Source organism: Sinohyriopsis cumingii, chromosome 18, assembly GCF_028554795.1.
Source record: "Sinohyriopsis cumingii isolate HCF-2022 chromosome 18, ASM2855479v2, whole genome shotgun sequence".
NCBI classification, from domain to species: Eukaryota; Metazoa; Mollusca; class Bivalvia; order Unionida; family Unionidae; genus Sinohyriopsis; species Sinohyriopsis cumingii.
Window position 1 is genome coordinate 101,276,811 of NC_142978.1, and position 72,089 is coordinate 101,348,899.

Consider the following 72,089-nt stretch of genomic DNA (forward strand, 5'->3'; position numbering starts at 1 on the left):
AAGATATGGTTCCTTTTTTATCAGTGCAAAATCCATTTTATCCACATTTTTATATCACGGTGCCAGATAATAGCACATACATATATACATACACGCACTCACATATGGTGATACTGGTTTAGAGGGATTACCTATGTTTTGAAGGTTAGTCATGAACGCGCGCGCGCGCTTGTGTGTGTGTGTGTGTAAATAAACTGCATTAATTTCTTTAGATACCAGCTTTTCCACAGGGAGCAATTTATAATTAACCATTAACCATTTGTTGCTATTCCTAGTTCTAAATTTCTTACATGGATGTAGTACCACTGCGAGGTTAATATACCTATCGAGATTAATGGTCGTAAATGCAATGTTACCAAAGAAACAGCAAAATTACAAAAACCTTAACCTAGTCATTTGTACGTGAAAAGCAGGTAAACATGATGTGCATTTTCTTGTAGTGAGAAGTATTCCTCGAGATGACTACACCCCCATAAAGTTATGTCTCTCATCATCATACAGTTTCAGGAAAACCTAGCACACCTAATCCGCCGCGACTGCCAATAATATCAAATTGGAAAAGTGATACAATATGTATCATTTATGTTTCGCAGGCAAAATAACAACAAATTTTTTAAATAACCCTGAGTGGCAGAGTGGTCTAAGGCGCTCACCGTTCCGAATCACTGCCATCTCACCCCTGTCTGCGTGGGTTCGAGTCTCACTGTCGGCTAACGTGGGTACGTGAGAAATTTTGCCAGTTGTTTTTCGTGGGTCGGTAGTTCTTCCGGGTGTTTTCCAAGGTTCTTCCTCCGCCAGTTATGCTGGCCGCCATGTTTGACTTATCTTGTGCTGGAAAATGGCGTTAAACCCGACAACAACAACGTAGTCAAGAAATATAGACAGATTTGTTCAATAATCACCACCGCTCCGCCTCGGATGCGGGAGGTCGTGGGTTCGATCCCCGACCGAGTCATACCATAGACTTACAAAAATGGTACTAACAGCTGCCTCGCTTGGCGTTCAGCTTTAAGAGGTTAGTGTTAGGACTAGTCGGCCTGGTGTCAGGATAATGTGACTGGGTGGGACATCATGCTACATGTCTGCGGCATGATGCCCCAATGCTAGACATCACTATAAACTGCCACATTGCAGACATCGTAGCGATATAACTGAAAAATTGTTAAAGCTACGTAAAAAATCAAAATCACATCACATCACACATCAATAATCACCCTTTGAATCGATTGAGTCCGCTTGGAACACTACTGCTTCTGCCATTACATTATTGCGAAGCACCGTAAACAAACTGAAACTTGAAAATGTCAGTAGCATGATGTTTAATGCCTGATGTATTTTGCAATATAAATGAAAGGACTGACGACATGATAGAGTGGCCACATGTCATGTACGGTGACATTTACGACTGATTAATCTCATCGAAAGCAGTAGATGGAAAAGAAATGAAGAACTTCAAAAGCTTACAAAGTTATAACTACTTCCAGAGCGAAAATGTGGATACTATTTTGCACAATACATCGATCTTGGAGAATAAAATTACCATGAATGGAGAAATACGCTCATCACGATCATTAAATAAAGTAAAGAAAGCTGATGTTGTTTGCACCTTGGAGAGGGTTGTTGAGAATGGGTGGTGTACATGTATACCAGAGAAAGGACGCTCGTACAGTCATGTCGCTGATTTGTTGTGGAAAATTGAACATGCTGTGAGAAATAATCTTACTCGGGTCAGTTGCACTGGTAAGACAGCTAGTGGAGCAGAGGTACGAAGAGAACACAGTGCAAATATTAAAATTAAAAATACCAAATTTCGTGACGCCCCATTAAAGATGAAAGAGAATTAGTGCATGTTTCCATTTTATCTGACAAAGGCAGAGTTTAAAACTGCTGCTGACAATTCACCACTTAAAGCTTTACTTCGAATTAAAGGAACAACAATGAGCAAACGTTTCGCAAGTGAACCTTCGAACTGTACAGGTGATATATCACTTCCTGATCAAAACAGTTATGAAGGCTTATCTTTTTGTGGGAGAGGTTTAACATCCGCCTGGATGCAGATCATAGTAATAAACTTCAAAATGAACCTGTCACTCAGTTTAAATGTCCTTTGTGGAGAGACTCTCGAAAATTGAGATTTACAGCTAGCAGTGAACACAAAGTACCCATTGAAGAGACAGCTGATTGCATCAGTGTGGTGATGTATATGGTTGGGGTCGGGTGCTTCCGATATTTTATTTAAGCTATTATAGAAGTCCCACCCAGGCTCTATTTTGTTGGAGTTAAATTTAGTGAAAGATAGATGTAAAGCTCTGAGCCTGCAGTCAGCAATGCCGACGGTTAGATGGTTAATTATAAAAAAAAAGTTTGAAATGAATAACAATTTAATAATAATTCAATAATCAAATAACTCAAATTTCCAATTACACTCATTCCACACGACACTTTAATAAGCCTATTGCATCACTTGATTGATTTCCACCTATCCTTGTATTTCTACTCGTCTGTTGTATCCTTTATCTCTATTATTTATCTCACTTCCTTCTCCTCTTCCTCCTCGACATTTTTCCGAATTCTTTCTCCTCCTCCTCCTCGACTTTATCTAGACTTCTTCTCCTCCTCCTCCACTTTCTCCCCCACGACTAAACTCTTGTCGACTTCGACTGTCTCGGCTACAGTCTCAATTCAGTCTCCAGCTCTTTAAGTCCTGGGACCCAATGGAAATGGAAGTTCTGTCCCCTAAAAAGCTTCTAAGTTCTGCCGCCAGATTACGAGTGGATTCTTCTCGGAGTAAACCCTATTGATCTGCAATCCTTTCAGGCAAATACTGAATTAATCTTACGAGTTCGGAAGGTATCATTCAAGTCTGAATTATAATCAAGCCCTCTATCTCAATTTTTGATTGGATATCGCTGTGGACCGATCCAATCAAACTTAATGGACAATGGCCCTCTCACTGTCTGTCAACGTTGGGACGGATAAGAAAACGCCCCGTTCACCCCGTGGACTTCCTTTTAATCCTTGAACAAACTTTTAACATATAAGTATGATAATAGTAAGCCTGTGTTAAGTGATGAGACCGGTCGCCTTCGCCAACTGAAGTTTCCGTTCTCTGGCTGGTCATGGTAACATTGCGTACAATTTCAACACTAAACCCGCGGAAACGTTTAGAGATCAAACACAAGACCGTGGTAATATTCCCAAGATCCGTAGATTAATGATTATAGATGACTCTATATATGAGACTTAGCAAAGGTGACACCCACCCCTCAGGCTTGATAATAAAATCGGGATTTTATTCCCCAAAGATTGCTCTAAATGCAAATGTGCGTTACTACACGCATCAAATGAAACAAAATCATAACGACGCTACACGCTGACTACGGACATGAATATACACACAACATACGGTTATATACTGAGCGATCTATGCCATTTCAGCGCTCCTGCTTATGAATCGGCGCCTAAGTTCTCGGTTTCTTTCACATATCTGATCTGTATCTGGTACTGCTGTAAGAACAGCGACCATCGTATCAAGTGTCCATTGGACACTTTCGCCTGCGCGAGATACGCGAGGGTTGGTGGTCGGTCTCCAGTATGAACTTCCTCCCGTATAAGCACCGCTCGAACCGTGAACCACCTTCATCAACTGCAGTTTCCAGTCTCTGGCTGGTCATGGTAACCATGCTTAAGAGTTCAACACTAACCCCGCGGCAATCTTTAGAGATCAAACACCAAGCCGCGGTAATATTCCCAAGCCAGGTAGATTATAGCTTATACATGACTCTATAGATGGGACTTAGCAAATGTGACAATCAGTTTCTTAAGGGATCATGTACATTAAAAATTTATTGACAGCAAATTTACAAAACATGGAGTTCGATCCCCGGCCGAGTCATACCAGAGACTTAAAAAATGGTACTAACAGCTGCCTCGCTTGGCGTTCAGCATTAAGAGGTTAGTGTTAGGACTGGTCGGCCTGGTGTCAGGATAATGTGACTGGGTGGGACATCATGCTACATGTCTGCGGCATGATGCCCCAGTGCTAGACATCACTATAAACTGCCACATTGCAGACATCGTAGCGATATGACTGAAAAATTGTTAAAGCTACGTTAAAAATCAAAATCACATCACATCACATCACAAAACATGGACAGGACAGTGAGTTTAAAGCAAAACAATTTTTAAATTTAAATGGATATACTGTAAGTGACCGTATATTGTACGTGTCACTGGAGGATAAATGGTTTTGTGCTAGTCCTAATGCGATTTTAAATTGAATTACTCTTCTAGATCTTAAAAGTCCATTTCCAGATCCTAAATGGACAGTGTTAAAGCATCCTTTTGCTAGTTGTAAATATGGTGTAAAGAGTGAAAATGGAAATACATTAAAACTTAAAGAAGGCAGAGGATCTTATTTACAAGTTCAATTAACTATGTTTTGTGCGGGGTTGAGAAAGTGATTTTTTTTTATTTGGCATGATGAAGATGACCACTAGTTTGTTTATGTTCAGTATGACGATCACTTTATCACTTTGTGAAAATTCAGATATTGCGCCTTCATGAATTTTATTACAAGAAGATGATGAAGTAAACACGAACATTAACTGTGGATTTATTTGTGTGTTTCACATAAGGATTCTTTCTATATTTATTTTTCTTGAGTTGTTCCACTGACTGCACAGGAAGTTCCACTACCTGTTTTATACTTTGCTTTTATATCCATCACACAAAAAAACATCAATACATGTACAATCGTCAAACACTAAATGTTAACATAAAGCAACTGACACTGCGACAGACGAATTCGCAGTAGTGTAATGGCAAATGTATCACGTGACATAGAATGGCAGCGCCCATGAAAATTGGCTATATGCCAGATAAACCTGTCTATATTTTACAACTATATAGTGACGTACAATAATACTGATTGACCTGAACTACATGAACACATACAAAAACACATTTTAAAACAAACTTGCACACAACTTCTCCTTTAAGACATATTCTGCTCCAACACGCTTAGTTCCAATCAAATGTATGATCCGTCAATGAACCGATGATTTCTCTGCTATTTTCTGTCTGAAGGTCTGAAGGCATTCAATATATGCCACATTATTTCGACATCCAAAAGCATCTTCCAGAGCATCCACGACAGCAATACTTTTTTTAAAGTTGATAGACGACTTACATTCATGTCTAATATATACAGGTGTTTTAGTGTTATTACACTACGACTACTATATATCATGTCGTATTCACCCTGTCAAGGTGGCATTACGTTAATATCATATAGACCATATAAGAAAATCAGTATCTTCGACCCATTATTTCAAATCAGTCTTCTTGACATGTCCACTCTTTGTTGTTGGTCGGTATCCCTTAGCTGAATTCAATACGTGACTGACTAATCTGACTGTTATCTTGGTAATTACTCAAGACAAAAATTATATATATATATATATATATATATATATATATATATATATATATATATATATATATATATATATATATATATATATATGATGGAAGCTGATTAATAAATTGTTAAATTCTTGAAAGTTAATTCACATGGAATAAATATGGTTTTTCCACATTTAATATTACAATGAAATTCAGTAAAACTGTTTAAGAATTAAATTATTAAATTTATAAATAATGTAAATAAATGTTGTTATGTAAGTCTGAGATCAACATCAAATAGCATAATTTTTCTCATTATCATAGACAATATTAATCTCATCCTACCATTGACAAGCGTAAGTCTTATTCTGAGATACACAATCATAAGTCAGATCCTGACATAGACAGTCATAAGTCTCATCCTGACATACACAATCATAAGTCTGATCCTGATATAGACAGTCATAAGTCTCATCCTGACACACACAATCATAAGTCTGATCCTGACATAGACAGTCATAAGTCTCATCCTGACATACACAATCAAAAATGTCATCCTGACACAACAATCATGTATCTTTATAGATTGAGCTTTGAGATGAACAGAAGAAGAATAGATATAATATGATTTTTAACACAGTGCTTTAAGTGGTCAAAATAGTTTCGTTTTCTTCGTGGGGTATTTCATTTTAAATCCATATTGTAATGTGTAGTATTGAACTTTTTGATACTGGGTTTATTTTTATTATGTATATATATATATATATATATATATATATATATATATATATATATATATATATATATATATAGTCCAACATTAAATATTGTTAAAGAAAATTGTGTAAGTATGTTGGAAATAAAAACTAAATTATCCAATGAAGGTTCACTATGTATGCTGCCTCGTACAGACAGATATACAGTTAAACATACAGACAGACAGGTATGTATGTACGGACAGATATACATACATATAGACAGACAGATGGGTTATATGTACGTTACGTACAGATAGATCTATAGTCAAACATACACATAAACTGGTATGTACGTACGTACAGACAATAAACATAAGAAGTAACACTAATGGGAAAGAGAGTAGATTCCACCTAATTATATTCAAATAGTAGAAAACAATTCTGACACTAAATATCCGTGTTACAAACCATTCAGGTGGTAAACACGATATATAACATTGCATTTGGCATTTCTCCAATCAAGCACTTATAACTATACAGAGGAAACAATTTGTAACGAAAATAGCTGGCGTTCGAAGAATTGATCCTTAAAACGTTTAAACCATTTGGCAAGGTGTAAGACGATATGCCAAGTTTGCGGCCTCCTATATGCTTCTGGCTTCTGTACGCTTCTGACTTGTACGAAGGACTTCATCTCAATAAACCCCTCACCTCGACTTCCAGTGAGATGTTATCTTTAGCTTTTCAACAGGAATGCACAAAGCCTCTCATACAGCCATTCCAGCTCTTATTAAATCAGCATCGGTAGGCTAAATGAAAAACACATGCCCAGATGTTCCACGAATTTGAATAGATTATAAATATACGCGGTACTATATACTGTTAATGATATACTGATAGCAGAACAACTCAGGTTTCTTCACATACTAACCTCTTCAACCCTAGAATCATTCCGTGCCACATTTAATGTTGAGTTTTACTTTAATTGCAATGGTCACCATCTAGATTCGCCTCAGGTAATAAAAGCTAAGGTTGAATTTCCTGCAAATCGAATCTACCAGGTTGCAGTATTGAAAGAAAATGAACTTGAGAACAAGGATTTGGGTACTGAGGAACATTCTGATCATTGTTATAACTCCATTACTGTTGCTGCCTTTGTTAATTATCGGAACACCGGTAAGTTGATGACATTTTCATCATTTGAACACGATACATGAAACATAATTTTCTTTCCTCTCCACGTAAGAGTATATTATTATGCCTTAATATAAATACGCTAAATACATGTCATTCTCACTGTGATTGTTTATATAGGAATGCTTTGAAATTAACTGACTCCGTAGCTTGAGGTTTTATAGGTAATTTGTTAATGGTCACAAAATACTGAGCATATCCAGTCAAGAAAAGCTTGGATGGTAATACTTATTCATACCTTTTTCATCGATGGAATACATGTAATTAACCAAGAAAAACGTTTGATGATGCCTCACTTCAAAAGGCCATTTAGTCGGCATGTATAATTATAGATCTAACTTCAACAATCGGTGTAGAAACTTGACTGGTTTATAGTTTTAGAGTCGTGAATAACGGTGAAAACATTTATTTCTCTAATATTCTGAACTTTCTTTCGAACTGACGGAAAGTTATTGAGTTTAGAATTTGAAAACAAGACAGGAAAAGTTTCCAGTAAACCGGATGTCTTATTGAACCGGTTCTATAAAGCTGCTGTTGACAGACACATTAATATAACATAACATAACATTATACTGCAATCCATAAAAGTACTGTCACTTCGAGTTTACTTGGGTTTGGTTAAAATTACACTTGACGCCCTTTTTTTTTTTTTTTTTTTTTGCTGTAGTGGACATTAAAATTAAATGAAATCTTCTGCATAACTACGTCAAGTCCAGCATATTGACGGGTACACTAAAACTTATTTTTTAAACAAGCTATGGATGCTTAAAAAAGTTAGATGTCTATCAATGCTATCCTTTTCAAACAAGTCTAATAAAGTATACGTGTGTGCATCTCCTGTTTAAAATCTCATATCTATGCAAACGGCATGGGAATGCAAGCATCAGATTTTGATTTTGAAAGAAACGCTTATGCTAATAAGATGAATTGACTTTGTGTCTATCCCCGGATAAATATTGAAGTGCAATCTCAGTCAACTCCACCTTCATCATAGTCCACTCCACAATAAAATAAAAAATAAATGAATAAAATAAAATAAAATGATTATTCTCTAGGCTATACAAAGCCAACTGATTTTCAGGGTGATTTTTTTGTAGGTGATAGGGTTTGGAGCTGGGGAGCAGATGCGTACCGCTAATACGCACCCCAGACCCCTACCCCATTCCAAATGTAAATTTCACCTGCCTTCTGATTTAGATATGACGGGGGTGACTGCGTAAAAGACTACATAAGTATATGCCTTTCAATCGTTATCTGTCACTGGTAAACAACAACCAACGATAACAGGCAGTGTTTAGTCTCAGCATGATGGTTTATGTTAGTGTCACCATCGTCTGAGTTATCATCACTAATAATGACTATTAAAGTTTAGAATGATTAGTCATATTGTTACGACTCAATGGTCTAAGTAACAAGATAGAACAAAAATCAAAATGTTTTGTAAAATTCAACAAATAATTATTTTTTCCTAGAATACAAAGTGGAAATTTAAAATTGAACTCCAATTTACCATAAACGTTGTATCAAAAGTACAAATGTATAAAGGTCCAATTGTATTTAAGTGGTATCCCAAATTTATTCCATTTGCCAATGTGCCAGTAGCCTGGATTGTGGCGATGTGCTAAAAATATTTTTATCTAAGTAATATAATCAAAAAATATTCTTGTCTGAATTCACAATAATTCCAAATGAATGTTTTAGTCCAAGAATATTGTTGATAAGCAGTACTCAGCACTTTGTATTTCCAGTTAATATTAATATGAATCAAAAACTCCACCCAAATGAAAATCTGAATACAACAACAAGACTGATTCTGCTTTAATTATATTAAGGCAAGAATAAATAATTTCGTAAGTAAACAACATTATATAAAAAAAAACTAAGACGCAAAAATAGAACCAGGATGAGGGTCACAAGTTCATTTCTAGAACATTTTAAGTTGTCAGCAAAATTAGGATTATTATAAAAATATAACAATGAACATAACAAACAACAGGTACACTGGGAATTTCCATGGGGGAATTCCAATTATGATAATTATGTTTAAACCCACCCACCCAATTGATAATGATCCTAATCTGTAATCTATTCTCAAAGAGAAATATTAGCCATGCATTATGTTGTTTACAAAATCAATGTCCCAAGTCATATACACAGTGAATTTGATTTTGGACAATGTCAAGTGCAAAATAAAATGTGCATAACATATAATCATTATGAAAAACCAATCAATAATACAAATGAAATATACGTAACAATATCAATGGCGGGGCGATATTTTCTTCACCCCATATGTAACTTTTGTGACAGCAGAAAGCATGTTTTTGCAAGTGTTGGAAACAGCTCATTGTCCTAGTCACCATTTTCCAGTTACTGCTATTCTACTCTTTCTAGTTTTATAGCTTGCCCCTACCCCACCCCCAACCAGAAAACATATTCATGTCCTCCCTTTAAAGCTCTGAGCAAATTAAACCAGAGGATCCTATGATATCGGATGCTCAACATTTATGCCAAAAGACTTTCCAACAATTTCAAATCCTAGTACAAGAGTAATTTGTTTCAAGAAAATTCTAAGAGGGAATAATGAAAACCAGTAAACCATTCATATAACAATTCAGGCAACGTCCAACAAAGAACTTGTAACCAACAGAACATAATAGCTTCAGCCTTTCCTGATATCGCATTGCATTTGTACTTCCACAAAAGTAGCGGTAACAGTCAAATGTTCCAGTTCGACTCAAAAACATGAAACATGTCGAATATTCTGACAACCATTTTCTCTGCATAATATCCTTGCCACATTCTGCAAAAGAGTGACAATTTGATAACATTAAAGTTTTGTATTATTTTTAAGGTACCATCAAGTACAGAAATTTCATTTTCAAATTCGATGTTATTTTGTCATTTTCCGGTGAAGAATTGTCGGGAAATTTGAGTTTAGTGTTAATCGATTTGACTTGATTGTTTTGACTTCGTAATTATTCAGATCAGTTTTGTCGGTGTCAAATGATGTGGTATTCTTTTTATAAAAATAATAAAATACTTTTAGTGGTGATGAAACAATTGTCTATTCCAATAGCCAACTGGACCGTGTGGATGCATGTTGTCAATTAATTAAATTGAATGGCTGTTAATAACTAGAGCAAGGTATCGTCATCTACAGTATACACTATACAATGAAAACATAGTAAGAAACGAAATTACACATGCATGCAGATGCAGTTCAATGGAAATTAAATATGCAGGTTAATTAACAAAATTGTCTGCTGATAGCGAATGTGAATTAAATCCATACCGGAAAAATGCGAATTTGAATTTTCTGCTTTCCTTTATGTGATACTAATTATTGTTCAAAATATAGATGACAGTCTATTTTGAGGATTGTCTTCAAGGTATCGAATATTTTGTAATATTGGTAATGAATCTTACAGTGCGTCTTCGCAAGGCACCAGCTATGCAACCTTACGAACTGCGTGGCTTGTAACGAAGATCACAACGAATAAGAAAATGTAGATAAAATATTCATCAATAACGCGTCTAGGTGAATTATTCCATGATTACTGTAATCCTGTCCAGATAAGCCGGGTCGGCATCTGTGACGCATTGATGTAATAGACATTTTACATTCATTGCTTCGGCACTATGTAGCGTTGCAGCATGGGCACCCGCTGAAATGTTTCATAAAGGAGGGGGCGGGGCAAATATGTAGTGTTCAGCAATTAAATTTTACGGATGTAGGCCCAGACATGTGAGGTAATAACTGGGGGAAGGTGGCAAGAGCATTCCGCCCCGATGTTTGGTCGCCAATGCCTTCCAGTAGATTACGTACCGTCGAACACCAAAATAAATATATAAGACAACACAACTGCCATATATATATATATATATATATATATATATATATATATATATATATATATATATATATATATATATATATATTTAAGTCCTTTGGTCTAATGTCATTAGTATTATGATTGGTAATTCTAACACAATAGAAAGCAATTTAAAGCTGATGTCACGTCGCATGTATAGTGTACATATACAACACGGTGTGATAATTTTATTCACGAGTCAAGGCCGATTGCCAAGGTCAAGCATGCCATGTTTTATTTGAAATTAGTTCCTGTCAATAATGCGTGATACCAATCTATTAGTGATACAGATTTAGTTTATTTTAAAATGATTGTACAGTTTATGATAACATTCTAGAAATTCAAATCCTGAAAGTTATTTTTAATGTTTACACCTGGTTTGATTTGATATTTTAGGGAAATAAATTATATTTTGGAAATTTCAATGCTTGTTGGGTTTTACTTTGACTTGTTACATAGTTTAAGACACTTGACGCGCGCGCTAGTGTGTATGTGCGTGCGTGTGTGTGTGTGTGATTTGGATTTTTAACTTAGCTTTAAAAGAAATTGTCATATCGCTATGATGTCGGCAGTGATGTCTAGCACCGGGGCATTATGTCGCAGACATGTATCATCATGTCCCACCCAATTAAATTATCCTGACACCATGCCGACCAGTAATAGCACTAACCTCTTAATGTTGTTACGATCGGTTAACCTGTCAACCAGCAGGTCTCTCTCTCTCTCTCTCTCTCTCTCTCACACACACACACACACACACACACACACACTGGAGCACAGTATTAAACTTTATGCACGATATCCGCTATCGAATAAAAAAACAACTTTGCTCACTGCGATACGTCAAGGATTACAGTTATTTTCCCCATCCAAACAAATTAAGCTTTATGATTTTTTGCCCGTGACATGAATACTCTTTTTTACTTGATAGTAATATATGGTGATGAAAGTTATTCTATCGTGACTTTTCTCTTTTTAATCAGGAGGCGAAATGTGGCTTTACGCTACTCCTGATGGCGGTTTACTGGGTAACAGAGGCTTTTCCGATCGCTGTGACAGCCCTCCTTCCGGTTATGCTGTTCCCCATGACGGGCCTTATGACGGGCACACAAACCTCCAAAACGTACATCACGGTCTGTATTTTCAAATTCTTCGATAATTCTGTGGAAATGGTCATAAAGTAAAGTAACCTTTGGTTACATGATTAATGTGTAAAATATAATAGTAAACTAAGCTACGGAAATAAAATGTACGAAGCTGATAATAAACTGACTTTTGATTTTCGAATATTAAGAAACAGTAGATGACACAGTAAGAAATAACAAAATGCTTAATTACATCATCGATTGATCAAAATATAGTACTTTGTGTTTCTTCAAGTGTTATTTTATATGCGTTTTATTATCTTTTACTGCTCGATCGTCATATTTTATTCTTACAATCTCATGTAACTCTTGTGAAATTATCGTATTGGATAAATGTTTTTTCCTATCGCATGTGTTAAATAAATCCAACAATGCAATTAATGTTTTATCAATAGAGAGAGAGAGAGAGAGAGAGAAGGAGAGAGAGCACTGTCAGTCTACGATTCTTGTAAATACATGTACCTCAGCAGCATTTAAATCTTGACATTTAAATATAAAACCACAGTCCTCAGACTGCAATATGATGCATATGCCACATTGCATAAAACCTTCTATAATAATGTCACCTTGCATGTTTTATGCAGGAAAGTTTGCTATTCAAATTGTGTATATGAACTAAGAAAAACAGTTCCTTAATAGTTGATTTTGCTTGGCTTTTTAAGGATTCCTCGATGTTGTTCGTGGGCGGATTAATAATGGCTATAGCGGTTGAGCATTGGAATATCCACAGAAGGATAGCCCTCCGAGTTCTACTTGCTGTTGGAACACGGCCTTTGATGTTGGTGATAATAATTATGATAATAATGTTATCATACCATATTCACACGTGCATGACACCCAACCAACTGCGACCAGACTAGAGTTAAATAGTCATTCGCATAATATGCCAGCAAATCGGGGTATATGGTGTTCGCTTGAAATCATGGATCAAACGAGCATCTTAGACCCTGATTTATCACATAGTCGTTACACTTTGCCTACAGTGTGTGTAGTTTAATATTTTTGATATTATAGCATGTGAACATATAACTTTATGTGATTCTGATTGGTCCAAATAAGCCCATGAAATTATTGTGCAGTATTATCTTTACTGATTGGCTGCAATTGTGGGGAAAACTTTCTTAAACTGGAATTTTTTGTTTTTCATGGAATATTTTTGATTCGACTCGCGAAAAGTAATTTGGGAAAATGATCTCGTCTGTTTCAGTGTTGCCAATTTACCCCCACAGGGGTTTGTTATGTCATGTATATCATATCATAACATGAAAAATGTCAAAAACGCTAAGACAAGAACAATAACTAAACAAGTAAAACTACGGGTATTGCTCATATGATAGCGAGGGTGGGGATGGGGATGGAGAGGCGGTCTATCTTAAGCATGAACTCCACTCAATATACAAGCTTGGTTTAAATGTGAACTTACTGAAGTAAATAAACTCACCTTTGTTCACAGAAGACGGTAGACATAAACAGGTATCCCCAACTGACAGAACTTTATCCAACCCCAGCATATTTACGCAGTAAATATGTGATGCAAGTCCGACTCAGAAAAAAAGATTTTTTTACGTCTTCTGTACCATCTAATGTTCCAAATCAAATACTGGAAATATCTGATCACAAATACAATACAGTACATATGTGTATTTCTGCATCCAGTAATCTTCATTTCACAATAATGTCGCAACAATGTAACCGGTAGTGTACATCGTATCAAAGAATGTGACATCACACGCACTGGACATTTTGTGTTGACAAATGTTTTGTCTTTTGTAACATGTTCTGTTGATTTGGATAGACGCTTATTCTTTGATTTATAGTTAGCAAAAATGTATCATATACTTTTACTATTTCAACTTTGTTTGGGACTATGTTTTACGTACAACAAATGAAAGGTACAGCGTCTATCAGAATGAACGAAATTATTCGTTCTTCTTTCTATCTAAATAATTTCTACTGAACTATTACTATGAGATAAAAAGAATCTCAAATGGGTAATGATTTAATACTAAATTTATGAAACTCGTTAAATCATGTCTAGCTTTTGCTCGCCATGGCTCTCAAAATCTGGACATTATTCAACTCGTTTCATAAATTCAATATTAAATCGTTACCCATTTGAAATCCTCTATTTCCAACTGAATGCCTCAGCAGATCCAAGTCTGTACTTTTCATAGCTGTGGGGGTATTGTATACAACAAAATACAGTTTTAACGGTATTTCAGTCATTCAGTCTGTTTTGCCCATGGGGCCAGTTAAGCAAATTCCTAGCTCTTGGGAATTTTGAAGATCTATATACCATTATGGGCGATTATGTGCGTAAATGATATACACGTTTTGGATAGTTCTAAACGACAACAACAAATTGTCAAATGTTAGTTTGTTTTTCAAAAACTCGATAACGTCTAACGCATACTTATGAAAACTGATGCACAAAGTAAATTATAAATTTATAGTTGTATTTTCCATTATAAATTAACACACATTATGAGAATATTTATTTCCAACCAGCCAAATGAATTAGTTTGGAAATGATAAAGTATAAATGTGTTTATTTTTCGAGATGTCTTGCTTGTGACGTCATGTAATGAAGACTGTAGGAAAACGTCAAAAGCAGCAACAATTTATACATAAGTTATGTTTAAATAAATAAAAATGACATATCATAAAACGTTCCCTGAAGAAACGTAACTTGAGGATTTGTATTATACGCGTAGAAACTAGCTGTCAACAGTCGTATCTCACTATCTAAAGATTATGACAATATTGTATGTATTTGAACGTCCTGAAATAATGTATCACTCCCCTCGTTAAGTCAATGTAGTTGTCAAAATCAGGATAATTTTCGTCAACATCCTCTTCATTATCAACACGGTTGCCGATAAAACAGTTTTCTGATAAAACGTTAACTTACTCTGGCGAAAGAATGTTCACTTAATGTCCAAGCGTAAATAAACATTGCAATCATCTGAAGTCCATCCATGTTTTTATGGCTAGTGATATGCGGCTGTGGGGACGAAGCTGAGTTGTGTCTCACAAAAGAATATGCTTGTTAAGAAGACTGGAAAGCCGACAAGAAACTAAGATCCCTGGACAGTGCCGAATTGACATAATTGATCTAGGGCGTCTGTCTCAAGAGGTCAACACGTAACTTATTGACATTCATGCACGCTCGTTTCCAATACAAAGAACACCCAATTCATTCCAGCTCTGCTATAGTTGTAATGGAAATAAGTATGCTATGTTCTAATCTAGTAGGAAATTGGAATAAGGTCTGGAGTTTTATATTTTTGTCCCGGATTTTCAGTGGCTTAGTTTTCCATTTATTGCACACGATATTTGCGCAGCAGCCCGAAAGTTGAAAGAAATGGTTTGGACATCTCTCTTCCCTGATGCTCCATGATCTATTTCACAGTCAGTATTTTGTGTGTTTCTATATTCAATGTCAAATAGACAATCATGTTTCGTATGTGGTACAAAGGTCAGAACCAAGACAGTGATGTCAGAATCTGGTACCGAACAACCTGAATCGCTGCAAATTCTTCTGTACTATGAAGCATGTGTCGGATGATTAGGTTGTTAACTGCCTCCTGTGATGAGAAGCCATTTGCAATACCTGCTGTATATAGTTGATTAATGCATTAATTAGTGGCATATATTCAAAGAGCAGAACTTCTCTCCAGTAGTTCATGAGACCTATGCCTAAAGAAGATAATTTTCATGTTAGCTTAGTTCCTTAAAGGAAGTATAAAGATTTACACACATGCATAATGGCATTACATCTAAAAAGTAAAATCATAAACGTTTATTTTACAAAAGCTTATTTTTGCTTTCATTCAAGCCTCTTCGGCATTGTTATAGTCCAATGTTTTACTGCTATCAGGCACATGGCCGGATTAACCCAAAGGATAAAAAGATTAGAGCCTTAGGTCCTCATATGTCTTAGGATTTTCTTTAGGCCTTCCAATCCATATTAAAGTAACAGCTGATCGACGGTAGCCAATTAGTTTAAAGCCCCGCTTAACCTTAATCCGACCCTTATCTAGTGGAATCAATTTTTGTTTAGACTCTTAGGACTAAAGTTTGAGGGTTTTCAATTATATCTTACTTTAACACAATATGTATTAAAGTATACATAATTTTGTATACAATTCTAATAAAATATGTGCATAAAGTAGAAATATTTCAGTCTTTTGGTTATAATTTGTTTTGCATTACTCCCTGTCCTAGGTTGATGATCGGCTTGATGCTTTCTGCTTGGTTTCTCTCCATGTGGACAAGTAATATGGCAACCACAGCCATGATGTGTCCCATTGCGCATGCGCTATTAAAAGAGCTGGAGCACACAGAACCTAGTGGCCTTTCTTCTCATGGTAAACACAGAACATTCATGAAATTAGATGAAAATTTCGTTGTTTCATGATCATTAGTTAAGATTAAATTCACGCGCCTAAATATATTGTTTTGAAGTACATATGTTACAGAATTACTTCAAACAGCATGTGCCCTTTTCCTTCTACTTATTATTGCCAAATGTATGATTTAATACACAGAATACGTTTCATATTTAATTTCTCCCTGTTAAAAGACATCTGTAATGAAACTATGCATACACGTCCGAGTGCGATTCATTCTACTCTTGAATAAGACTAGCAGGGCGAACCTCTTTAGACATCCAGTTATTAGTCTATAGGTATCGTGATGGGGTTGGGTTATTCCAAATGATTTTAATCTTGATAAGGATATGCATTCTTTAGGTATCGTGATGGGGTTATTCCAAATGATTTTAATCTTGATAAGGATATGCATTCTTTAGGTATCGTGATTGGGTTATTCCAAATGATTTTAATCTTGATAAGGATATGCATTCTTTAGGTATCGTGATTGGGTTATTCCAAATGAATTTCATCTTGATAAGGACATGCATTCTTTAGGTATCGTGATGGGGCTTATTCCAAATGAATCTCTTCTTGATAAGGACATGTATTCTTTAGGTATCGTGATTGGGTTATTCCAAATGAATTGAATCTTGATAAGGACATGTATTTTTTAGGTATCGTGATGGGGTTGTTCCAAATGGATTTACTCTTGATAAGGACGTGTATTCTTTAGGTATCGTGATGGAGTTATTCCAAATCAATTTAATCTTGATTAGCACATGTATTCTTTAGGTATCGTGATGGGGGTTTTTCCAAATGAATTTCATCTTGATAAGGACATGCATTCTTTAGGTATCGTGATGGGGTTGTTCCAAATGAATTTAATCTTGATTAGCACATGTATTCTTTAGGTATCGTGATGGGGGTTATTCCAAATGAATTTCATCTTGATAAGGATATATTCTTTAGGTATCGTGATGGGGTTGTTCCAAATGAATTTCATCTTGATAAGGACATGCATTCTTTAGGTATCGTGATTGGGTTGTTCCAAATGAATTTAATCTTGATTAGCACATGTATTCTTTAGGTATCGTGATTGGGGTTATTCCAAATGAATTCAATCTTGATAAGGATGTATTCTTTAGGTATCGTGATGGGGTTATTCCAAATGAATTTCATCTTGATAAGGACATGCATTCTTTAGGTATCGTGATGGGGTTATTCCAAATGAATTGAACCTTGATAAGGACATGCATTCTTTAGGTATCGTGATGGGGTTATTCCAAATGAATTTCATCTTGATAAGGACTTGTATTCTTTAGGCATCGTGATGGGGTTATTCCAAATGAATTTTGTCTTGATAAGGACATACATTCTTTAGGTATCGTGATGGAGTTATTCCAAATGAATTTCATCTTGATAAGGACATGCATTCTTTAGGTATCGTGATGGGATTATTCCAAATGAATATAATCTTGACAAGGACATGTATTCTTTCGTTTATAATTTTCACAGATGCCGTAGGGGAAGAACAACATTCACTAGAGATGCATAAGTATACAAACTCTTGTGGTGTCTCCGAAAACAGCACAACCATTGAGGTCGTCTGTAACAGAGATGAAGATGCGCCCAAAGAAGCTGAGGATAAACCTGGGTATGCTACTGTATTTGTCTGTCTATACGCCGTATCTAAATGCAAGCAGTGTCCACCAAATATATATCGGTGCATCATGGGTCGGCAGATTAGAGAATACAGTGTTTGCTTCTAATCAACGGTAGAAGGAACATGACTCCCTTAATGATTTCTTTATGCAGGTGGAAGTGTGTTATGCTGACTTGTGCCTGAGTGAAATAATGAAGTAACATTTGCCATAACGAATAACAACATGAATTACATTCCGTCAAGAAGCTCTTTTCTTACTGATTTAGTCATTGGCTACATGTGCTGCTCTTTGCTTAGTGACTGATTTAGACATTGGCCAGACGTGATGCTATTTACTTAGTGACTGATTTAGACACTGGCTAAACGTGATGATCTTTACCTAGTGACTGATTTAGACACTGGCTAAACGTGATGATCTTTACTTAGTGACTGATTTATACTGGTTACATGTGATGCTATTTACTTAATGACTGATTTAAACATTGGCAAAACGTGATGTTCTTAGTGACTGATTTAGACACTGGCTAAACTTGATGATCTCTACTTAGTTACTGATTTAGACACTGGCTAAACGTGATGCTGTTTACTTAGGGACTGATTTAGACATTGGCTAAAAGTGATGCTATTTACTTAGTGACTGATTTAGACATTGGCCAAACGTGATGCTATTTACTTAGTGACTGATTTAGACAAAAGCCAAACGCGATGCTATTTACCTAGTGACTGATTTAGACACTGGCTAAACGTGATGATCTTTACTTAGTGACTGATTTAGACTGGTTACATGTGATGATCTTTGCTTAGTAACTGATTTAGACATTGGCTTAACGTGATGCTACTTACTTAGTTACTGATTTAGACATTGACTGAACGTGATGATCTTTGCTTAGCCATTGGTCTAGACATTAAGTAAATATAACTGGTACAAGGATAAAACAGCAGCTTGTGAACTGTATCGACAATAAATGAAAATACATATGGAGACAGAAAAATGCAAAGAGTCACACATGATAGATGTGTGAACATTTAGTTTGCATTCTGTCATCTTCATAAATCAAAGAGATTCCAAAATTAATTTACTGATACAACTATCGTATGTTGTAAGCTGGAATTTTCTTTTGCAATAAAAGAAATTTCTCATTACCTTTGATCAGACAAGTTACATTTTTATTTAGTTAATGGAGGAAGAAAATATGTATGAAAAAAAATCGTAATTTTATTTTGTAGACATACTGGGGATAAAAGAAGAAGACCAAACTATTAGTATATTTGTTATCTCAAATTCAAAGCTATGAGATAACTTGGTGATACAAATACTCAGAATAAGTGAAGTGCATTGTTAAAATGCTAGCACCAATACCAATAACATTTATAACACGTTTTTAAAACGACTAATTTTTTTTCCATGGCAACAAAAAGTAATGTATTCAATAGTTATCTTTGGTAACTTTGTGAAACTAAGCAGTTATCATACAGTTATCATATAATTATCATACAGTTATAATGCAATTATCATACTGTTATCATGCATTTATCGTGCAATTATCATACAGTTATGATACAGTTATCATGCAATTATCAAACTTAAAGATTTGTAAATCTAAAAAAAGAGAAATAAATCAAATTATTTACTACATTATAGGGAGTTCTGTGAAACCTATGATACAAAGTAAAACGTAATTAAACACTTGACGTAGCAGACTGTTATAAATTTAGAGAGAATACCTAAATAGTACATAAAATAGTATCAGTTAAGGTACGTTTAGACCAGTAAGACTTTAATGTAAAGCTGTTATTTTAAGTAGTAATCTAATTCATCTATTCAGACCACTATCCGGAGAAATAATATTGTAAACAGTACATCGTGTAGTCCTCAGAGGGAACTAGGTGAATACAAGTACTTCATGTTTAACAGTATATACGCAGCTAATTTCAGATTTTACAAAGCATGTTCAAATTTGATTATGGATTTGTGTTGAAGCGCTTTATACAAATTTTTCCCAGGGACGTCAGGGTATGATAATTTTGTTAAAATCATTGATCATACATTCGGGGTCAGGCTGTGATAACTTTGTATAGATCACTGATCATACATTCCACGTCAGGCTGTGATAGCTGGAAAAATAATACAAATCAAAATGTTAGTCAGTTTTCTGAGGGACCTCGGTGCAAATATAATGTAAAGTAGTTACATTGCTATTAACTAGCTCCGAAAAAGACCTTTTACAGTTACTCATTACATACCCCCTCATTATAAAATCATGTGATCCTCTAAAACAAGAACTCCGAAAAAGACCTTTTATAGTTACTACATCACCCCTCGTAATATAGTCATACGAACAAATAAATGACCCTTATTAACAATTATGAATAAAAAATAATACATATGATATTGATATACATAACAATATGTACATGCATATAGACAGTGATATCAGGTAGCACAAATGTGGAACAGTGAACAATTCAATGAAAGCAGTAACAATTTAGATTTTGTTAGTATCACAAAGACGTCATAGTTTATTGCTAACATAATCAATCATGTTTTCCTAGAGATCAGATTGACCTTGCATCACAGGTACCGCAAACGTCAAGGGAGCATCAACAAATGGCAAAAGCAATAAGCCTCAGTATCGCTTACGCATCAAACATAGGGGGGACGACAACTATCACCGGCTGTGCTTCCAACATAATTTTAAAGGGAATGGCGGATGAGTATGTTCTCTCTGTCTGTCTGTCTGTCTGTCTGTCCGCATGTCTCTCTCTATCTCTCCCTCTCTCTCTCTCTCTCTCTCTCTCTCTCTCTCACTCACACACACATCTTTACTTGCATAATTAAATAATTTGAAAATTATTGGGTTTGAATAATTTAATTTCAATATAATTGATATACATGATGAAATATAAAAACTAAAATGCTGCCTTCTTCTGTTGACGTCAAATATTCAAAGTCTGTATCTTTCGTTTCGAAAATTTCGCTCCTAAAAGTGTTTGGATATTTTGGATCTTCATGGAATTTTCCTAGCTAGTCTCAATTCTTCATTCTATAAAGAAGATTAATCTTGCAAATCTTTTAATACATGGAATCAATGCACCAAAGCACATGGAGTGCATAATAAGATTCTTATGTAAACGATATTAATGCAATTCTGGCTTTCAAAGATACATACAAACCTGTCTTAGCAGAACATCACAATAAAGGACATCTGCTAATAAAGGTCATCTTTAGTTAACACATTTCCTTATTAAACTAACTCTACTAAATGTCCAGAAAGTACACAATTGTGTGGCCTCTTGAGTATCGCTAACTTTAATAACGAAAGACATCTTTTCACTATTGCCAAAGGTTGTGTGGTTCCTTATCTCTACCAGTCACAGACAGGTTTCAGTGTTAAACAGAATTTAGCGCGTTGGTTTTCATCAGACTTGGTGAGATCCATCAAGATGGTGTTTTTGAAGAATCTTTTCTTTAAGTTGCGGAGCACCGCAATTAAGTTGTCGCTGCGCAAACTAGTGATTGGATCATAATAATCGCCAGTGGCGTAGATATGGTACTGAGTAGTTAAAAGTGAAATCATGTGAAGCAACAGTAGAATAATTCAGCATTAAATGAACCTGTCTGTCTCTAAACTTTATCATATTGATGCTGAATTGTATTTCAGGGTCTTTACAAAAGTTGGACTGAGCTCCGGTCTAAATTTCGCCAGTTGGTTGGTTGTCGCTTTTCCGATTTCCCTTCTGCAGTTTATTCTTCTCTTTTTGTGGCTGAACTTTTATTTCAATGGAATAAGGTGAGAAGTCAATTGAGCATGTACTAATGATGCTATTCTTGTTGTAAGAAATTTAATGCGACAAATCGGTTTTCAGTCAAAAAGAGAATTTATAGAAAAATTTAAATTTCAAATGAATATATCAATAGATCACCAATGTACAAGGTCAATGAAATCAAACATATATACTATATACGCTTGTCCATGAATGAAATATAAACATTTACAAACTTAAATAAACAGAACTCCTATTTAAGAACACTATGCTATTGGTATCCATCCGAGACGTATTATAAGTCTATAAAAGAACATTATGATAATGGTAACCACCAGAGAAAACGTACACACGCATAAGAACGCAGACTCTGATTTAACAATTGCACATGTTTGTTCTTTTGTTTCACGATTTTATAATTTATGAGTGAGCGTTTTCGAACCAAATATTAGTACTTAATAACAAGCAATACAAAACTGGGTCCAAACTTCCAATACAAAAAGTTATTACTATTTCAAATTACTAATCACGTATACCTGGGATATTAAAATAATTCTCCGTGTCAAACAATTCCGAGAATGTCCATTTTACAAAACTAATCTATGATGTTACAAAGTCTCGTGAATACGGTACATTATGATATCTGCTCCCAGACATTATTCGAGTTGAGAAATATTTCCCTATAATCAATAAATAATAACTAAAATCGAAGAAAACAATATGATTCGCAAATAACTTTGACCGTTGTTTGTAAGAATAGTTACACAATTTAAACAAATTCTTCTGAAAGAAAAATAATAAAATAAACTCTAGCAATAAATTTTGGCAAATACATCACAGACCTTTCTAACCTTTAGTTTTTTGTTTCATTATTACTTTCACTTGCTCATTGTAACTATTTTCAGAAGTCGGAAGCGATCTAAAACTCGAGAGGAGCAATTGTACTTATATCTGCAACAGGAATATAGAAAACTTGGAAATATGAGGTAAAGGAATATAGAAAGTCTGGAAGCATGAGGTAAAGGAGTTATCTTCGAACCATTTTTTTAGTTTGTGAAAGAAATAAAACCTTAATATGGTAAATAATAGATGAACGTCCTAACTCTTGTGTAATCGAAATAACAAGAAATCATCATTTTCCTAGATACTTTTCAAATAAATCAATGCATCAATTAAGGAACAATATTTGTAATCAATGAGCAAAATTTTCTTTACCCAGGTCTAATAACTATTTTGAAGATTAATGTTTAGAAATTAAGTACATTGTATGGCACTTGACATGGTAGCTCAGTGAAAATGAAAACGTTTTAATGTATCTTTTACCAGTTTTGCACTTGGCATCGTTGTTCATTGAAAGCAATGTTTTAATGTATTTTTAGCTAATATTTCACTTGCCGTTGTAGTTCAGTGAATAGAAAATGTAAATGAAGCTTTAACTAAATTCGCACTTGGCGTTGTAGTTCAGTAAAAATGTTTTTCTTCTTATGTAGCTTTAGATCATACGGCACTTGCTGTTGTAGTTAGTGAAAACAAACTTTTAATGTAGCTTTAGCTGAATTCGCACTTGGCATCGTAATTCAGTGAAAACAACCTTTAAATTATCTTTAGCTAACAATATACATCAAGTGTCTGCTATGAAAGATTGTTCTGAACTGAAAGCGTAATTTCAGTGGTGTATTACCATGATTTATACATACGATTTTTAATTTCAAGATTTATCACGTTATAGGTATTTATGAAAATCATTTCAAAAAGTATTTTCAATTTTTATGACATCTTTCAGATTTCCAGAGATTTCGGTCTTAGTACTGTTTGTGGTGTTGATATTATCGTGGGTGTCTCGTGACCTTGGTGGTGTAGGCGGGTGGGGAAACATATTCCGGTACAAGTAAGTTGTATTATACATTCAAAAGTATACTGTGTCATTATTTTCAATCTATTTTGTCCAAAACTTGGAACGTATCTACAAACAGCATAAGCTTCTTTTAGCTCAAATGTTACAAACAAATTAAAAATATCTGCATTATTTTCATTCTCCTCATTGTAGGTCTGTTGCAGAATTTAACAAACAAAATAAAAAGAAAATATAACGGGCGCTAAAGGTACATGTCTTATGGAAAAGATCGTTCTGACGTATTAAGCTCTCTCCATATGCGCTACTTCCATGTTCTGATATCTAATGAAGAGTTTCCCTCCGTAACATCTATATTCATCATCCAATCGGACGACATTCTTTTGAAAGATTGTAAAATACAGAAGCAGAAGAATTTTGAGAGCCTCGCGAGATTAAGGTGAAATAATTGTTATGATCATATTGGGAGTGATAGATCATGTCACCTCTGTGATTATTGCATAACTTTCACCCCACCGAATTATTAAATGCACGTGATCTTTACATAACCATTTAAAATAACGTTATCCCTGACTATTAAAAAAAGGTTTTACAAAGTCAAATCAAATTATTACTGTGATCATTACACAAATCTTACACTGTCATGTCATTTATTATTGTGATCATTAATTACATAACTTTTAACCTGTCAAATAATGTTATTATTAGTATTACTTTTGCCCTTCAAATAACGTTTTAACTGTCATCATTACTTAGCTTGTACCGTCATAACACATTATTGTTGTCATCGTTATATAAATGTACCTGTCAAATAATGACAGTACTGTGATCACTACTTCATTTGTACCGTCATACCACATTATTACTGTGATCATTACATAACGTTTATCTCTCAAATAATGTTATTACCTTATTACAAAACGCTTACTCTGTCAAATAATGTTATCACCTTATTACACAACGCCTACTCTGTCAAATAATGTTATCACCTTATTACACAATGTTTACTCTGTCAAATAATGTTATTACCTTATTACAAAACGCTTACTGTCAAATAATGTTATTACCTTATTACAAAACGCTTACTGTCAAATAATGTTATTACCTTATTACACAACGTTTACTCTGTCAAATAATGTTATTACCTTATTACAAAACGCTTACTGTCAAATAATGTTATTACCTTATTACACAACGTTTACTGTCAAATAATGTTATTACCTTATTACACAACGTTTACTCTGTCAAATAATGTTATTACCTTAGAACACAACCTTTATTCTGTCAAATAATGTTCTAATTGCGATTTGTCTTATAATGTTATTACTGCGATCATTACTTAACTTTAACCGTGTGTGTGTGTGTCTGTGTGTATATGTGTGCGCGTGTGTGTGTCTGTGTGTGTGTGAGAGAGAGAGAGACAGAGAGAGAGATTTGGATTTTTAGCGCAGCTTTAAGAATTGTTGACTCATATCGCAGTGTGGCAGTGTAGCGTGATGTCCGACTCAGTCACAAAATCCTGACACCAAGCCGACCAGTCCTAACACTAACCTCTTAGTGCTGAGAGCCTAGCGAGGCAGCTGTCAGTACCATTTTTATAAGTCTTTGGTACGACTCCTCCGGGTTTCGAACCGCTTCCAAGGCGGACGCTCTAACCACTAGGCAACCGGAGCGGTTGTGATTTCATGTTGTCACTGTGATCACTGCAATACTTATATGCTGTCAGCTATTAATAAAGCAGAAGTTTGATCCTAAAATTCGGCGAAGGGTTTGTTTAACTCAGTCTCTGGTCTGCTGTTATCACATGTCGTTTGAAAATTGTCACCTAAGGTAATATATGTTTGCATTTAATTCTGCAGATACGTGACAGACTCAGCCGCCCCCACGCTGGTTGCAGTGTTGTTGTTCTTGATTCCTGCTAATATTGAAGAGCTTTTCAATTCTTTCAGAGGAAAAGGTTCAGCAGTGTTTAATCTCTATTACAATGCACTTAGAGGCTATTTTTTTTATATCAGAAAACATGAGTATATATATACTATCATTTTAAACTATTGATCATAATGATAGTCAGTTTAGTGGATTTAGCGGACTGAATATAATGAAACAGTTTAAATGGTTGAGTATAATGATACAGACAGTTAAGCGGATTGAGTATAATGACACAGACAGTTAAGCAAATTGGGTATAATGACAAAGATAGTTTAGCGGATTGAGTATAATGACACAGGCAGTTTAGCGGATTGAGCTAATGATACATTTTAAATGATAGAGTATAATGATCCAGACAGTTTAAATGATTGAGTATAATGATACAGACAGTTTAAATGATTGAGTATAATGATACAGACAGTTAAGCGGATTGAGTATAATGACACAGTTTAGCGGATTGAGTATAATGACACAGACAGTTAAGCAAATTGGGTATAATGATAAAGGTAGTTTAGCGGATTGAGTATAATGACACAGGCAGTTTAGCGGATTGAGTATAATGACACAGGCAGTTTAGCGGATTGAGCTAATGATAACATTTTAAATGATAGAGTATAATGAAACAGACAGTTTAAATGATTGAGCATAATGATACAGACAGTTTAAATGATTGAGTATAATGATACAGACAGTTTAAATGATTGAGTATAATGATACAGACAGTTTAAATGATTGAAAATAATGATACAGACAGTTTAAATGATTGAGTATAATGATACAGACAGTTTAAATGATTGAGTATAATGAAACAAAAAGTTTAAATGATTGAATATAATGAAAAGACAGTTTAGCTGATTGAGTTTAATGATACAGACAGTTTAGCGGGTATATTGCCATGTCAATCCTTCCTTTCCTCACACACACACACACACACACACACACACACACACACAGATAGAGGAGGGCAGTTTGGTATGTCGTTTCACGAGGATGAAAAAATGACAAGGAAGGTTTCATATGCTAGGAGGGGGGGGGTGTCTGATGTTTGTGATGGCTTTGATCCAAGTTAAGATTATTATTAAATCAAAATATGATTTTATTGTTATATCGAGTAAAGTCTCAACTGAATGACAACAAAAACGATATAAACAAATTGATTAAGTCTTCTTAACAACCAACTTGTTTTCACTTTGTATAAATATTTCTTGACAACGCTCTATTGATTCAAAAAGCAAAACGTTTTGGGCCTTTTCGTTTACATAAAACATTTCACGTACAAGTATCGCCATATTAGAACTACTTGAACCACGTGACTTTAACACAAATGCGCAACATGTTGAGACCTCATATTCATTTTGGTTTGCAATTTAATTTTTAAAAAAAAAAACAAAAAAAACTTGAGACATTATAAGTGTGGCTATGTGAGTAAGTATACTGAGTTTGAGTTCCGGAAAATATACAATATGTTTAACATACTACTCGACTGAGAATGACATCTATTTAAGAGTATTGAGATAGAATTCAAAGATTTTATAGAATGACCGGCCGTATCGATAATGATAAACGATAACATGAGTAACTTTATTGCATATATTGGTACTTACGTTCACTACGTTTTCCGCAGGCCCTGCTAATATCCCAGTGAAGACATTGCTTACGTGGAATGTGGTACATGAAAAGTTACCCTGGGGACTGTTCCTGTTATTTGGCGGCGGCTTTGCCTTGGCTGAGGGATGCAAGGTGATGTAATAGTAAATACTGGAGGAAGGGCGTGTCAAATTTAATTTTTATGAAATTGGGGAAACTCTTTTGAAAGCAATATGAAATTTTTAAAATTAGTAGGGCACCAAACTGTTGGAGCGCTCTTTCGAACCGCTAACGCGGTTTAACATATTTCAGTATATCTCAAATAAATGTCACTAGATAAGAACACACACTGCTTTGTTTTAGAAATATGGCATGCATGGAGGAACCTCTGTATATTTGAATCTACTCCATAATACAGTATTATCAACTTTTCACGCGATAGTATAAACTCTTTCAGTTTATTTTAGTCTCAGTTCAATATCATCTTCCTGTTTTCTGACTACTAACCATGATGAACATTCAATATCCAACGTAACATAGCTGCAACAAATTTAAGCGTATTTTTATTAAATACTCATTCAGTGCAATCTTAAGAATTGTAGGCTTGGTATTATTTTTTTTTCTGCTCTACGTCTAATGGGACAGATGAAGTGAATATCGATCTCATGCAGTAAAAACTGCTACAGCGAATACTTGTACGTAATGCCCGTTAGCTTATAAAAATAAAATGTATTGGTCCAATTTGTACATCATATGATTTGTCCCATTTATTCCTCATTTGATTGGTCCCATTTATTCATTATATGATTGGTTCAATTATTCGTCATATGATAGGTCTCTTTTATTCATCGTATAATATCAGCTTCCATAGAAAGCAGCATACCCAAATACACATGCACATATAAACAATAACTCAGTTGATAGAGCATCGAATTCTTAATCTAAGGGTCGTGGTTCGAAACCCATGCAGACCAGCCTGACTCGCCTGCCATGGTGTATCTTTGGGAAAGGCACTTATTTACCATTTAAGCCACATGACGGAGCCATTTATGAGTTAAAATGTCTTGATTCGCTTATAACTATTAAGTTGGTAGCATGTCCAGTTCGAACGATATAAAAACGTACGTGAAATTATTTTCAGGTCTCCGGTCTCTCCAACTGGATACGCCAGGTTTTGGTTATCTTTAGTAGACTTCCATCTTGGATTACATGCTTCTTGGTGACAATTCTCATCTCCTTAGTAACAGAAGTGACAACGAATACAGCAGCCGCGACGCTGACTTTACCTATAATACAACAGCTGGTAGGTGTGTGTGTGTGCGTGTGTGTGTGTGTGTGTGTGGTCAAGATGAGGATCAAGATATTGTATTGACTTGAACTCAGAAATTTGATAACCAACAAACATATGAAGATAAACAAGTTAATAAATTAACAGAATGAAATAGAAAATAAAGACTGTAGAAGATATCCGTATAATCAATATCTTTCCCAAAGATGTAAAATCTCATGCAATCCAATCTGAATGGAAAATAAGACTGATATCTAGTCAATCTGAATGGAAAATAAGACTGTGTAACAGTGTCAGAAGTAGTGTTTGTTTTAATGCGGCAGCTGAAACTGATATCTAGTCAATCTGAATGGAAAATAAAACTGATATATAGTCAATGTGAATGGAAAAACAACTGGTATCTAGACGATGTGAATGGAAAATAAAGCTGATATCTAGTAAATCTGAATGGAAAATAAAACTTATATCTAATCAAGGTGAATGGAAAATAAAACTGATATCTAGTCAATCCGAATGGAAAATAAAACTGATATCTAGTCAATCTGAATGGAAAATAAAACTGTGTAATACATGTTAGAAATCAAGGTGTAGTGCAAAGAAACTTAACCATATCTTTTGCAATTATCTTGAGATACGTGTTAGAAAAAGTAGGTGGAAATATTACGAAAGTTAGACATATTAATATGCCCGACACATTTCAAAACTTTTTAAAATAAATTCTATAATTTGTTTGGATACTTAAAACTACGCAAATTTGTTATTCTCTCATGTATATCTTTATAATCATGAGCAAACGTTCCAACAACGAAATTCATACTTAGGAAACTGTATGAAAACAAAATAGTAAACTTAGTTTCAGACTGTAATGTTACAAACCCTGCCACAAAGTCTCTGTATGCCAAAACATTAAACAAATTTGTAGAGCTTAGGAAATTTATTATCGAATTTACATAATTGAGAAAAACTTAATGTCTTATGAAAAAGTAGTAGTAGTAGTTTATAATTCTAATTTCAGGCAAAGAATATTTCGTGATTATGAAACCTTGTTTCAAGAGTTCATTCTTTTCATTTGCTTGATTTGGCATTGCAAATATCGGATGCAAACGACATAGTATTTTCCTTCTATGTACATACATGTGTAGTCGTGCACACACCCATTCGCTGAAAATGAACTTGTTCAGGAACTGGAAATAACTGGCTAACAGGATAGTCTTTTACTCTGAAACTTCCACAGAGGATAACGGTCTTAGAATCCCACTTGGGCATAAGTAGGTTTGAAATTATAAATCAATAAATGAACTTACTAAGTTCTGTGCATCTATTTCGCATTTGTGTTTTTGGTTTTTTTTAAATCGATTTGGGGAGGGGGTACAAACAAACGGGGAGGTATATTCAGACTTTAAGTTTAAACCTGAGAAACTGAAATATTGTATTATTCTGTTTTATCAATCTAGGCTTTGAGTATAGGACAGAATCCGCTGTATCTGATGATACCTGCCACGATGGCCACCTCCTACGCCTTCATACTTCCGGTTGCCACTCCGCCAAATGCTTTAGTCTACTCTCTCGGATACGTGTCTATTTATGAAATGGTGAGTTACCTCCTAAACCATATATGGACTGAATGACAGCAAGAGACATTTCGACGAAAATACGAAAATGTGGACAACACTGCAAGAAAAATACAGTACTTAAGCAAATGAAAATATGAGCAGTTACATTAGCGATCATTACTGACTTTTGTAGAACACCCATTTGAAAAGTCTTTTGTATTGTGTTTTATGAGAGCACGTCTTTCCTTTCATAACACCGAATTTTTATTTGATAGACAATCACATAATCTTTTAAGTGTCGTTCAGTTTGATATAACAAAGAGAAAAATATGCCTCGGATGTATGACGGTGCAGTAATTTACAGAAAAATTACACTTTTTGTTTGCCGGAATGTCTTCGCATAAGGAACTGCAATCTATTGGGACCACCTCGGCTATTTCTACGTTTGGATTAACCGTTAGATTGACCGAGAAGTTGCGAATGATAAAAAATAGATTGATGCATTAGCAACGCCTCAATCAATCCTTGTTTCTTAAAACACAGAGGTAGTCAGAATGGCAGCTGTCGATATACATAGAGGCCTTGAATTTGCAAGTACACCATCCCCTTGTTTCTTCCTTCCTTTCTTCTCGCTTTCTTTCTAAAGTTCTCTTTTTCTTTCTCATTCTTTCTTCTTTATTTTGTACATAGGAATATATATGCATGCGTGGCGAGGAACTTTTTTGAAAGGGGAAGATAAAAGGCTACAATATATTTGATAACTTATATCTATTAAAACAATTGAATGAGCATTTGGTCCCCCACCCCTACCCCAATTCATGTATTGACCATTATAAAATCTATATAAATGTGAGGCTGTTAATGAAAATACCATCTCCTGTTTCTCCCATCACTGAGATTCTACACATGGCATACCGTTGGTTAGATCCAGGTACTTTCACTTTCAGATCTATATTTTAAAGCCATAAAATGGGGGGTGTGTGTGTGTGAGATATGACACATATTAGTGTTTAAACCCAAACATTTTTTATTTAAACGCAATATTATTATGATACTCTGGTATGCTTTATCAGAAATTCAAAATTGGCGGAGGGCTAAAACTATTTCAATCTTAAGTTACATATTTAATTATGATATATATGTGATTCTATTTATTTAACAATATATGTATGTCTTTATTTATGATATATTTCAGATGAAAGCTGGATTCATACTGAACTTCCTAGCTGTTGGAGTGGCTACCTTGGGAGTCAGCACCTGGGGTGCGGCTTTCTTTGATCTCAATAATTTACCAGATGCTTTCATTTCAAACAGAACCGAAATAGCTTCATCTCAAATTAAGAACAATTCCATGCTTTAAAAACAAAAGTTCCATACCTTAAAGACCAAAGCTGATCGTTTGAAGCTGATTTTTTTATGGCGGTTGTGAGGCGCGTTTATGTCTCTGCAGTAATCGATTCTATGCGTGTATCATGTACATTGCCATGCTGATTCTGGAAGGACTACGATCTGCATTAGTTACAACAGTAGCAGTTCTGGTATTGAGTGTCCTAATAGATCTTAATGATCCTTACAGTCGCCAACATCGTCATTTCTGTCATCGTCGCTGTCGTCATCGTAATCAACATTGTTGTATCGTCATTTCCATCGTCAAACCTTATTCTTTGCCTTCGTCTGCAGCAGCATTGCCTTCATCTTCATTTTGTCATCGTTTCCTTCGTCAGCGTCGTCGTTGTCGTCAACATCATTAGTACTGTTCTAAGAAGTATTGGGTGCTTTTTGTATATAAAAAACAGATATGAAGTCAGCACAAAACTGTATTTTGTATAAACGATTGCATTATCAGTTATTGAAAGAAAACCTCTTGAAAAACATTTGAGCCATGCAGTAAGATGCCTAAATCACACTACCGGAACCTGAGTGCTGAGATTTTCTTATTGCCGGTAAATATGTGAGATGTTCCTAATGGCAATCTGTAGCAAAAGAAACGGCACCAAGTCGCGCAAAATTAACGGATATAAGGCAAATCAGATGCACAGTGTACAACAGGACAAAATTAGGCGCAATTATTGCCATCAAATTGATATGTGGTGAACAGGATCCCACACTGTGATAAATTAAGCGGCTATAGTCACATTTACACTATGTATGAAAAAAAATAGACGCTCAGAAAAAGTAAAGGCATTTCGTTGATTGATTGTGCATGTGTGATAGATACTTTTGTAAGAAATTTTGATAAAAAGTCGAACTTACGGTCCATAGCTGGAAAAAAATCTAGGAGTGTTTTCTACCTTATGTTTCTTTTTATATTCTACTCCAAAGTCACCTATGAAAAAATATCACAAAGAATTATAATGAAAATTGCTGTAATAAAATTAATACAGAAAGCTTGGTTGTCCAGATGTTATTTTTCAACCAAATATTAAGCACTGCTTAAGTATTATCGTACGTAGGGGAGGTAACCCACAAGAATGTGTGTCGGAATATCGAAATGCGAACTTCGGGTTTTTAAAAAGTAGTGCTCAGAATATCGGCGGTTCAATGATATTTTCAAAAGACAGCTATTTAAATTTGGTTAAACAGCTGCTAAACAACTTTAGGTTTTCTCATGAGGACTTTGTACTGCATTGGCATTAACTCAGACTATAACAGATTTCAAAAATACCTTCTTTTTGAACATGTAAATGGTTTTTGACTAGAATAAACAATACATTTCCAGTACAAATAGTCTTGAGATTAAAGTAGCTTTTTTAATCAATTTTAATTTTTTTGGAAGTGATCTGCTCGGATATAGATGGTAGTGTCACTGCTGTGATTGACATTTATTTCAGCAATTAAGAACAGTACTGGCAGTATAATCACAGGGTGAGAACTCTCTTGGTAGTACAATCACAGGGTGAGAAATCTCTTGGCTGTACAATCACAGGGTGATAAATCTCTTGGTAGTATAATCACAGGTGAGAACTCTCTTGGTAGTACAATCACAGGGTGAGAAATCTCTTGGTAGTATAATCACAGGTGAGAACTCTCTTGGTAGTACAATCACAAGGTGAGAAATCTCTTGGCTGTATAATCACAGGGTGATAAATCTCTTGGTAGTATAATCACAGGCAGAGAAATCTCTTTGTACTTTGATCACACAGTGAGAAAATATCTTGGTAATATAATCACAGGGTGAGCAATCTCTTGGTCGTATAATCACACAGTTAGAAATCCTACGACAGTATAATCACAAGGTGAGAAATCTCTTCACAGCATAATCTCACGGCAAGAAATCCTTTGGTAGCATGATCACACTGAGAGAAATCTCTTGGCACTATAAATACAGTGTGGTAAATTTATTGGTACCATAACCACAGGGTGAGAATTCTCTTGGCATTATAATCACAAGGTGAGAAATCTCTTGGTAGTATAATCTCACAGTGAGAAAACTCTTGGCACTTTAATCACAGAATGAGAAATCACTTAGTAATATGATTACACGATGAGAAATAACTTGGCATTATAATTACAGGGTGAGAAATCTCTTGGTACAATCTCACGGTGAGAAATCTCTAGGCTGTATAATCACACGATGAAAAATCTTGTTGGCATAACCACACGGTGAAAAATCTCTTTGCATAATAATCACAGGGTGAGAAATCTCTTTGCACTTCAATCACACAGTGAGAAAATATCTTGGTAACATAAACACAGGGTGATAAATCTCTTGGTAGTATAATCACACAGTGAGAAATCTCATGGCAGTATAATCACAAGGGATTTTGACTAGAATAAACAATAAAATTCCAGTACAAATAGTCGCGAGTCGAAATCCCTAAAGAGATTAAAGTAAAAATTGTAATCAATTTTAATTATTCTGGAAGTGATCTGCTCGGATATAGATGGTAGTGTCCACTGATGTGATTCACATTTATCACAGCAATTAAGAACAGTACTGGCAGTATAATCAAACGGTGATAAATCTCTTGGTAGTATAATCACAGGGTGAGAAATCTCATTGCATTTTAATCACACTGTGAGAAAATATCTTGGTAATACAATCACAGGGTGAGAAATCTCTTGGTAGTATAATCACACACTGAGCAATATCATGGCAGTATAATCACAGGGTGAGAAATCTCTTGGTAGTATAATCATAAGGTGAGAAATCTCTTCACAGTATAATTTCACGGTGAGAAATCTTTTGTTAGTATAATCACACTGAAGAAAATCTCTTGGCACTATAAATACAGGGTGATAAATCTCTTGGTACCATAATCACAGGGTTAGAATTCTTTTGGCATTATAATCACGGGATGAGAATTCTCTTGGTAGTATAATCTCGCGTTGAGAAATCTCTTGGCTGTATAATCGCAGGGTGAGAGATCTAAAGGCATTATAATCACAGGGTGAGAGATGTCTTGGTAGAATAATCTCATCTCACCTTGAGAAATATCTTGGCCGTATAATCGCAAGGTGAGAGCTCTCACTGCATTATAATCACAAGGTAATACATTTTTTGGTAGTATAATCTCACAGTAATAAAACTCATGGCGCTATAATCACAGGATGAGAAATCCTTAGTAGTATAACTACACGATGAGAAATCTCTTGGCATTATAATCACATGGTGAGAAATCTCTTGGTAGTATAATCTCACGGCGAGAAATCTCTTGGCTGTATAATCACACAGTGAAAAATCTTGGTAGTATAACAACACGGTGAGAAATGTCTTGGCAGTGTAACGCCAGTATACGGGCAACAGTATTTTTGGGTCCTCCTGTCTAGCTTATGATTAGAAAGAGTAATACAAGACCGTATAGAATCAACATCGAAAGTATTTATTTGTAAATTACCTTATGTACAAAGAGCACGTGAACATAAATTACTGAATGTAAATACAGTTGCATATACATAATCATTTAAGATTTAATACCAGACTTATGTAAACCAGAGAATCACCGGAGACAAAAGTGATCCACTCCCGCGGGAAAAGATGCAATGGAGCTTCAAATATAATTGCGCTTTATCCACCTCTCTCTGAAAGAATTTAAAAATATATTTGTGATGATTTATATCACATAAAATTCACGTTATGGAAGTACAAGATAGAGTTGTTTAATCGGGGCGGTGAATAAGGTGGAGGTGAAGTATTAACCTTCATGTGTTGAAGGTGATGAGTATCGCAAGGTGCAACGTGAGTTCGCCTTCTAACGAAGAAGAGTGATGGTTTAGTAGCGAGTTAACGTTAATATACTTATATATCAGTTCCTGAGGGAACAATTTGTATGTTTCCCAGGATTATATATATCGTAATGATCTCTAGACTTCACTTACATAGGTTAAGCGAGGTGATAATTCACCGAAGGTGAACTCATCCAAACCAGTAGAGTCCAGACGTCACCTCATGAATAATAAATAAAATTCTGGAAAGTCAAGCAAGCATATCAAATTTCATTAGATGCATTGAAAAATATGAAATATCGTTGAATGCGTAATTGTAAACTGTAAAACTTAACCCAGATGCACTTGCCTGGGCCCTCTTCATAACCCAGATAAAGATGTTCATTTTATAGCACCTGGGGTGTGCCTGCGATGCATTGAAAAAATATGAAATATCGTTGAATGGGTAATTGTAATCTTGTAAAACTTAACCCATGTGCACTTGCCTGGACTGCCTTCAGAACCAAAATAAGGGTGTTCATTTTAAAACACCCAGGGTTTACTTAGGGTGTGTGTGTGTGCTTGATTACAAAATTGAAATTCAACCTGAACAACCCTCTCACTCTCTAAACTTTCATTTTGCAGTTAGCGATTCGCCGGGGGGGGGGGGGGTATGCTCACATATAAATGAAAAAAGAAATTATGGAAAGAAACTATGACAAAAACGATAACAATTACTCCAGAAAGTTAACAGATGTTCAGCATCTATTAACCTGGTCGACATCATTTCCTTTTGCTCGGATTGATAAATCGGCATTACCACAGGTAAAATCAACAATCTTACAAGCCTCGGATTGGCCTTTGGCTAAGTAATGAGCCAACTTTGCTTGGCTCAAAACAGCATTTTTCAACCCCCATTTTAAAAAAGTGGGACCTTGACGAGGAGGTCCCCTCCCCCCCCCCATGTCATCGCCACTTTTATGTTGTCTGCAACCCTCCGCCTGCTCCTGTAATTCATAAAGGTAGTGATATTTTGGGTCCCCGCATTAGTATTATACTACGGAGGTACCTTTCGGATAGAGTATGATTTAAAGAAAATTTTCTCACTTAAGCGAATTCACCGATGTTCAAACTAAACTGACTTGACATTACGCTATGCTGATTAATCCAAACGTCAATGAATTCTACCCCAAGATCACACGGATGGGAAAAAAAATAAAAAATGGATCTATGTCAGCAAAGATTCTCAAACATAACAATGGTTCCATCGCTAGCGATGGTGATAGTGGTCGTCATATATCAGCGGGCGTTGTCAACATTACATCAACTGTATCCGGAAACCTCGTATGTGATGCTGTTGATGGCAGTTATCAAGTAGATCTTGAGAAATCCAAACAAGCACAGCAGGGATTATTTTTGTTACTCATTTACTCCTGATTCCACCCCCCCCCCCCACCCCACCCCCCGTTCATTTGATTGTATCAGTACCTGTTAATACTGTTTATTTACTATGTCATAAAAATTCGCTGTTGTTACGGATACTTTTCAGACTTACAAATCAGAACGGACACCTGCTTGGTTTACGCATAGAAGCGATAATTATAGGTCCATATGTGAAAAGTTAACTTTTCTAAGCTAGCTTCTCCAGAAACAGACTCTAGACCGTGAAACGCATCGAACGTAGAGCACAGTTTACTAGCTTACTGTCCCAACAATCTACCAAACAATCATTTATACACAGATCGCTAGCTATCCGTCAATAAAAGAATAAGCACAAAAATACTTATTTGTTTTAGTGTCCACCAGGATACTGTATTTTATTGTTTTCCTTGATTGCTGAGAACGCTAGCGTTCTCTGTTCCGCTGTAAAACAATTTAACAGTCAGCATGGTCTTCCATAAATTTCTTAAGCTGTCATACACGCGCGCCAACAATTTTTTTCTTCATACTCTTGAGACAACTCTGATCCAGTTTTCTTTATCGCCTGTACGAGTGGAACGAATTGCTGAATTTATGTATCATCTCTGATCCTAGATAGGGACATCGTCATTGCATGCTGAAGTAATTTGAGGAACATGTATTCAGCTGTTAGCGTGTATCTTCATTCTGATTTTCGGTCTCGTAACATTTCAAAATCGTTTGTCATTTTTTCAGGATCAAGTTCATCAGTAAGTTGGATGCTATCATCCGTGTCATGTAATAGTTAAATTGCAAAATAATAGTATTAATATTCGTGATTTATAATATAATAAAAATATTTCTTTAAATAAATAATTAATGTGCTAGCACAAAATGAGATAACTAGGTTCATGTGATGCCTATCGGTAATATTTCCTGGGATATGGACATACTGCTACCGTTAGCTGATGGTGTTCATATATTATTTTAAGTCCAACAGGCATCTGTACTGATCAGCATAAATTTATGCGTAGACACTACCCCCAGTAATTCTTATATTGCCAAACAACATTCTATCATAGTGTGATCTAAGCGACCTGACCTTCCAGGAATTATGTATGTCCAGTCAAGCAATTGACGTCGATCACACATTAGCATGTTGGATTTCAAGATCATATTTACACCATCTCAGCTCTCTCCCTACTTGCTAGATAGAAAAATATCTTTTTCGTTTGTGGAGATTCGAAACGTGTATTAATTTGAATAGGTATTTAGTATTCAGACGCGTTACCGATTGTGCCATGGCTCATATTTTCATAGAACATGTTTGGAACTCATATTTAAAATTACTCACAAAACCAGCGTGAATACGCCTCCTTACAGGTATAATACACCCGTCATGTTATTGATTCAGCCCACAAAATCAAATAACTTGATGAGTGTATTATACATGTACATACTGGAATTTTATTTTAAAAAGTCAGTCTGTCTGTCGGCCAGAGACTGATCTCATTGTATACAAGCCCAACATGCAGGTACTAAAGTCGAGGGGGTGGGGTGGGGGGCTTTAAGCCCCTTAGTCAGGCTAAATGAATGTAAAACAGAGCTTTTTAAAAACGGAACGCTGATTTTATTCCTGGGAAGTATGTGAACGGAGACTAAAGTCTCTGATCATACGGACATATGAAAAAAATCAGTCGCTTACAAACACGTCGTCTTAAAACAACTCACGTTTTTATTTCCTTTCCCGGGAATATGTCGATGGAGACTAAAGTCTCTTCACATACTGATATATGGAAATCAAACGCTTATCAGGTCGCGGGTTCGAACACCGGCTGAGTCATGCCAAAGACTTTTTAAAATGGTACTAACAGCTGCCTCGCTTGGCGCTCAGCATTAAGAGGTTAGTGTTAGGTCTGGTCGGCATGGTGTGAGGATAATGTGACTGGGTGGGACATCATCCTACATGTCTGCGGCATGATGCCTCGGTGCTAAACATCACTATAAACTGTCACACTGCAGACATCGTAGCGATATGACAGAAGATTGTTAAAGATACCTTAAAAATCTAAATCACACACACAAACACACTCAAACACCTATCAGTAGTGAATGGGGTCACCCTAGCGACAATGAGAATTAGCATTACAGCCCCCCCCCAGCCCCCCGGGTCACTCTAGCGACAATGGAAATTTAACATGGGGAAAAATCGTGGGTCACTCTAGCGACAAGGGAAATTAACATGGGAATAAATCGTGGGTCTGTCTAGCGACAAGGGAAATTAACATGGGGAAAATTGTTGGGTCACTCTAGCGACAAGGGGAATTTAACATGGAACTATAGTGTGGGTCTGTCTAGCGACAAGGGAAATTAACATGAGGAATAGAGTTTGGGTCTGTCTAGGGACAAGGGGGAATTGAACATGAGATTTTTTTTAAAAAAATAAAAAATAACAAAATAAAAAAAGGGTAGACAATCGAAAGTCATTCTCTTTTCGAGAAATGTGGGTGGCCCTGAAAAGGGCCTTTGGGTTTATGTTAATATTAATATTAACATAGACGGCATCTGTCACATCTTCTTCTTCTTAAACTCCTTCTAACTGCAGGTCCATACACGAGTACCCTCTTGAGGCATCCTTGTCTTTCTATGTAAACTCTTCTCATCCATAGACTAGTATCTGTCCTATCAACAACAGTCCACTTGGACCGGACATACATGAGCATGTCCGTCCTAAACATCATTGAAGACACAAGGGTGGATGATTCAACTGTGGTCCACATCTTGAAGCGACGAGAAGAGGTGAATCAGTGCAGTGAACTGTGCTTATTTATAGGCAGAGGAAGGATTGAAACGGATTGAGTTCATTCACCAATCCGAACACGCATTACAAAATTCAGTCAACCCGCATCCAATCCGAAGAGAGCAGTTTGTGACGTCACGTGGTCTATATAGATTCGCTAGCGCCTGTGTGCAGTCAATCTATGCGATAGTGATTCAACATGACGGAAACTCAGAAAACGATCCATTGGGGTGCACGAGCAGTGGAGACCGCCCAAGGGAACCCGGACTTACTTTCAGAAGAGGTAAATTGGGATTTTGTGGATTTTCTTACCTCGCAAGAATTTGTTCCGGAACCTTCGTTACCTTCTTCATTACCGCAAATGGAGAATTTTAGTCAGAGACAGAAAGAAGAATTGGAGAAATTTATACAACGACAAAAGGAAGCGGAACAAGCTTTTCTCCTACAGCAACAGCAGCAAGAAGACGAGGCAAGAATAAAACAACAACAAGAAGTATCAGCAAAGAAACAAGAGGGTGAAAATCAAACGGTCACGGTACTGTTGGACATTTTAGCGGAGTTAAGGAGTCTGAAACAAATGTATCAGACTTCTATATCACGACCGAAGAGAATACGACCTTCCCGAGCTAAACACGCCAACCCTGTGACTAAGCCTACCGTACCACCCTTAGTGATTTCAACCAAATCATCATCATCAGAAGTAGGCCTCGGCCGTGGCAAAGGCTTAAGGCAGATAAAGTTGATTGCTTAAACTCACCCCTACACCAAAAAAGGCCCTTTTCAGGGCCACCCACATTTCTCGAAAAGAAATACAATTTCAATTGCCAATAACTCAAAAAGAATCAACCCATTTTACCCCTATAGTACGTGTATATGAGTGCGTGAGTGTAGCTTCTTATTTTAAAATCAAAACACAAAGACACTTACCTTATATAATTAATGTATTCTTTTATCCATAGTTACAATCCAATTCACAATTCACAACAGAGCACTTTAAAAAGTTCATACACTTCTTCTGTCTCCTTGTTTACTCTCTCTGTTTTTTAAATTTCTTCACCCTTACAGGCTTTTCCTCTTCTTCCTCTTCACTTTCTTCCCTTCTTCTTTTCTTCTCCTGTTTCTTTTTCTTTACCTGGCTGCTTTCTTCCTCTGAGGAATCCTCTCTTCTTCTGAAGAATCCCTCTTTTCTTCTGACTCCTCTTGTTTCTTTTTTGGGCAATCTGGAGACCAATGTCCTTTTTCTTGACAATAATAACAGGTATCTTGACTTTTGCCTTTTTTAGCCCCTGTTTTTTTTTTTTTGACGGTCTGGACACTCTGAAGACCAATGCCCTTTCTTCTGACAGATATATATATCTTGACTTTTATCTCGAAAGGAAGGAGAGTAGTCCGTCGGCTGGTCTGAAGAGCATTTTCTAATGACCCCTCGCAAAGCTCTGATGAAACGTTCCATCCGGGTAGTCTCTTCCATCGTTGTGCTCGGTTTGAGAGTGAAATGAATAGTGAAAGGACAAGACACACACCCTTTTATATACGCTGGTCTGCCATGACTATAAATTAGTCTATGGTGTTTAAACTTGAGTCATTTGACGTTTAGCACTCAAGATGAAACGATCCTATTCGTTCGAGAAGAAAGAAGAAGAAAGTAAGAGGCAGAAACGTGATCTATCGCCTCGTACCAGAGCTGAAGTCTTGGCACAAATTCATGCCAGTGAGTTTGAAGAGGACATGAGTGAACCAGAATCCGAACCCTCTAAACCAAGTTCGCCACCCTTAGTCAACCCTGAAAAATACTATTCCATTCGAGAGACGGAAAAGCGCTCCTCTCGAAAATTTAGAACCACGGCTTACAAATACACGGTGAAGTTTAAAGATTTCAAGGCTGAAGTACCGTTAGAGAAAGCAGAAGGATTCATCACCGGAGTGTGGGATTCTTTGCTCACCACACTCAAGCGATAATGTCAACCCAAAGAAGACGATCGCTTGGGACTTTCCATACAACACGACGGTTTGAAATCCCCTGTTTGGATCGAGTTTAGCACCCCTGCAGAATTGACCACTTCCAAAGTCATGGACAAAATTCAACACGTACAACAATCTAATGATCAGTTTGACATCACCGATGGAAAAGCCACACTGGACATGACCCACGTCTCTCCTCCTCAAGGGGCTGGACGCAAAAAGATGTTATTGGTGAACGAGCTTCGCAACACCAAAACAAGTCTCGTCCGAATTAACAACCCTCAAGACCAGATGTGTTTAGCCCGTGCCATCGTGGTGGGACGAACCTATGCGAACAAGAACGACACGGCAGAATGGAAAAGAACCTGGAAAACTATTCAACGATCCGATCGAGCCAAACAACGAAATGAAGCAGAACTCCTGTTACAACAAGCCGGACTGTCCAAAGACACACCCTGTGGCATTCCTGAGATGCAAAAATTGCAAGATGTCCTAGCTCCACGATACACCTTGAAAGTGCACCCTCAAGAAATGCGCGGGCCTCTGTTGTTTCGAGGGAAAGACTTTAAGGACGGAAAATACATTCATGTCTATTATTACGATGACCATTTCGATACCATTACCAGTATCACCGGATTCCTGGGATATGTTTATTATTGTGAGAAATGTGATTATGGTTATAATAATCGAGAGCAACACAAGCACTGTGGATTGAAATGCTCAGGATGTTTGGCCTCTCATCCCTGTCTGAGCGAAGGACCAGTGCCTTGTTCAACTTGTCTGCGCACGTTTGTCAGCCCTACCTGTTACCAACATTTGAAGACGCAAGGTTCACAGCAGAAATGTGCTTGTCAACTGCTGAGATTGTGCCCTACGTGTGGACAAGGCCAACGTACCAACAATACCAAGGCACACGTATGTTCAGGAAAGAAAAAATGTCACATTTGTCACCACATCGTGGACTTGGAACACCAATGCTACGTGCAAAAATACCAACCCCCATCAGAGAAAGAGGACGGTCACAAGAAGAAAGGCAATTTCATCTTTTTCGATTTCGAATGCATGCAAGAGACTGGCATTCACATTCCTAATTTCTGCGTGGCTCATCGAGCGTGCGAAAAGTGCATTCAAGAACCTATCTTCAGTCATTGCCCTCACTGCAGCAAAATTCCTGGAGGGCGTGAAAAAATCTTTCGGGAACCGAACACGTTAGCCGATTTTGCCCAATGGGTCTTAGACCCCATCGACAAGACGTGGAGCCAAGAGGACATCGAACGTTACGGAGATTGTCATCGTCATGCCACGGTGAAGGCTCACAATTTCTCCGGATACGATGGACAGTTTCTTCTCAGATACTATACGGAACAAGGCACCGAGCGTCCTAAAGTGACTTTGAATGGAGCTAAAATCATTTTCATGGAAGTGGGACAAGTACAGTTTAAAGATTCGATGAGCTATTTGGCCATGCCTTTGAGTCGAATGCCTAAAACGTTTGGAATGACAGAAATCGCTAAAGGGTACTTTCCACACTTTTTCAATACGGAAGCCAATCAACACGCCGTTCTACCCATTTACCTGAAGCTCACTATTACGACCCCGACAACATGCGTACCGAACAACGAGAAGCTTTCTACGCTTGGTACCAGGCTCACGCCTCGGACCCTTTCGGAAGAAATGCTAAAGTATTGTCGTTCCGACGTGGACATTTTACGACGTTGCTGTGGAAAATTTCGAGAACTGTTCATGGAACACGGAGGGGTCGATCCTTTGAAAGAAGCTTGCACCATTGCCAAAGCGTGTTCCTTAGTGTACAGACAACGATTCATGCCTGAAAACACCGTGGCTGTCATCAGCCCTCAATCGACCCACTATGTCAAACGTCAATACTCGGTCAAAGCCCTACGCTGGTTACATTACTTGTGCGGCAAGGAAGACAAATGGATTCAGCATGCCCGCAACGGAGGGGGTGAAAAGACCATCGGAACGTATTCGGTCGATGGCTGGGACTTAGAAAACCCCAAGATCGTGTACGAGTTTAACGGTTGCTTATTTCATGGATGTCCCGTTACCCTGATCGTAGCACTAAAAATCAGTTTTTACAACGAACCATGGAAGACTTGTACTAGGACACTTGCCAGCGACGCCTAAAGTTAGAACAGCAAGGATACCAAGTGGTGAAAATGTGGGAACACGAGTACGATCACCGTTTGAAAACCGATCCCGAATTTAACCGCCTCGTGGAAAGTTACCAGTTCATAGACCCGCTGAACCCGAGGGATAGTTTGTACGGAGGAAGGACCAATGCCACCTGTTTGCTGTACCAAGCCGACGAAGAGAAAGGAGAAGAAATCAAATACTTGGACGTGTGTTCGCTGTATATCTACGTGTGCAAATATTGTCGCTTTCCTACAGGGCATACAATTGCTGACGGAACACATCGACCTGAAAAACATTCGACAATACGAAGGTCTGATCAAGTGTAAAGTTTTACCGCCCACGGACTTGTAGCATCCCGTCTTACCTTACCATTGCCAAGGCAAACTGATGTTTCCATTGTGCCGTACTTGTGCCGAAACGTGCAACCAAGACCAGCCTTGCCATCACACCCAAGAAGAACGGGCTTTGACGGGGACGTGGGTTAGCGTGGAATTGTTCAAAGCTCTAGACATGGGATACCAACTGTTAGAAGTGTACGAAATTTGCCACTTTCCCAAGACACAACAATACCACAAGGGTGACCCCAGTCAGAAAGGCATTTTCGCCAACTACGTGGATGCCTTTTTGAAACTGAAGCAAGAAGTCAGCGGCTATCCTTCCTGGTGTCACACTCCCGAAGACGAAAAGACATTTAAAGAGAAATACTATGAACAAGAAGGCACCACTTTAGATCACATAAAGAAAAACGAAGGCAGGCGATCGTTTGCCAAAGTGATGTTAAATTGCTTGTGGGGTAAAATGGCACAACGACCGTGTTTACCCAAGACGGAATATTTGACAGAACCTTCCCGCTACTTCAAGATGATTCACGACAAAACCAAATACATGAAACACGTGGACGTCGTTCGCGAGGATTTGATCTTGGTCAATTACGAAGAAGATCTGGACTTTGTACAAGACGACCCATTTGGAAATGTCATCATTGCGGCTTACGTGACAGCTCATGTTCGGTTAAAATTGTACGACGCTTTAGAACTGTTAGGGGAACGCGTTCTGTACTTTGACACGGACAGTTGCATTTACATCCATCACCCGAGTCAACAGCACCCTGACATCGAAGGAGACCGTTTAGGAGCCTGGACAGACGAGCATCCCGACGACAAGATTCTAAGTTTCGTCAGTGGCAGTCCCAAAAATTACGGCTACGAATACCGGGACAAACAAGGAGAAGTGCACACGACGTGCAAAGTGAAAGGACTGACTCTGAATTATCGTACCAGTCGTGTGGTCAACTTTGGGGTATTGAAAGAAGCCTTGCAATCGGGAGAGGATGGAGACTTTAAAGTGACCACCTATCAACCGAACAAGATTGTACGTTTAACCACTCACCACATCGTCAGTCGACCCTTGGAAAAAGTCTATCAAATCGTGTACCAGAAGCGAGTGTGACTACCCAACCACTTTACTTTGCCGTATGGACACGTTGGTATAAAACATTGGGAGTAAGAGGATAGTCACCCACTAGAAGGATGGCTTCGCCACAGCAAGAATCGAGTGAGAAACCCGATGAGAACTCCAAGTTCAAACCCTACCATTTTCCAGTCTTCTTACCTGACTATTGTGATTGTGCCCGTCGATTGGACACGTTTCAGAAATGGCCTACGGATAGGGAAGGATTACCTTCTTCGCATTTTTTAGCTAGAACAGGATTTGTCTACTTGGGACCTGAGTCAGGATTGGGATACGAGGTACGGTGTTTCGCTTGCGGACTGAAGTTACGAATGGATCTATGTATCTATAAAGATTCAGCTATTCTGGAACATACTCGATGGTTTCCGCACTGCCCTTACCTTTCTATGGCCTTTCCACCCATCACACTACGGTACAATTATGACGGTACCTTAGAGACGGTACCTTCCAAAACAGGACATAGAAAACGTAAAAAAGGAAAGATGTACAAGCTGGAGACTGCATTGCGACTAGTATAAAAAGGGGCTATGGTCAAGATCGATAGTTCATTGTGACTACCAAGACCGAGCGAACAAGATGAATATTTTCAGAGAAACACAAAACAAGTTGTTTAGAAAAGCACAATTCAAGTGTGGGGCTTCTGAAGTGGAATGCGATTGTGAGCCTTGCGATGGGTACGATGCTGTACGTTGTGACCTTAGCGATGCCGTAAAGCATCATGGGAACTTTAGTGTCACTACCCCTATCATGGAAAGTGATGCTGTGCGTGTCAAACCGGAGGGATGCGAAAGTGATGCCGCTCGTCCTCTTGGACATTTTACTGGGTTTCGTTTTAAAGGGGAATGTTCACCTTCACGTCTACCCCCCTACGGATGTCATCCAGCCCTGAGCAAACTCCTGTTCATGTCAGCCAACCCTCATCGAAACGAACCTGTGAAAGGCGAATATTCGTTTCCTGTGCGTTTGTCTGAATACTGCGACTTTGAAAATCGTCTTCAATCGTTCAAAGGAAAATGGCCTAAGTATCTGGAAGGACCGACCCCCGAAGAATTAGCCAGAGCCGGATTTTTCTACTTGGGCGAAGGAGATAAAGTCAAGTGCTTCAGTTGCGGTGTGTCACTTCACCACTGGGAACCGCAAGATTCGGCCTACGTAGAACATGCTCGATGGTCACCGAATTGTCATTACTTACCCTTAGTGGGACCGAGACACTGAAGTAACTTACCATAATCTGTTCATGGATATTTTACACGAGAACATTCGTGCTTTGCCTGTGGAGTTGAGAGAACGCATTTACCGAGAACTGATCAAAATACAAGTGAAACGCAAACGCAAAGTTATTCAACCGTTTTTAAATTATGCTCTGTTCCAAAGTATAAGAAGACTGATTATAAGTGGATATTACATCAGGCACAAAGGTAAACGAGGCTATTGGCCACCACCCAAGGATTCCAAAAACAGTGTATATACTTATGGATACTTTATAAGAGAACATTTTGGGCTTCCCTGAGGAGTTGAGAGAAAGGATTTACCGAGAGCTGGTGAAAATACAAATCAAACGTAAAGAACAATTGCATCCGTTACGTCACCAGATCTTTAACCACTGGTACCTGAATGGTATAAGAGGACTGATTCGTCAGAAATTGTTTCAGTGGTCAGACCTTGTTAGTGAGTTAATGAATGAACGAAATGTTCATCATTTTGGTTACTTCGAGATTCACCTAGAGCAACGCATTGAGGAAGACGAGTTAAAGGATTACCAACATATGTTACGTGGAATCTGCTTAGTAGAAGAGAAAACTTCTAATCGAAGTTTGAACTGTAGGTTACAGTATTCTAGATTTCCTACTGAAGAACGAAGATGTCTGGGTAGAATGTACGTGTATTGCTTCCGAAAAAAAGAGAGCATAAAAACAGGAATCCATGCCACGGCTTATGTCACAAGTGATTGAACAGATTCCGTGGAAGGAACTCAATGACCATATTCAAACCGTGGATCATTACCATCGATTATTACAAGAACTGTATCCATTCAATTTGGGTCGACAAGTGGTGTGTGTCTTAGTGACTTGTTTTCTGGGATTTCGTTTACCAGCCGATTCCTTGTGGACTCTTTACGATTAGTACTTACCATACCCCCATGGCCTTAAATGGTCACGAAAAACTCCTTTTGCTCAAAGCCTTGCGTTTTCATCTGGATACTTCTCGACCTCAACAGGGAAAAAAGATTCGTCAACTTTTAGCTACCGAAGACGTCTATGACGATGTGTGTGTCGCTTGTGACTTACACCCCCATTGGACAGATGTTCGCGACTGAAACAAGGGGGGTTTTGAGGCTTGGACCCAAGAAGTGGCTCAGTATGCACAAGAGTTGTTCAAGGAAAAAAGTTACTTTTCAACCTGTGTTAGTGACAGTGCCAGAAGAACGCGTCACCGAGAACAACCACTCGCTTCAGGACAGGACTGTCATGGACATTCCTGAAAGGTCATTCCGGGAGGACACTTGAGTGACAATACCTCATGTAGAGACTGTAAGAACATTACACACTGTCCCTAGGACATCTTGGTTACCCAAAACATGTTGTACAGAGACTTGTTTATATTCCACTTTGATCTTTTTGATGTGTTTTTTATTCCTGTACATAACTATTTGGCTTTTATGTATTTTTGTCTTTCGTGCTGTTCATATTTGAAACATTTAATAAACGTGTTCTGAAAAAAGTATATAAACTCTTGTCTTGTTTGTTTTCGTGTCACAAGTGAAATTTCTCACACTATGGCTACCTCTGCTGTCTCTGCTCCCTCTTCCTCTACTGTCAAAGTCATCGACGAACACTTAGATCCTGCCAGCTGGGAGGCTTTATATCTTTTCCATCCCTTTAACATGCTCATTGATGGACCTAGCGGTTCAGGCAAAACCGAATTCGTCAAACGTTTGATCGAACATAAACATCATTTGATCGATCGACCCCCTCAACGAATCGTGTGGTGTTACAAAGAGTGGCAATCGGCGTACAGCCTCTTGCGAGAAAGTCAAGGCGATTCCATCGTGTTTGTGGAAGGCATTCCTAAAGAAGACGACGGCATCGTCTCTGACTCCCGTCAAACCCATTTGGTCATTTTTGACGACATGTTAGGAGAAGACGAAGAAGAAATTAAACTGTGGTTCACGCGCAAAGGGCATCACCGTAATGCCAGTGTCGTTTACATCACCCAAAATTTGTTTCAACAAAGTAAAGCCCATCGCACCATCAGTCTCAATGCGCATTACGTGGTCTTGTTTAAAAGCCCTCGAGATAAATCGCAAGTGCAAGTCTTAGCCAAACAGTTAGGAACGCCTTGGCTGACTCAGGCGTACGACGATGCCACTCAAACGCCACACGCCTATTTACTCGTCGATTTGAAACCTACAACCCCCGAGGATTTGCGATTTCGTACCCACTTGTTTCACCACTGGTGCCAAGACGGAGGGCCTGTCCTGTACACGTCTCCGTCCTCGTCTTCATTTCACTCCACAAAAAAAATCTATAAAAACCTTAGACCCTTTTCGTCTGTCTCACACAACGTCAACATGACGTCCCTTCAGTCGCATCTTCCCGTCAAATTGATTCGTACCTTGTATGGCATCAGTCGAGAAAAAAATCCACAAATACGAGCTCGTGTCTTAGAAGCTAGTGTCAAAGAAGTCTTACGATGGTTCACGGTGACGGCACGTCAAATGCTCCAAGGAATCATTCAGATTCCTCATCAAACCAAACGCTTTTTTCATCGAAACAAAGTTGCTTTGGTCCAACTGGCCGATCCCCGCATCGACACTCAAACCAAAAAAACAAATCATTTTGAAACCTGGAGGGAGCGGTACTCTAGGAGGGGTCATCATTCGCTCTCTCTTAAGATGGGATCCTAATGTCCCGAAAGTTCTCCCCAAGAAAAAAGTCAAACGAAGCTCCAAGAAGAAAAAGAAAAAGACCAGGTCCCCAAGGAGAACTTCTCCAGTGGCGGGACACTCCTCTTACCAGACACCACCACCCTAGAAAAAAAAAAGAAGCCCCCAGGAAAAGAAACAGAGAAAAAGTCCCCAGAAAAAGAAAAGCCCACAGAAGAAAACTAGTCGCAAGAGAGACACTTCTTCTTCGGCCAGGACGCAACCTTACACTCGCAAACCACGACCTGCCACGGCGGTGACTGCGTCTCCGGCAGCCTCACGTTCATCCACTTCTCCGTTGATGACACCAAGAACTGAAGAGTACTTGGAGACGTTGATCACACCAAGAACTTCTCCGTTGATGACCCCAAAAAGAACTTCCCCAGTGGCAGGACCCTCCAATTTAGTGACAGTGGCTGCTGCTGACAAAGTACCTTCTCCCAAAATCAAAGTCCAAGAAAGATTGGGCATGTTACAAAGTTTACTGGATTTGTCCAAGCAAGAACTGGCTCGATTTAGTCCGTTGCGTACCCCTGCACGACGTGTCATGCCTGTCCTGAAGTTGATACGACGTAAAGACAATCAGTGGCGACGCGTTCCAGTATAAAAAAGGCCTGTGACCAAGTCGGGGGTATCAGTGTTTTTTGGTGCTCCTGAAGACTCAAAGATGTCACCCTCCAGAAAACCCCAAGGAAAGAAAAGGAAAGGACTACCACCACGTTTAGTCAAACATGGGGACATGTTATCTGTCCCGTCCAAAGCTTCTCCACCTCTACGAAAAAAACTCATTCAATCGGCCTCCAAAGAGGTCATCGATACCGTGTGCGAATGTTGTTTGAACGTCTTGAAAGGCACGATCCCTTTGTCCAAACACCAGAAACAATGCTTAAGCAAATATCGTCACGTTCTTCGCCAAATGGTTCAAAAGAAAATTCCCATTCATCAAAAGAAGATGTTGGTCCGACGTGGAGGCATTTCACCCCTCTTGTTAGGTCCCTTGCTGAAAGGAGTCTTGGGAACCATGTTGGGAGGACTGGTGGGAGCAAGATAAAAAGGCCCTCGGAAGTCCCAAGATCTCAGAATCGACCCTTGACAACCCATGGAAGGACGAAAACTAGCTTTAGTGCCTTACAAACGATGGATGGAATACCATCGGTGGCAAGAACAACGCACCCCGCATTTACCTCACAATCCCAATCTGAGTGAGATGTCCCAGTTACAACACGAATTGCAGTCCTTGATGGATCGCCAAGATTTGTCCGAAACAGAAAAATCGCAAAAGTACGGTCAACTCTTGCAACGACTGCAACTCTTTCACCAGAAAGCTTTAGACGAAACAGCTCTACCCACTCTGAAAGATTTTAAGACCTTGATGAAAAGTCCAGCACCATCACGAGTACCAGTACCACCGCTACCAGTGACCAAGACAGAAAAAGGAGAAGAAGAAGAAGAAGAAGGGTTTCAAACTCCACCAGAAAAAGTACGCAAGTTAACAACACCACCTACCTCCAGAATTGGATGGATTAAAAAAATGATGGCCACCTCTTCTTCATCACAAGAGAAAAAGAAAGTGAAGACAGAAGTGAAACAAGAATCGATATCCCCGGCTCAGATATCCTCCTTTTCAACACCTATTGCCGGTCGCACACGCAAAGCATTGCAATCCAAGAAAATACCCCAAGAGAAAAAGAGTAGCATCCTCCAAGAGTGGGTGTCTTATTAACACACAAACACAAAAAAATGGATAAAGTCTTAGCCAGCATTTACTACGATCCCTCCCATCCTGCAGGTTACGCAGGAGTTCAAAAATTGTATCGCGCTGCCAAAACTCGACTGAATAGTCTCCGTTTACCTCAAGTGCAACGATGGTTACAAGAACAAGCTACCTACACTTTACACAAACCCATTCGACGCAAGTTTGCCAGAGGTCGCACCCGAGTGGAAGGCATCGATCATCAATGGCAAGCCGATTTAGCCGATGTCTCTCATTTGGCCAGCTACAATCGTGGCTACAAATATTTGTTTTGTGTCATCGACGTCTTTTCCAAATTTGCCTGGGTCGTGCCCTTGACTTCCAAATCGAGCAGCGAGTTAGTGCGAGCCCTGCAACGGGTGTTGAAACAAAGCGGTCGTCACCCTCTTCGATGGCAAACGGACAAAGGCACCGAATTTCCAAAAAGAATTAAAGAAACGTGACATTCATTTTTTTACCACCGAGAATCCCGAAACCAAAGCCAGCATCGTGGAACGTTTTCAACACACTTTGAAAGAACGCATGTGGAAATATTTTACGCATCACCACACTCTGAAGTACATCGACATCTTTCTGATGGTGACACGCGGATTGCACGCCTTGAAAGATGCGGCACTGACGCAAGGCAAAGAATTTCTCCAAAATGTCATCATCGACAAACAAAATCCTAAAGAAGCCTTCATGAGGGCTGACAAAAATGTCTTGCTGCAAACGGGCAAAGACATTTTGGGTCGCCGAGAAACACCTATAAATGCCTTGCACGCTACCGAGTCAGGCATTCAGCAAGGACAAGGCAGAAAGAGACGACAAAGAAAACACCCTTTCACCAGACTTCACACGTCTAAAGCGAGAAAGACAAAGAAAAGAAGAAGAACCGTTCGAGACTTAGACGTTTTCGATTATTGAGACACAGAGAAAAAATGATGCACCGAGAATCTTGCGCTTGATCCAAGACGGAACTGGACCTGTTTGCCATGCCCCCCACGATGATGACGATGCAAGAATCCCAATGGGTGGAATTTCACCCCGTCTCCTCTTTGAGGGATTCCTCTCCCATCGAGTTTGAAATCAAAGGACAGCCCGAAGATTACATCGATCTGAATAGCAGTTACTTGTACTTGAAAGTCAAAGTTCTAGATAAGGATAATGGTGCAGTAGAAGACACTGAGAATATAGCTCCCGTCAACAATTTCATGCATTCCTTGTTCAGCTCAGTGGACTTGTACTTGAATAACAAACTGATCAGCAGCAGCATGGATACTTACCCTTATCGTGCCTACCTGGAAAATCTCTTGACGTACGGAATAGATGCCAAGAACACTCATCTCAATGCTTGTGTGCTATGGGAACATGACGAAGCGACCAAGTTTGACATAATAGATAAAGACAATGACGGCTTTGAGGTAAGACGAAACAAAATCTTAAATAAGAACAGTTTAGAACTGATGGATCGTTTGCATTTGGACATGTGGTTGCAAGAGAAATATTTGCTGAACGGGGTAAATGTCCGCTTGAGACTGAATCGCAGCAGTGCCGCTTTCCATTTGTTGGCTGATACTGCTGCTGCCACTCCTAAAAGCAAAATCGAGGAGGCCAAACTCTACGTACGACGCGTGGAAGTGTTACCCAAAGTGGGAAACGACATCAGTCAGACGTTGAGCAGAACGACCGCCAAGTATCCGATCCGTCGCGTGGAAGTGAAAACCTTCACCATTCCCAAGGGACAGCGATCCATGATCGAAGATCATCTGTTTCAAGGACAGTTACCCAAACGTTTAATCCTTGGTATGGTCGAGAATTCAACCTTCAACGGAACCTTCGCTGAAAATCCTTTCCACTTTCAACACTTTGGCGTGTCCAAGATCGAAGTCAGTCGCGATGGCAAGACCTTGTGTACCCGACCTTTCGAACCTGACTTTGAGAAGAAGAATTACTTGAGATCGTACTTGTCCCTGTACGAAGCCACTGGACAATTAGGGACCAACACCAGTCACGGCATTACGTACGAAGATTACCCAGGAGGTTATGCTTTGTGGGCTTTCGATTTCTCTCCAGACCAAGGCAGCGACGAGGGACATTTCCACCCTATAAAATCTGGCCAGATTCGTGTGGAACTTCAATTTACTAATGCTCTACCAGACACGGTGAACGTCATCCTGTATGGAGAATTTGATAATACCATAGAAATCAACAGTTTGAGAGAAGTCATTCTAGACTATTAGAAGCTATGGAAGCTATGGAAGACTGTTATCCCTCTTTACCTAGTGGAGAAACTTTGGAGATGAAATGTGAGGAGACCATGGAAAAAGAAGAAGAAGTTATCATGATGAAGTCAAGATGGCCAGAACAAGAAGCCCATTTAGTCTCCTGTTGTTTTGCCAAACACTTGGCCGAGAAAATGACTGAATTGATCAAGAAAAATTGCTATGGATGTCAAAACGATCATCCCAGTCAAATTCAACACGATAAATGCCTGATGCTGAGTCAAGAAGAAAAATTGAACGAGTATCTGGACGAAGCTTGGAGTCTCATCTCGGACGAAGACGTGTTGCACCAGTGGTATAAAGACTTGCGTGAACATTCTTGTCCACCATTAACCACTCAAAAGATCGATCGTATCGAAGCTCTCCTGAATCAGAGTGAGGAGACGAAACGAAGAAACGGTTATTTGTCAGACATTTTCAAGCAAAAAGGTCAGGATCGAATTGATGACTTATTATTACCTGTGAAGAAGAAGAAAAAAAAACACAAAACAATGGATACCTGGGAACTTTATTACCTTTTGAACCACAGTTCGTATACGGCTTCTTGGAATCCTGTCGTCTGTGCTAAAGATGAACTCCCTCATCGCAAACCTCAAGACCATCTAGCTTACGTGATCAACACGGACGACAGTCATCTCCCAGGAACCCACTGGGTAGCCGTTTACTTTCCTCAAGAAGGATGTGTGGAATATTTCGATTCGTACGGATTGCCCCCTTTGGAAGACGATATCATTGACTTTATGAGAAGAAATGCTCAAACCACCCGATTCAATAATGTGAAATTACAAGGCACAGATTCCTTGGTGTGTGGACAATATTGTGTGTACTTTCTGCATCATCGCAGCCTGGGCTATTCCTGAGAACATTTAATGACTCATTTTGATCCTCGTTCTTCTTCTAGAAACGATGTGAAAGTAGATCGATGGTTTTGTGACCATTATGCTTATCTTTTGTCTCAAGCTAGGAAACGTAGTGTCCATCAATGGCCTAATGACTTCCAACAGTGGAAATCACAATTTCATTCACAAAGTTGTCAGCCCTGTTTAAAGTAGACTGTAAATTGAAAAAAATGTTTGTGATTAGAAAAAAATGTTTGATGTTGGATTATTGTTAAAAATGTTCGAGTTGATGGTTAGTGTTAAGTGATTTTTGAATAAAAAATGTTGTGTTTTGAAAGAAAAATGCCTTTGTCGTTTGTTTGGCTATAAGAATGTTGATTCATGCTCTTTGAATTCTTACTATCCCTCTCATGTCACTCATTAAACGTTCCGGCTCGAAAACCGTGGAGGGATGTTTTCCTTCACGTCCCCGCTTTGACTTTAAGAACCGGGGTAGTTTCCAGTCTAACCATCCATTGTTGACTCATCCTCCTACGAAGATGTGCTCCAAACTAGCTAAGCTAAACGAAGCCTACGTGAATTTGCATAGGGTCAGACACAGTCTGATACCGAAAGCTGAAGAGATAGAGAATGTGAGAATATTAAAAGTAACTGAAGACCTGATAGAAGAGCTCTTCAGAGAAGAAGTGAACAGGGAGAAAGAAGAATGGACAGAGAAGTACAGACTTCAGAGACAGCAGCAACAGCAACAACAACAGCAGCAGCAGGAACCTGAACCTGACAGAGGCTTTGTCGATTGTCGTATCGACACCAAAGAGTTCTTCTTCTCTTTCCGAAGAAGCAGACCTATCGTCAGAAAGTCTATCCTCAGAGGACGACGCATTCTTAGAAACTAAAAGATTGCCATAGCAAACAAAAAACAGCCCTTTTCAGGACTACCCCATACTCTAGAAGAGAAATAACCATCGATTGGCCAATGTGTGTAGGTAGAGTAGTGTGAATATAAACACTGACTCTTTTTTATAGTGTGCGTGTATGTGTTTGTGTGTTTGTGTTTGTAACCGATCACGTACGTTGGTGTGGATAGTAGATAGTGATGGTTTTTTTTTTTTTTTTGGTTTTTGACGTGTGGGGAGAGTAGATTTGGGGTTGGGTTGGATTGCTTTGCGTATGTGAATAGTATATTGAAGTGATTAATGAAAAAGTTTTTAGAATAGGAATGTGAAGTATAAAAAAGTGAGTGAGTGTTTCTTTTAGGTCCGCGCGTTGTTTTTGGTCATGATCTAGGTAAGATCAATTTTATGTTTTTAGGGGATGTTTTCCTTCACGTCCGCACTTTTAGTATAAATTGAAACTCGTTCGGCAGTCGAGCTACTCTTGTTGATTGATCAACACCAGAATGAACACCAGACTAGCGAAACTGTTGGACCTTCATGTGCATCTGGAATATGCCAGGCACCTGTTGAACGAACTGGCCGCGGAGGCCATTGTCGAAGAGGGAAGGATGAGAGAGGAGGAGGAAAGAAGAAACAAAGAAGAGGAGGAGAGAAGATACAAAGAAGAGGAGGAGGAGAGAAGAAACAAAGAAGAGGAGGAAAAGGAGAGAAGAAGAAGAAATTTCAGAATCCCAGAGACAGAAAATTGGGATTCTGAAGCTATTTATCCTGCCTCTGCTCTCTCCCTAAAAAAAGTAAAAAGCAACTGGGGAACAAGATGTGTATGTGGCGCCAGGCCTCGAAGGTGCCACCATTAACCAGGTGTCCATGAAGTTCAAAAAAAACCCAGCCCTTTTCAGGGCTACCCAATACTCTAGAAAAGAAATAACCATCAATTTGCCAATGTGTGTAGGTAGAGTAGTGTGAATATAAACACTGACTCTCTTTTCATAGTGTGAGTGTATGTGTTTGTGTGTTTGTGTTTGTGTTTGTAACTGATCACGTAAGTTAGTGTGAAAAGTAGATTACGGGTTTCTTTATTGTTTCTTAGCGTATGTGGAGAGTATAGTTTGGGTTTTATTGTATGAAATGAGAAAGTAGGGGGATGTTTTCCTTCACGTCCGCGCGTTGTTTGGTCATGATCTAGGCAAGATCAATTTTATGTTTTTAGGGGGATGTTTTCCATCACGTCCGCGCTTTCACTATAAGAACCCACAAGGTTTGATGTTCGAACCATTCTACGGAATAATAAAAAGGAAGATGGTGGTTGCAAGTGATTTGTTCAACGACTTGGTAGATATATACAATTGGATAATGGATGGTATCTATGTAGTGGAGAGACTAGAAAAAGAATGGAAGATAGCAGAGTATCTGGACTACGCTAAATGCCTAAACGTAGCAAAAGAAGTGATAGCAGAAATGATAGAAGAGGAGGAAAAGAGATTGAGAGGTATGATAAATCCCACCTATGTCAGAGTGGGAAGCCTAAAGGAAGAACTTGACAATGCAAGCAAAGTCAGGTGCTTTCTTGAAAATATGTCACATGGGACAGAGTGCTCTTTTGTGGAGAGAGGTCAGGACAGAATGAGGAAAGGAGAGGAGTTGATGAGAAAAGTGATGGAGGTAAAGGTAAAGAAGATCAAAGAGAGATGGAATAAAGAAAGAAAAGAAGAAGAAAATAGAAAGAGAAAAGAAAGCTTTGAGAAACTGAACAATAACTGGATACGAATACAGGAGAAATTCCGAGCCATGGGTCACCCGGACTGGATGCCTGAATCAGAAATAAAGAAGAAGACAGGAATAATGGCAAAAGTTAAAAGATGGCTACAGAAGTGGAGGAAATAAAAGAAGAAGATAATGATGAAACCAAAGGCCCTTTTCAGGGCCACCCACATTTCTCGAAAAGAGAATGACTTTCGATTGCCTACCCTTTTTTTATTTTGTTATTTTTTATTTCAAAAAAACAGAAAATCCCATGTTCAATTCTTCTTGTCCCTAGACAGACCCAAACTCTATTCCTCATGTTAAATTCCCTTGTCGCTAGACAGACCCACACTATAGTTCCATGTTAAATTCCCCTTGTCGCTAGAGTGACCCAACAATTTTCCCCATGTTAATTTCCCTTGTCGCTAGACAGACCCACGATTTATTCCCATGTTAATTTCCCTTGTCGCTAGAGTGACCCACGATTTTTCCCCATGTTAAATTTCCATTGTCGCTAGAGTGACCCCGGGGGGGGGGGGGTCTGTAATGCTAATTCCCACTTTCGCTAGGGTGACCCCATTCACTACTCCTATCACACTTTCATTAATTTAGCCTGACTGTGCTATTTTCAAGCTGTGCAATTTTTAAAAAGAAGTGTCCTTTCGCACGGCCGCTGTGTGGCAACGTTTGAAAATACTATTCGCACGGCCGCCGTGCGGACAGAACAGCAATGACAATCCGCACGGCGATAATTAGGCGCATAAGGGACTAGTCCAAAATATTTCCATTCAAATCGGATTGCGCGCTTGTTTCCGAATCATATTATCAGATTACCCGCCAGCAGCTGAGATGGAAGACCTGAAAGAAGGAGACACCTTCGATAATTGCATCGATTTCTTCGCCGTGTTGGAAAAAATGGGGGAAAAAGTCTTCAGTGGGTTAAAGGAGACGGTACGTCCGTCGAAGCAGCTGATAAGGCATTGATGTCATTCCCTAAGCCTTATGAAAGCAAATTTGTATAGCGCTATGTAAGGTTCCGCTGCAAACGTGGTGGAGAGGGCAGAAGGTAAGGTCTTGGATTACGCCCGAATCAAAGGTAAATGAATTTTAAACAAATATATCTTGAGGCATTTCTAAAAAGCGGAGTTAGATATTTGCCACTCTGTCCCCACCACCAACCCCACCCACCACACTTCGTTAAGGCCGCTACTGACCTCATCCCACCCCACGCACCATCTACAACCATCGTGATTAAGATCATAAGTACAAAAATTAATTGGTCAGGAGCCCGGGACAACAAAAAAGTATTGCTGGGAAAGCATTTCTCCAAAATGTTAATATAACATTATTCTCTATAATACAGCAAACCTCATGATACAGTTTTTTTTATCAGTTTTTTGTTTACGTACCACCTATACTAGGTTTGGCTTATTCCTCATAAATTATTGTCGTTTAAGGATAGGACCACTAATTCTTTTCCCATACACCTTATTGTTAATATATTAATAAATAATAAATTAGGTTGGTATACAAACCACACAAAATAGTTTGAACGAATACTCTTGCTCAGATACGTAGAAAGACAGAAATTATTCATCCTGTTATGACCTATTCATCCTATTAAGACTTGAATAATTGTTTTATGTTTGCAGATCATTCAAGAGTGGCTGCCCAACTGAAGTGTTTCTGACAGTTAGCAACAGGGAGGGTGAACAGACTAATTTTGGAGCAAGTCATTTTTGAAAATAAAGCTTCATACGAAAAAAATGAAATACAGGGTCAGTAACGTCAAACAGAAGCCTCTAACCAACTGAGATTTTCTCTACTTGGGTTAACCCATTTTGTTACTTAATCTTTGTCGTTCGTGTTTTTAAATTTGTGTTTGTTTCCCCGTCGGACACTCATTTTTGTTTGCACCCTCTCTGCTGCTATTTTTTTTCTCCAAAAGTTTTATCAAAACCAACACGATATCGTTACCGAGGATCATGTAAATTTATTGTTATAAATCCGTATGGGGTAAATTGCGCTTTAAAAAAAAATATAAGCTTAATCATGTCTATATCCCCTGAACATCAAGTCTGATGAATGTTTCCCAGAGTATGTGTATCAATCCATTAAACACAACTAAAATACTGTATTTATCAATTTAGGTAGTTGTGTGCATCGCTGAGTAAAATAAATTTATGAGTAACATAAATCACGTCTGGGTTTTTGTGCCTGCCTCGAGAAAATATCCGAGCTGGATTTGAACGTTTGTCCAGGATCACCTCATCGTATACTACGAGATTATTAATAAATCCATCGAGGTCATTTACAGATTGGGCTTCATCGATATCGGTGATAAAATCAATAATATCATTACCATCCTCGTCCAACAATTTTGCGTTTTCATTAAAATCTTTAAGCACATCGCTGATCGTCTACGGATGGTGCCACTAAATATAACTTATCCCACTTGATCCATCTCGTTATTAGATTAAGCAACAATTGTGTCTTACCAGACCCAAATGGACATATGATAATTGCTCTGATATAATTTGGTAGCGCTGGATGATGCTTGACTGGTTCTTGCTTTCGTGTCATTGAGAAATCAGTGATATCGATTTTGTACAAATATAATAGATAATTAATTTGGATTTATATTGTATTCGATGCAGAGCATCCACCCCCACCAGTGGATTAACAACAACATTAATAAAAAATAAAAAGATTGCACTTACAGGTAAGTGTGTGAAATGTGGTACAAAAAATACAAATTTATCTCACTGGACAAGTGAAGGAAAACACGTATTGATATCACTGCTTCATTAGGAAAATTATCAGGAGCTCCATGTGCTAAATACCCAGGAGAAACGCATCTTCCTGGATATAATTAGTGTGGTCATGGAACCCGACTTGACGAGCGAGATCAACCAAGACCTGGAGAGTATCCAATAAATGCGATTGATCAAGCATGTCACGTTCATGATGTAGCGTATAAAAATAAGCATTTACAACAATTGATTCACTCGTTAAATTCCATAAAAAAATAAATGTTTCAGAGAAAAACTTGCTAGCTTCCTAGTAAAATCCGGGATGAAAGGTAAACTAGTATTAGGGACCGGTAATTAATCAACCGATTATCATTATCATACTGGAATCGATTTATTATAGCCCAAGAGGATACTGGATGGGTAGAGCAACGATTAGCAAACTCACTGATGCAGCAGATGTCTGTTGCTGCAAATTAATTAACACGACAGGAATATAACAAATATAACTACCACCACCTAAACAAATTCAGTACTCACATTTTGATGTCAGCAGTCACAATGAAGTTCATCAAACAGATACTTTGTTTTTACCACACGATACTATTAAAATTGGTAGAGGTCAATCACGCACGTACAAATACGTGTTGAATGTCGTTAACGTTGCAAGTAGGCATAAAGAAGCAGAACCACTATCAACTAAAAAGCAACTGAAGTTGCATCTCCTTTTGAACGAATATTTCAACGTGGTGGTCTACGATGGCAACATTTACTACAGGTTGATCCTGTCAAGGAATTTCTTGGTGCAGTATCATCTCTGATGAAAAAACATAACGTCAAAATCAGACGAGGACATGTCGCACTTCATCGCGATCATACAATTGCTGAACGATTTAATCGAACACTTGCTGATAGGTTATTTGGATATCAGTATGCGAAAGAAATGATTCAGAAAGACAGGAGATCTCGCGAATGATTGCAAGACTACCATGTGTAATAGCTGCGTTAAATAATGAAATTACTCATGCAAATTATATGAAACCTACCAATGCGATCACAAAAAAGACACAGATACAACGACACCACTCCTTTACTAAACAACTGGTACTAGGTAATGTCACTGTAAGATATTTATATGAACCTGGTGAACTTGAAGGTGGTAAAAAAGAGCAACTGATCCTTTCTGGATTGTGCCGACACATAAAATTTCCAGCGTAGTAAGATCCACGGGTAGACCTGCAATATACAGATTAGATTCAACTGTCGCTCAACGTGGATTTGTATGCGAACAATTACAAGTAATTCCTGAGGATATACAATTACTACCGCGTTCACTTTTGTGAACTAGCGCCCCGACGTTGATTACAGTCAAGGCAGGCCAGCATTACCTTTTCGCGTTTGTAACCATTACTACTATTAATTCTATCTAAGGTAAACTGTCTTGTATTATTATTTGAATATTGTCACAGCATTACTGTGTTACAGATCGCGCAATGATTATGCTGTTGTTGTTTTAGCGTCATGATAAATTCAGCATCGAGATCAAAGTCGCGTTTATTTTTTGTCACATTGTTTATAACCAATTAATTTTGTCTTACTATATCATCTCCATTGCTATCAGTTTGATTATTATTTTCTGTGAAGTCTATGATAACCCTCCGCAGCTGAGATCTTCTGACTCGAGACACTGCGATATAAACTAAATTTAACCATTTAATACGATCATCAACAATACAAATATCAATATCCAAAATAGTTAATCCTTGCGACGAACGAATCGTTATAGCATATCCTAGCATCCATGGAGTTTTCTCAATCGTTAACGCACTCTCAACAACACTGATGGGAACAACAACAATATCATTTAACACAAAATTTTGTTTCCTTGACTCTGTCATGGAACCTGGAATTTCAACGTCGATATTTTTCCGTCGAGTATCTGCTGGTCGATAACACAATGGCACGAGTAGTTTTGAACATTTTTCTTTCAGTAACTGAAATAATTGTATATCACGAACAACCTTTCTACTTGCAACAATCAAGTCATCTGAACTCCATAAATTCCAAAAATTGTTCATAGGATTTTCTGAAATTATCTCACGCATTATTTCACATAAAATTTTATTTCGTTGTAGCCTGATTAATTTCTTAAGCTCTCTTAATTCTGAATCAAGCGCTCTATGATCATCAGTTATCTCTTCATAATAATCTACGAACATTTTTAGCTATTCATGTGGAGACAATCCAACAAAAGGTGGTGGTTGACCATGATCACCATACATTATCACAGCAGTATTTTTTGTCAAAACCAAGCAATGAATATTTGTAATGTCTCCAGCGACACTGTACATATTCCATCCCAGATAATAATCTTTGGAATATATTTTTCACCCATTTGTGCGGGAGCCCATGTATCTCCCTTCCACCAAAAGAAGTTATGACAAGAATGAGATTTTACTCCTCGTTCGTTCAATTTTCTATGGCGAGTCTATATGTAGGGGTTAACACAATTATATCAAGTCCAGGAAATAATTAAACTGTACGTGTTGTCTTTGCTGATCATCAAGGTCCGTTTAAGTAAACTGTTTTATGTCTGGCGACAGAATCATATACCGATGGTGCAGATGAAAATTCTGATATTTGATTATTTTTGTAATAAATTTCTTTGATTTCAACGTCGGGAGATTAAAAAAAAACTAAGTGTATATTCTTATTTTATTCTCCATTCGCCCCATGACGCATCAGCGCTGATATGTAGTTGTTCGAGCAATCCTAAATTATTTTATTGACATAAAGTGAATCTGTGGCGACTCTAACAGCAGCATCAGGAAATATATCATCGATAATAAATTTATCGAAACGTCCTCGAGCATTGAAGATCTTAAATGAGTAAACAGTGGTGACACACCGTCAGTGTAACTCACAACTGTACCTAATTTAGTTCCGTCCGATAAATTAACATTGCTTCGACTTATAAATGTGTTTCTCTTCGCTGCATCAGTAATTATAAAATCAAGTTCAGCATCGTCTATAACTAATCTTGTACAATGTCGTTTATCATCATATGATCCTCCTTGTGTAAATTTACCAATTTTTCTGCCAAGATCTTTTGCGGTTTTATTTATTTTCTTTGGTGATGTATTCATTGACCTCAGTGTAATAACACAAAAACAGTTTTAAAACATTATAAAAGAACCGAAAAAGTACTGCCAGCATTTAAATTACCAGGAATTAACGCTGATGAGTTCAGGAAATCAGTCAACGATCTCATTAATGAAATGTTTCCGAAAATTGTTGAGTCATGGAGAAAAATAGCTCCACTAGCAACTATTCTTAATTATAACAATGATCCATACAGTGGAGGTAGCCATATTTCATCAGGTATTGTAAATATAACAGCAACGATCGCAGTCAATCTCCTATGTGACGCAGTTGATGACAGCCATTAAGTAGATCTTGAGAAATCCAGACAGGCCCAGCAAGGATATATTTTATATATATTTACACCTCAAGTACCTACTGGATATTTGATCGTACAAGAACCCATTAATCCGGTTTATCTGCAATTTCATAATCCGCTATTATCAAGGATACATTTCAAACTTACTGACCAGACCAGACACTTGCTTGATTTGCAACATTAAGTTTTGAATTTAAATCTGTATGTAAGATCATAGATCTTCATGTTCGTAAAGGATTTTTGTAAAATATGTTTCTGAGTCTACGAACTCACAATTATTTCTTGATTTAATCACGGGGTATTATATAATGTACCAACACGTTTTTATATAAGACACTTGAAAGTGCCATCAGAACAATACTGACACTATCCACCCTTGACAAAGTCAAGCCAGAACAATGTAGTGCTAATATAATTATTGATGACTACGGCGATGAAGAACTTTTGTTAACGCAGGAACAGTTAAATCAGCTGCAGCGAGAACATATTATTACGATTATGTGTGATAGAGATCAGATTCTGAATTATGCACGTTCTTGCATAGGATTTGATCAGCTTATAAGATATTGTCTGATTCCCTTGACAAAGTAAGGGATATATATTACCCTTTCAAGGTCAAGGCAGATTAAAAATAATATCAATGATAGAGTCATTGAATCTGATTCAGAATAAAAATCGAATTTAATCAATTGATGGGTACATTACCAATAATTTTTCAGATTATAAAACAATTTCATGAAACTGATGGGTATTTTACCCAAATTAAATCAGATTATTAGTCAAATGCATTAATCATTTTATATTTAATGATTTTATCATTGATTTTACAATCATTTCATCGTTATTAATATTATTTTAGATTAATGGTTAATTTCACAGATTTGATGAGTATATTACCCAAATTAAATTAGATTATCAAACAATTTCATTAATAATTATTTTGAAAATCTGGCGAGATAGTCTTTGGCGTTTTTTTATGACCTTGTTATTGCCGGCTTGATTTTTATTATGATATTATTTCATCTTTCTGTATTTTTAAACACCACATTGCACACACAGATGCGTTTCTTCTCTAACCCCAACACCACACTTCAAGCACGGTTTTGGTCCTAGACTCCCTCTTCGTACGCTTTGTAGGTGAAGTCCACATGATTCGTTTACGCATGCTTTGTTACAGGGTGTTGTAGCACCTATCATTAGCCATTTACGTCTATTCTTTGTTTTGAATCATTATATATGACAGACGTACCCCTGACTTGCGGAGGCGAGCTCTGGTTAATCCGACGAAAACTCTGATTAAAAGTATTCATGACGCCAAGAAAATTTGTCGTAATGATGGTTCATCTCATGTGTGGTGAACATTCACAGTTATGCGCAAAACCGATGTCGTTATCGATGCTACAATGAATGACCAGCGAGCTGCGACGATTATTAATTATCTCGACAATCAAAGACATTGTTTAGAATAAAATTTATTGTGGAAGTAGATACTACTTGGATTATTCGTGACAAACGTGACTCTGTCCGTCTTCACACTGGAAATATTGTTACGTTAAAAAATTCCAAATAAGCAATGCTGACTGGTATTAACAAACCATATTATCAAAAGCGTATATTGTGACTGCAGTTATTTATTCAATATATTTGCTGAATAATAAACATAGTGTTAATGATCTCAAACCAATGAAATTTTCGAAAATAAATTATGTAGCCGTACGAGTTACAGAACACTTCACAAACGCGATTCGTGGAAATAAACTAACAGATCTACGACGTGAAAAAATAAACAAATGGACAGAAACAGTTAAAGATACCGGAGCGTCTATCAGAGATGTAGCAGAACCTGGAAAGAAACTAAAATGTCAAATAATAGTAAAAACAATAACCGGAGATATTTTTGTACGAATCGAAATCTAAATCTAAAGGAGCTCCGATGAATGTTATTGATCATAATGCACATGCGCGGACTTCGGCTGTACCAATATGTCCACGAAAACGAACTGTTAATTCTATAACGGTGATATGTTCGATTTTATCAGAAATATCAGTAAAAGCGATCCTGTATCCGTGTGACTGTTTCAAAGCTCCGGTGATGGAAACTATCATCACTTCGTACGACCTAATGTATATATTTATCGCACAGAATCTCTCCAAGAAGAAATGAAAAATCTTGCGTTGAAATATACCCAAGACGATGCTGAACAATTACTGAGTAATTGTTTTACCGTTCCGTCAGTTACTGCTCAAATTGCTCAGAAGGAGAATTCATAGAAACCAACACGTTTGAAATTTGTTGAATACAATGCAGTTGTGTGGAATACGGACACGGTGGATTATGGAATACCAGATACGAATGTTATCACGATTGATATAGTTGCATACTATCCTGGAAGTGTTCTTGGAATGGCAGAGTGTTCGAAATATTTTGAGTGATTTGTACATCCAACATACGAGATGACCAGTGTTGCCATAAACGGACCATTACCAAATTTTGTCTTGCCTGGATTCGCTTGTATCGAGTCATTTAAGTTTGCTAAAAATCTCTTTATGATTTGTTATGTCTGGTTTGGCAAACACTTTTCAGAGAAAATGTGTGCACCAATAGTTTTATTACGATATATTCTTGATGTAAAAATATTGATATCGTTGGTTGTAAGTGAAGCAATTATATAATATAGTCCGCAGAAACAAGTTTGGTTACCAAAACAAAAGAAATATTCTGATAACTAAAATCCTGATATAAATGATTTTGAGAATAATATATGTATATATATATGTATATGTATATATGTATATATATATATATATATATATATATATATATATATATATATATATATATATATATATATATATATATATATATATATATATGTATATATATATGTATCTGTATGTATATATATATGTATGTATATATGTATATATATATGTATATATATATATATATATATATATATATATATATATATATATATATATATATATATATATATATATATATATATATATATATATACAGCATAATATACAGAGTTTATTTTTATCACTGCTGAAAATGTTGATTCATGAACCGTAATAGCGATTTTGGATTCTTTTATATCATAGATTTAATTCTGCGCTGGAATTCATCATTGATTCTCTCACATTAATAATTGTATTTTACTGACACTGAGATCGCCATACATGATATCTCCAATTCTTCTGATGCATCCAGCAAATTCTCCCATGATTGATAAAACTGATTCCTCCGATTTTTTAATTTTACCGCTTTTAGCAAACACCACTACATTATCTTCTGTCGCATCTGGAACCCGCAGAATAATATCTGCCAACGGGATATTGCTCATCTTTAATCTTTATTTTTAGTCATGAAAAACAACGACTTAATTTTGGTCCACATTTGCAAGACTTGTTAGATTCGCGAGAGGTCGCCTTGCTGAGTTTTGCTCAGGAGACAAAATCGTCCGTAAATATATACCATTATGCTTTAAGATCTGTTTAAAAAGACGTTATACGGTTATACCTTCTACTTGTATACTTGTGCACGAATTTATGAGGTGGTGTTGTTGACGATGACACAGCGTCGATTACGGCAATTACTTCAAGGCAACATATTGGCGGATCGGTTATTTTCTGTGTTGGTAATGTTGAATACCAGACGGGAGTGTTTTGAAGATGAGTGCGTTGTACTCTGCCGACATCTTTTAAAAATTCTTTTAGTGGCGCCAATCAATACAAATCAAAATAAATAATTCCACGTGAGTCCATCGCGTATGCAATCCAATAAGTACCTGGACAAGAACTCATATCGAGATAATTGATACCGGTTTCAACACGGTTTGTTTGTTTTGGCAATTGATCAGACATAAAGACACCGCTGAAGCTTTGGATGTTTCGTTTTTTGAAAGCATCAAATGAATCAAAATTGGACATAGGAAAGAGGCGCTTTGCGTCTAACGAAGTATCCCGGGAAGTCTCAGACCTTTTCCGTACCACGAGTGTGGAGTTCCTGGTAGTCTTAGACCCTTTCCCTATCTTTTTGGAAGTTTTTTATTCCGTGACCTGTTGCTTTAGTGCCATCTCAGCACCATCTCCAACAGCACCAAATGCAGCTGCTTTTCAACAGTTGGGGCTGCAGCGGCTATTAACGCTGGAATAGCTGCAAGAAGTGGAAATATACCACCCGTCTTGACTGCTTCTTTAATGGCACCCGCAGAAAAATTAAGTCTAACACCGGCTTTTGATTCTTTAGCTTTAATGAAGTGCCTGAGTTGATGTTCTGACAATGATAGTTTATTTTGATCACCTTCGATTTGTTCTTTTGGTGATATTTTTATTCCACAGTTCTTTACTGATTTTGATTGAAGCTTTTTAATCTGACCAGGGGTCAGAGTAACACTAACATGATTATATGACATTACAATATCATAAGCGGTTTAATTACATGTTTGGAAAACGTCAAATGTTTTCAACTGGGGCATCAATAACTCTCATTCGTCCACTTACACCTTCAAGCACCATTGTTTTGTCTGAGAGCATAACAACGATTGCTCTGTAACCACCAGGAATAACTGGTGGACCATGTTTTCTTGGTGGTGATCGTGCTACACGAACTCGGAAGTGTATATCTACGACGGATTGCCTAAGCAGGTCTAAATGTTCTAACGAAAAGTAACAGATTGGATACAGCGTTGAAACATCACGCTGAGATATCTGCAAATCAGAATCAGAATTCCGATCACGCCCCATAAAAATCATCAACTGATGATAAGCACGTGCTACATGATTGTGATCAAAACTCAGTAATACTTCTTCGGATGGTTCCTGATGCCCATTAATCCTTAAAGAAATTTCACTCCAAGCGTGTCAAATACCATTTGATTTCGTGTTTGTGTGTTTTCTCGTGCATGCTATATGCCATGTAAATGAACCAACAACTTCACTTGAAATACTGTCTGTTGTCATCGTCAACCATGGCAATGTTAATTTACCAACTTGACTCATAAAAGAGAGTTGACGTTCTTCTTCAAATATTGTTGGGGTCATTACTGGCATCCACATGGAAAGTTTTGTTAGTCTTACAATACACACACCAACTGTGTCGGGTCACCAGTTGCATCATTGTTGTTATCTTTTCTAACAAGTACAACAGTATGCTTGGCTCCGAAAATAACCTTTCTGACAAATAGATGTGATAGTGGAATCACACATCAAAATTCTTCTTAATTATTTAACATTAATCTACGTGCCGCAAATCCTAAGTTGAATTCTGGATTAGCATCATGAACCACCGGCCACACTTCAGCAGCAGCGCCGTCCGCGGTGTATCTTGGTCGTCTTATATCATACTGTCTGTTTTCTGGATGATCAGTTGTATCCTTGCAAACATCATTGACGGACCAGCTGATCTTGAATAAACATCGCTGTATCTTGCATGGCCAAGTATCGTCGTGGCAATATCGACGTTTTCCAGGCATGATTCAATGGGTCTTCCGTCAGTTATGTATATGACACTTTTAAAGAACGCCATAATACCATTGTTAACAAAACCAAGTCGATCACCAATTCTGATTCCTGTAACATATGCTTGTAAACGTCTACCTTCTACTTCAATAAATGCCTCAGCAGGTAAGAAATATCTGCTTGTATCCTAAACTTGAAATTTGATTCGTCCACGGTGATTTGGCTCTCGTGCGTCATAAGAATAATACTGATAATCGCGCACAGATTTATCTTTGAAAACTGGCGCACCCATGTCAAATGCTGGATCAGATATCGTGTAACACGACGACCACTTCCTGCTATTAAACTTGCAGTTATATTTTTTCTTTTTCTGATAGTGGTACACCAGTTAACTCTATTAGTTTTTGAGTTGCAGCTTGAGTTATTTTTTTAGTAAGATTTGAAGGCATAACTTCAGTACTGGGTAATTTTACTGGCTGTGGCTTTCGTCGTATTAATCGTGCTAGTCTATCCTTGATTGCTGAGAATGATTTGCTGGCAACATCACCAACAGCACCAATACCTTTATCACGAACAACGTCAATAGCGTTCAATGATAATTGTTTTGCAATCGGTATTGCTTTTGGACCTATCCTTCTAAATAGACCTTGAACAATATCACCGAGTCCAACACCATAGATCGCTTTGTATCTTGATAATCACGAATTTATCACTCTGACCGTGATCGGTCCACGTTGAGCATTATGTATGATCATCTTATTTTAGTAATTGTATTTAATTGCTTACCCTTAATCACTGTGATAATCATCAACGATTTCATCGATGAAAGACCGATACACATTACTGTCCATGAAACCGCCCGTAAATAATCGTTAACAACTATCAGCTGCTTCATTAATAATTTCTAGGGAATTATTACCGGCTCGTCTTCTGCCGCTCAGAACTTCTAGTCTTTCAACATCTGCAAGGACGTTGCTGGGACCTCATGGAGTAAGAAGACCACTTCTTCGAGTAACAAGACCACTTCAAGGGACACTGGGGCTAGACAATATTTCTCTGCTTTTTTCACCCATAACCCTCATCGCAGTTTCCATTGCTTCTAATTATTCTTCATGACTTGTTGTTTTGACTGCTTTTTTCTTACCTGTTTTTGAGCTTTCCGTTCTGTTCTTGCTTTTTCAAGTTGCTGCTTCATTTCTTCTTCTTTCTGTCTCCTTCCTTGCTTTATTTGTTCAATATACTCATATACTTTCTGGTTAAAGAGGCAACAATTTTAAATGTTTTCCCCAGATCTGATTTGCGGAGTATTAGTAACGATGCGATATACATCCCTAATCCAATCGGCAGCTTTTGGAGTTTTAACATATTCGGGTTTTACATACTTTTCTCTATTACGATATGCATACGCGGCAATGTTAATTACTTGGTTTGGGTCTCTGATTTCGGCAATACCTTCAGGCGTAAATTTATCTATGATGTTAATTCTGACTCTTGGCAGAGGTTGTGGTTGGACTTTAGGTTGTGGTTGAGGAGGTTGGTGAGGTGGTGGTTGATCTGCTTGAAGACGGCCAACAATATCAACAGGTAATTTTCAAGAGTTTTTTTGAGCCGCCTCAGTCGCTGTAACAATTTTTTGTTGGTTCGACAGTTGGTTTAAATAACTGTTCTGTACACCTGCAAATTCCATCTGAGACTCCTGACGCGTTTGTAGTTGCTGCTTGACAGCATCACGAACAGGGATATATGTCTTCATTGCCTCTAGTCGCTGTCGAGCTAATCTAGCTGTACCAGATTCCATTATTGATATAATAATGATTTAATTACTCACACACTATAGCAGCGGGGAGAGTGCGAACAAAAATGAGTGTCCGACGGATAAACAAACACACATACAAATTTGAAAACACGAACGACAAAGATAAAGTAACGAAATGAGGTAACCCAATTAGAGAAAAACTCGGTTTGTTAGAGGCTTCGGTTTGACGTTATTGACCTTATATTTTCATTTTTTTCGTATGAAGCTTTATTTTCAAAGACTTGCTTCGAAATTGGTCTGTTAACCCTCCCAGCTGCTCAGCTGATAGAGACGTTGGTAAACATTCGATTCGTAAGTTGAATAATGAACATAACCATCCGTTGGATCCAGATTTATCTATTTAGTATCCTCAGCAGCGGCGATTAGACAGAAATGCAAAGGAAATGATGAAAACAATGCTGAATATGAGAGTCAAAGTTAAATTGTTACAAGACCATATTCATTGCCAGGTATATACTTTTTATGATTGGTTGATTGGTTGGTTGATTGATTGATAACACTGAAGGTGCTGATGTGACTTTTCTCTCGAATGAGCTATTATGTCAGTGACCCAACTTGGGCGGAGATGTGCCAACAATTTTTCGATATATCACAATACTGTAATCCAAGATAAGTCAAAATTTCGAAATTAATGTTTCTGTCCAAAAATATCGTTGAGCACACACTGTAATTCCAGTGAATACTTTGAATAACTAAATCTGATCTTAAAACACAAATTGTTATTTACATATTATTGTTAAAGTTTCTAAACAAGTTTGTATGTTTTTATCATCAAAGCATAACACGCGGAAGTGGGGCAGTGATAGTTGCTAACTTATTCGGGAAAGAGTAAATGGTCAATCAGCTATCAAAACACATGCCTGTGAATGTGCAAGAGTTTTCAAAGTAAATGACAAACAAACTAGGCCTGGCTTGATGAATACATTTCACTACAACACAGCACTAGAACTAACCTGGCTGCGGCGAGGAGGCATCTAAAAATGTAGTCAGTCAATGTACCTCTAAAATAATCATAGGGCGAACATGTTTTCGCTTTCCTAAGGGAAGAAGGCGAAGTTTTCTTTTTTAGGCGACTTACTCGTCCACTTCGCCTGGTAGCGTGAACCCTGCTTAATTATAGCCATGTTTAGTTCCATGCTTTTTTTCACCCCACTTCACACTCCCAGTGTGTCGCGAACTTTGCTGCTTGAAGAAATACATCAACGTATTTTATTCTAAAACTTAAGAGATAAATGGTAATAGCAAACAAATGATTAGACATTTATTTCAATATCATTTCTGATTTTCTGTGTGTACAATGTTAACATATAAGGTCAGCTGAAACAAGCTGGATTGTTATTATATAGTAGATACTTTTGACGTTCTAACAATATTAGTCTTCAAGGGTCCTCTTTCATCACTCTAAAGGATCTGCACAACGTGCAACAGAAAATGAAGAATTAGGAATTCGGAACACAAACTGAAAAAGAGAGATTGCTTGCAGAATTGGGAAAACTTGGTAAAAATTATTATATTGTTCACTCGTGTTTGCTAAAATTAAAATAAAAATGTGTTCTTCTGTCCTTCGATGATTCCGATATGTATGCTAACACGCATGAATGTTCATTTTTGTAGTGTTGCATGTTTGTATACCCTGATGCTTTCCTTTTCAAATTAATTTTGTAAATTGAATTTTTTTCTTTACATATTTCATAAACTTCAGTCCATGTTCTGTGGTTGAAAACAAAATATTTACTTTTATTCTGATATCCGGTATTTAATTTCCCCACTGACAAACTAGTGTCCTACTTGTTCTGCAAGGCTATGATATTATGTGCAGACGGGGCAGCATCAAGTTTCGCATCACGAGGCGTAAAAGAATGCTGTAAAATACCCAGGGGAAGAAATTCATTTTATTTTATATATCAACATCAA

The 72,089-nt window shown here is 37.6% G+C and overlaps 1 protein-coding gene across 2 annotated transcripts; it reads left to right on the forward strand.

Moving 5' to 3' along the window:
* The first annotated feature begins 6,959 nt into the window (after positions 1-6,959).
* LOC149777600 (Na(+)/citrate cotransporter-like) lies at positions 6,960-32,719 on the forward strand. 2 transcript variants are annotated; one of them, XM_089942241.1, is made up of 14 exons: positions 6,961-7,280; positions 12,157-12,306; positions 12,981-13,096; positions 16,546-16,688; positions 18,210-18,348; positions 20,911-21,072; positions 22,020-22,148; positions 23,028-23,108; positions 23,906-24,010; positions 25,834-25,931; positions 27,528-27,643; positions 28,632-28,793; positions 30,233-30,370; positions 31,527-32,719. In XM_089942241.1, the coding sequence occupies exons 1-14, from the start codon at positions 7,185-7,187 to the stop codon at positions 31,689-31,691; spliced, it is 1,800 nt and encodes a 599-aa protein (XP_089798367.1). In that variant the 5' UTR covers positions 6,961-7,184; the 3' UTR covers positions 31,692-32,719. The 2 variants fall into 2 exon arrangements, with proteins under 2 accessions (XP_089798368.1, XP_089798367.1); XM_089942242.1 differs by lacking the exon at positions 20,911-21,072 and having other exon boundaries at positions 6,960-7,280.
* Positions 32,720-72,089: the final 39,370 nt, after the last annotated feature.

Coding starts and splice junctions, on each gene's coding strand:
- LOC149777600 (XM_089942241.1), top strand. CDS start 7,185: ATGAACTTGAGAACAAGGATTTGGGTACTGAGGAACATTCTGATCATT. Junction 7,281..12,156: donor TGTTAATTATCGGAACACCG/GTAAGTTGATGA, acceptor CTTTTTAATCAG/GAGGCGAAATGTGGCTTTAC. Junction 28,794..30,232: donor TACCTATAATACAACAGCTG/GTAGGTGTGTGT, acceptor TTATCAATCTAG/GCTTTGAGTATAGGACAGAA.